The sequence below is a fragment of the Mauremys reevesii genome, linkage group 1 (assembly GCF_016161935.1).
Source record: "Mauremys reevesii isolate NIE-2019 linkage group 1, ASM1616193v1, whole genome shotgun sequence".
Lineage (NCBI taxonomy): Eukaryota > Metazoa > Chordata > Testudines > Geoemydidae > Mauremys > Mauremys reevesii.
In genome coordinates this window covers 225,660,590-225,730,900 of record NC_052623.1, presented here as the reverse complement: position 1 = coordinate 225,730,900, position 70,311 = coordinate 225,660,590, and the positions used below count along the sequence as shown (strand labels likewise).

At 47.0% G+C, this 70,311-nt stretch overlaps 3 protein-coding genes and 1 long non-coding RNA gene across 9 annotated transcripts; 1 reads left to right on the top strand and 3 right to left on the bottom strand.

Moving 5' to 3' along the window:
• Nucleotides 1–16,229: 16,229 nt before the first annotated feature.
• On the bottom strand, nt 16,230–25,402 carry LOC120383303 (protein SON-like). Of its 4 annotated transcripts, none has more exons than XM_039501275.1 (9): nt 24,924–25,402; nt 24,422–24,537; nt 23,627–23,722; nt 22,815–22,919; nt 22,329–22,464; nt 21,459–21,553; nt 20,823–20,975; nt 19,863–20,007; nt 16,230–16,285 (listed from the first exon to the last, which is right to left on the bottom strand). In XM_039501275.1, the coding sequence occupies exons 1-8, from the start codon at nt 25,264–25,266 to the stop codon at nt 19,906–19,908; spliced, it is 1,146 nt and encodes a 381-aa protein (XP_039357209.1). In that variant the 5' UTR covers nt 25,267–25,402; the 3' UTR covers nt 16,230–16,285; nt 19,863–19,905. The 4 variants fall into 4 exon arrangements, with proteins under 4 accessions (XP_039357209.1, XP_039357217.1, XP_039357198.1 ...); XM_039501283.1 differs by lacking the exon at nt 16,230–16,285 and adding an exon at nt 16,360–16,448; XM_039501264.1 differs by lacking the exons at nt 16,230–16,285; nt 19,863–20,007 and having other exon boundaries at nt 20,428–20,975.
• A 177-nt stretch (nt 25,403–25,579) lies between these two features.
• Nucleotides 25,580–26,825, bottom strand: LOC120398854. Its single transcript, XR_005594752.1, has 3 exons — nt 26,715–26,825; nt 25,870–26,020; nt 25,580–25,637 (listed from the first exon to the last, which is right to left on the bottom strand). It is a non-coding gene; the product is annotated as an uncharacterized LOC120398854 (long non-coding RNA).
• Nucleotides 26,826–33,759: 6,934 nt separating this feature from the next.
• LOC120372428 (olfactory receptor 1009-like) lies at nt 33,760–34,353 on the top strand. Its single transcript, XM_039489605.1, has one exon. It carries the CDS (start codon nt 33,760–33,762, stop codon nt 34,351–34,353), a length of 594 nt encoding a protein of 197 aa, XP_039345539.1.
• Nucleotides 34,354–35,427: 1,074 nt separating this feature from the next.
• LOC120375146 (C-type lectin domain family 4 member E-like) lies at nt 35,428–48,071 on the bottom strand. Of its 3 annotated transcripts, XM_039495863.1 has the most exons (6): nt 47,825–48,071; nt 46,048–46,146; nt 38,193–38,291; nt 37,355–37,506; nt 36,987–37,114; nt 35,428–36,670 (listed from the first exon to the last, which is right to left on the bottom strand). In XM_039495863.1, exons 1-6 carry the CDS (start codon nt 47,859–47,861, stop codon nt 36,523–36,525), a joined length of 663 nt encoding a protein of 220 aa, XP_039351797.1. In that variant the 5' UTR covers nt 47,862–48,071; the 3' UTR covers nt 35,428–36,522. The 3 variants fall into 3 exon arrangements, with proteins under 3 accessions (XP_039351797.1, XP_039351811.1, XP_039351807.1); XM_039495877.1 differs by lacking the exon at nt 46,048–46,146; XM_039495873.1 differs by lacking the exons at nt 46,048–46,146; nt 47,825–48,071 and adding an exon at nt 44,848–44,952.
• Nucleotides 48,072–70,311: the final 22,240 nt, after the last annotated feature.

Below are 70,311 nucleotides of genomic sequence, written 5' to 3'. Positions count from 1 at the left end.
AACTCTGGGGTACAGATGTGGGGACCCACACAAAAGACCCCCTAAGCTTATTTTTATTGGCTTAGGTTAAAATTTTTCCCAAGGCACAAATCCTTTCCTTGTCCTTGGACTTAGGATGGAAGAATTCCATGCACTGTGTGACGGAGCGATTCTGGCGGGACACAACTGAGAGTGCCAAATCAGGACCAATTGCTCAAACATGGCAGTCACAGCCCTAGGCTGGGGTTTTTCCACCTCTAAGGCAAACCAAACCAGCCAGACAAAAAGGACTTTGGTCTCACCCCACTGGCTAACCACAAGTCCCACAAGCAATTTCCTTAGACACTCCAGTCTCCCAGTATCACCACCAGTGCACTCGTCCTGGGGATAAATGGTTATGAAAACCAACACCCCAATAAAAGGAAAAGGTTCTCTCGATCCCAAAGGACCAAGCCTCAGACCCAGGTCAATATACACATCAGATCTTACCCACAAATCACGCTGTTGCCAATCCTTTAGAATCTAAAATCTAAAGGTTTATTTACAAAGGGGAAAAGGTACAGATGAGAGGTAGAATTGGTTAAATGGAATCGATTACATACAGTAATGGCAAAGTTCTTAGTTCAGGCTTGCAGCAGCGATGGCATAAGCTGCAGGTTCAAATCAAATCTCTGGAATACATCCCCTGCTGGGATGGGTCCTCAGTCCCTTGTGTAGAGCTTCAGTTTGTAGCAAAGTCTCTCCAGAGGTCAGAAGCAGGATTGAAGACAAGATGGAGATGATGCATCAGCCTTATATAGACTTTTCCAGGTGTAAGAATCTCTTTGTCCTCACTGTGGAAAATTACAGCAAAATGGAGTCTGCAGTCACATGGACAAGTCTCTGCATACTTTGCTGAGTCACAAGGCGTGTCTGCCTTCTCTCCATGGGTCAATTGTGTAGCTGATGGTCCTTAATGGGCCATCAAGCCAGCTAGGCAGGGCTAACACCAGCTTGTCTGGGATATTTCCCAGAAGCAGAGCATAATACAAAATACAGACAGTACAGAGCCAATACTTATAACTTCAACTACAAAATGATACACAGACATACAGACAGCATAATCATAACCAGCAACCCAGAACCTGGTCTTAGACACCTTATATGATCCCCTTTACTTAAGATTTGGTGCCACTACAGGACCTTGGTTGCAACACATGTTCTATATGGTCACAATTTATATCAGTAACGTCACACACTGCTACAGACTAGGGACCGAATGGCTGGGCAGCAGTTCTGCAGAAAAGGACCTAGGGATTACGGTGGACAAAAAGCTGAATATGAGTCAACAGTGTGCCCTTGTTGCCAGGAAGGCTAATGGCATTTTGGGTTGTATAAGTAGGGGCATTTCCAGCAGATCGAGGGATGTGATCATTCCCCTCTATTCAGCACTGGTGAGGCCTCATTTGGAGTACTGTGTCCAGTTTTGGGCCCCACACTACAAGAAGGATGTGGATAAATTGGAGAGAGTCCAGTGGAGGGCAACAAAAATGATTAGGGGGCTGGAGCACATGACTTATGAGGAGAGGCTGAGGGAACTGGGATTGTTTAGTCTGCAGAAGAGAAGAATGAGGGGGGATTTGATAGCTGCTTTCAACTACCTGAAAGGGGGTTCCAAAGAGGATGGATCTAGACTGTTCTCAGTGGTAGAAGATGACAGAACAAGGAGTAATGGTCTTAAGTTGCAGAGGGGGAGGTTTAGGTTGGACATTAGGAAAAACTTTTTCACTAGTAGGGTGGTGAAGAACTGGAATGGGTTACCTAGGGAGGTGGTGGAATCTCCTTCCTTAGAGGTTTTTAAGGTCAGGCTTGACAAAGCCCTGGCTGGGATGATTTAGTTGGGTTTGGTCCTGCTTTGAGCAGGGGGTTGGACTAGATGACCTCCTGAGGTCCCTTCCAACCCTGAGATTCTATGATTGCTGCCACCACCAAGTGATTTAGACAAAAATTCAGGAAAAGGGTCACTTGGAGTCCCTTGTTCCCCAAAATATTCCCCAAGTCCCTTCACCTCCTTTCCTGGGGAGGCTTGAGAATAATATACCAACCAATTGGTTACAATGTGAGCACAGATCAAATCCCTTGGTTTTTAGGACACTGAAAATCAATTAGGTTCTTAAAAGAAGAATTTTATTTAAAGTAAAAGTAAAAGAATCACACCTGCAAAAATCAGGATGGAAGGTAACTTTACAGGGTAATAAAAAGATTTAAAGGACAGAGGATTTCCCTCTAGGCTCAGCTTCAAAGTTACAAAAAACAGAAATAAAACTCCCTCTTATCATAGGGAAAATTCACAAGCTAAAACAAAAGATAATCTAATGCATTTCCTTGCCCTTACTTACAATTTTTGTAATCTTAGATGCTCATTTCAGGTATGTTTTCAGGAGATGTTTTTCCTTCCTGGTCTCTCTCTCCATCCAGAGAGGGAACAACAAAAAGAGCACAAACAACACACCCCCACCCCCCCGATTTGAAAGTATCTTCTTTCCTTATTGGTCCTTTTGGTCAGGTGCCAACCAGGTTATTTGAGCTTCTTAACCCCTTACAGTTAAGGATTCAGTACAGCTGCCCAGGAGAGATTTTATGCTACCCTTAGCTGTATGTTTATGACAATGGTATTTCCTAACTTTTGAGTGCTTGACTTTGCAACTTTAATGTTCTAATATAGGTTTAATATATTGTAGAACTTCAGAGTTACAAACACCTCGGGAATGGAGGTTGTTCATAACTCTCAAATGTTAGTAACTCTGAACAAAACTCTAGTTGTTCTTTAAAAAAGTTCACAACTGAACATGGACTTAATACACCTTTGAAACTTTACTATGCAGAAGAAAAATGCTGCTTTAAACAATTTTAATTTAAACAAAACAAGCACAGAAACAGTTTCCTTACCTTGTCAAACCTTTTTTTTTTAAATTCCCTTTATTTTTTTAGTAGCTTATGTTTAACACCATACTGTACTGTATTTGCTTTTTTTTGTCTCTGCTGCCTGATTGTGTACATCCAGTTCCAAATGAGGTGTGTGGTTGACCGATCAATTCATAGCTCTGGTGTTAATAACTCTGAGGTTCTACTGTACTTAAAACTTGAAATAGCAATAACCTTCAATCTCTATCTCTATCTCTCTTCCCAGCCTGCAGAGGACATAGTTTGATTAGTCTGTAGGATTAATAATGGTTCACTGGTTGGTTGTGTGTGAGAAGGACTTACTGAGAAAAACTTAATCAAAGAAATGAGATTTGCATTTAGGTCTCAATGTGTTTAGACCTGAAGTCATTCTTCTCTCTTGCAGGAGCGAGTGCCATAGTAGTCTAGGTTCAGCTCTGTGAAAGTTCTGTCTCCTACACCCACCATCTTCCCCCTGCTGGTAGATAGTTTCATTGTTCCACTAGGTTATAGCCATTGTGTGTGGTCATGGTTGTAGAGGGAGAGGTGATCTCTCAACTAACTAGGGCTAACCTTATGGACAGCTTTGGACTCTGTATTCAATAGGAAGCCTGTGCAGAAAGAGGAGCATCACAGTGATGTGTTCACAGTACCCTGTGTTGCTTAGCAGATGGATTACTGCCTATGATGAACTTTTACATTCCTTGGTATTTCTAGACACCATGCCACTTTTAATCCTGTTCCTCTTTTGTCATTTTGTTCTGTCTCCCCATATTTGTGCTTGCATCAATGCCTATCACTTCCTTTCCTTCACCATGTTTCAGGTAAACAGGTAATCATCAAGTGATCCATCCCCTGTTGCCCATTCCCAGATTCTGGCAATCAGAGGCTAGGGACACCCAGAACATGGTTTTGCATCTCTGCTCATCCTGGTTAATAGCTGTTGATGGACCTATCCTACATGAACTTATCTAGTTCTTTTTTGACCCCGTTATAGCCTTGGCCTTCACAACATCCTCTGACAAAGAGTTCCACAGGTTCACATTGTGTGAAGAAATACTTCCTTTTGCTTTGTTTAAACTAGCAAAATAAAACCAGACATGTAAGGAGAATTTGGACCCCTCCTCAAATCAGAACTCACCTTTGTTATTTGTCAAATTAGGTGTCTGTCCTATTACGTTGCTTCACTTTGTTGCTCAGGCAATTTTGGAGCAACCCAAAACATCATCTTGATCTTATCCAGGAAAGATCTAGGTTGGGATATGCATATGGAGTCATAGAGTTTAAGGCTAGAAGGGCCCAGCAGATCATCTAGTTTGACCTGCTGTATATCACAGGCCACCACCACCACCCAGCACACATACATTTAAACCCACAACTAATATGTGTTGCATTATGTATACACATCAGAGGATAGAGCTATATTTGATGCACAAACCTTTGATTTTTCTGATCTTTGTGTGATTAAAATTTCAGCTTTAAACCTTGTCAGCCTTAAAATTCCAGGGCCCAATTCACTACTGTTTTCCCCTGCTATCAAGCCAGTGTAACTCCATTGATTTCAGAAGACTTACACCAGTGTAAGACTGGACTAACAGTGATGGATGAGTCCCTCACCTCTTTAATATACCATTATTTGGGGAATTGATACAGGACACACATTCTCAACAGCATCTGAACCAGGCTGACATGTATTATTATTTTTATGCATTTCTCAAAAAATAATCAGGAAAGTAAAATTGACCCAGGACACCCTTCATCAGCAGCAATCAGAGAATCTTTGTAAATTTCTGAGGCAGTGCTGTGAGCATATGTAGCTGAAAGGGTTGATGATGCCGTAGTAGCTGGACAGAACTGATGACAATCTCCAAGCATGATAATGTTTGCATGTTTTTCCAGTTCATTCGTAACAACCCTTGATAACAAGGACAATGGCAACTGAATTTTTCACATTGATTGGGTTTATTGTAAAATGAATGTTAACCCTTTGATGGCGGCTAACTTACCTGAATTTGGTAGGGACATGGATGCAACATGAAGATTTCTGTTAATGTCTATGGCAGATATAGACTATAGGATTATACACAGGGCATTTTTTTAAGGGTTCAGTCCTGAACAGGACAAATGTATATATTTGAATTTGGCAAAAGAAAGCTTCAGCATCGCTGGCATGACAAGCGCAGAGCTTAGAGTCCTCACTGGAACACCACAGGGGATGACATTCTTGGCAGAAAGAACATACACATTGAATTTCTGGCAAGGGACACCCAAAAGAGTCTTGGCAGGACAAAGGGCCTAGGGTTCATTCCTGGCATGACAAGCATATGGGGATTACATTCCCCACAGGGTGTAGGACATCCCTATTTAATTGCTAGCAACACAGACATAGGGAAGAATTACCAATAGGGCAAACCTATGACATTTTTTGGCAAGAGAAATAGACAGTAGAGTGGGGGTTGTATTTCATGCTAAATAAACTCATAAATGCTGGCAGGATTCATGTGTATCTGATTCCCAAGAGGGTGTGCATCACTCCAGACCCTGGTAGGATGCATTGCTCTGAGAGTCCTCAGGGAAAGGTAAACAAACCCATCTGATTCCTGTCAAATTATGATTTTTCTGGAGGCCCAATTAACATGTGCTTGGATTTCTGGCGCTTGTGACCTGCCCTGCATAACTTCCATCACGACACATGTAGAACTTCTAGGCAAGTATGACGCCTGTCAAAACAAAGCAGGGGATTAAGCTGCTGGCAAGATAAAAGTGTATGATATTAATGTATCAGATGGGCAAGACGGTCAAACTAACTGTTTGTGAATAAAGACTTTGTTCCCCTTGCAAAGTGCTCACAGATTGATCTATGCAAATATGGTTTGAAATATCTGCCATATCATTTGTATGAACAATTTTCCAGCTTACTGATTGCTCACACCTTTCAAGGTTAGAGAATGGCTGTGCCACACCCACTGAACTTGGATGAGCACAGGGTCTCAGAGTGAGGATCAATTTGTGATGCCATAGGCCAGCAGCAAATTACAACAGCCACCACGCTAGCTAAAACTACACTGGTTGGTGCACTGAGAGGCAGAATCAAGGCTCCACTTGCTCCCTGAATCACTGGTGGAAATCAGAGATTCAACCAAGGAGAGGAAGGTTTAGTGAGGGACAGGATGAATCAAAGAAGTAGAACTCTACATATGAAGATCTCTTCCTTGGTTTCCATCAGAATTATCATTTGGGCCTTAGCAAACAGCAAATGCTACATTGTAATTGTCACTCTCTGTTTCACCATGGGAGCTATGCCTTCGGTTTATAGAAGTGGCTGTCGCATTCCAATTGAATGTCAGGGAAATGGGCACCCGAATTAGTAGAGCCCTACCAAATTCATGGCCATGAAAAACACATCACAGACCGTGAAATCTGTATAGTATAGGGTAAAAGCAAACAAAACACCAGATTTCACAGGGGAGACCAGAGTTTCACAAGTTAGGAGTCCTGACCCAAAAGGGAGTTGTGGGGGTGGGGGGTAGCTAGGTTATTTTATGGGGGTCGTACTATGTGTTCCCTTAAAGCTGCACACTGGAGTGGCACCCAGGAGTGATTGAAGTGCCACAAAGTTGATTAGTAGAGCCTTTCACATCCTACTGGCTGTGTGTATTCAGGTGCCACTCCCACACTGCTATGCAGACACTTCCTGCCCTCTGCCTTGAAGCCCATGCAGCTCCTGCTGGCTGTGCAGAGGGGCAGAAATGGGTTACTGATGTCCGAGTGTCCCCCTACCCCTGCACCCCAGCAGGTGAGAGGAGAGAACCCAGAGGGTTTGAGGTCTGAAAACTGTTCCAGGCGCATTGAGTGTCTTAACCTTAAGTAGACAGCACATGGTCTTTCAGAGACTTTCCCAGAAGACACAATCTCTGTCTGTCTCTCTCCCCTATCACATACACACTCAGTTTGTGTGTCTCCACACACACACACACTGTCTACGCACATAGACACAGATACACCGAGTGTGTGTGTGTGTGTGTGTGTGTGTGTGTGTGTGTGTGTATATAGAGACTCTCTCTCTCGACACATATACTCTGTGATGTCTATGTGTAGAGACACACACTGTGTGTGTCTCTCTACACATAGACATCACAGAGTATGTGTCGAGAGAGAGAGAGTCTCCACACACACACACACACACACACACAGTCGGTGTATCTGTGTCTACACACAGATATAGGGTCTTTAACAATCATATCCCAAAACACATACTTGTGTTATTTTTGTTTCCTCTTACTTCCTGGCACTTTCTGCAATGCACACATATTTTCTGTAATTTTATTCTTTCAAAGTGTGTTTAAGTATTTTGACTGCTCTAGAAATTTTAAAATTTTTATTTCACTCTCACTTATAACAACTGAGCTGCCAGCTTACAAGAAGCAGTTCCTTAAGTGATCCTATTGGAAGGAGTCAGTGGTGGACACAGGAATGCTGAGACCTCCATTATGAAATGGATGGATCAAGAGGCATGCTACCCAGGGGCTTCTCTGCACCATCTTGCCTCCATGAGTGCCACACTGACCAGCTGATCTAGGCAAGCCACGGGAATCTTCTCAAGGTGTTCCCCTGGTGTGGGCTTAGATGCGATGAGCACTTGGAGGTTCATCAGCTGTAGCAAGAAGTGTGCATAGTACGAGTAGCGATGGGGCCTGTAGCTTTCCACATCAAACTCATTGGCCGGGAGGGAGAGCCACTCAAATACAGAATTACTCACATCCCAGGGGTCCATGAAGGGAAGGAGGAGATGGGCGGGGTGGCACGTGATACCAGCTCAGCTGAGACCGTGAGACCACGCAGCCTCCTGATCTGAGGCAGCATGGCAGCCGTGGAGCAGAGCAGAGCAGAGCACGCAGACAGCTTGGAGACAGCCAAAGCGGGGAAGGGCTGCGTTGGTCTGGAAGAGGGAGTCGGTGGGTGTCTATCCTGGCGGAGGCAGGGTGGTTTGGCTGTATGCTGGGCCAGGGAGCCTGCTACAGTTGCTGAGCTGGGCCTGCTTCTGGCTTTGCTTGGGTTAGAGGAAAGTGGTGAAGATAAGAACGGCCCTCCAGGGTGAGACCGATGGTCCATCTAGGCCACTATCACGTCTTCTGACAGTAACCAATGCCAGGTGCTTCAGAGGCAATGGCCAGAGCAGGCAATCCCTGTGTTGTCTTCTGAAGTTTGGTGCTTGTTTCAGGGGCTAACTCTCAGCCCAGACACACTCCAGGGAGGGAGTGTTGGTGTTTGTGCCGAGGAGCGTGGCTGGGACTCGGACCCCCTTCCCCAGCTCTGGGTAGTGCCCCCGCCACCCCCCCATTTCAGGCTGTGTTCTGCTTAAGGCCACAGAGCCCTTGCCTTCTTTTGCACGGTGCCTGAGAGTCAGGCCAGCTGCGGGGAATTAGCTCAAGTGGCAGAGCGCTCGCTTTGCATGCGAGAGGTAGTGGGGGGCGATGCCCGCGTTCTCCAAGCCTGTCGACTAAGGGCTCCTGATGAGCGTGGTGGGTGGGAGAGCCGGCCATTTGACTTTTGGCCTTACTGCCCGTAGCGGTCAGGCCGAAAAATCAAAAGGCCTCCTCCCCAGGCCCACAGCCACCCAGGGGCTCCTCTGCACCATCTTGCCTCCAGGAGTGCCACACTCTGACCAGCTGAACTAGGCAAGCCATGGGAAGCTTCTCAAGGTCTTCCCCTGGTGTGGGCTTGGATGCGAAAAGCACCTGGACGTTCATCAGCGGTTGCAAGAAGTGTGCCTAGTAGGAGTAGCGATGGGGCTGTAGCTTTCCACATCATCTCAATTTGGGCAGCTTTCCATTCCCCTTTTCTGTGTAATGTCCCTGCCACAGGTTTCACTTGCGGAGCTGTACAACTCTGGCAGGGTGGCCATTTAGAACTCTTTTCCTTGCTTTTCTTTTTCGACTGGCCCCAGCGTTAGGACCGTTTGGGTGTTTCAGAGTGTGTGTGTGTGTGTGTGTTTTCCCATTTGGGGGCATTTGGAAGTTTGGAAGGGGAGCCGAAAGAGGAGTCATTTTCACAAGAAAGTTGGCTTTCTGCACAGGTAGGGCCCTTGGCCGTAAAGCTTAGCTCCGTCAGTGCGTCTGCATGGGGTTCCTCCAGTGCCTCAAGAGCCTGTGCTAAACTCTCGGTATGGGCGTTTGGCTTCCGCTAGTCAGAGTGCCGTGCCTGCGTCTTCCCTGGGTCTTCCCAGGGCCGGCTCCCGTGAGGCGCGCATAATTTTGGAGGAAAGGGGTAGAAGAGAAAGCAAGTGAAGCTGACTTAGAGTGGTGGTGCCCCTGGGCGGAGTGGTGGTCCTGCTCCTTCCTGTCTGAGGTGTGGGCTCGAGTGTGGGCTTGGGGGGTCTGGCTGTGGGCAGTGGGAGGATGGTGTCCAGGGAAGTCCCAAAGATCACCCTGCGCCGGCGGAGTGTGAAGCCTCTCGCCTAGGTTGGGGTGCCGAGTATTAAGCTGTGGCCGATACCCTTGTGATCCCCATGATGAACCCCTTGATCTACAGCCTGAGGAACAAGGAGGTGAAGGATGCTCTGAGGAGGACAATACACCAGAAAATTATTCCTTGCTGTATGTAAATATGGGGGCTGGTTTTTCTGATCAGTACTGGAGTGCAGATATGAGCTAGTTCTCGCTCATTAAGTCATTGTGCAGAAATTTCTATCATGTGATTTACATGAGAAAACAATATGGAAATGGAACTTGAGCCCGATAATGAGGGAAGGCACCATGTTCCTTGAAAAACAGTGTCCAGTAACTGTGTTACATCTTCTCCTTTATGCACTGATATGTAATTTCTGCAATATAGGCATCTCCCCCTGCTTGTTCCACTACCTTTTAACTATGTTGGTTAACTTAGCAGAGGATATAAAGAGGAGATGCTCAGACTGTAATTATTTCCATTTGCCACCGCCATTCTCACAGCCCCCACTTAAAATCACTGTACAATTAAATAAAGGGAGGTGCACATGGAGAGGTGTTTTTATAGATAGATATTCAGACAGATGGTTCTGTTCTGGGACAGAGAGGTAGACACTAGACAGACAGATGTTTTTCTATGGGGATAGACAGACAGAGACATGGTTATGTCTGGGGTTAAATAGACAGAAACACATCATTAGACAGACACAGGAGAAAGGAAGGATGGTCCAGACTTTATCGCACTTGCCTAAGACTTGAGGGGTCTGAGTTTCAATTCCGCCTCCACTGCAAACTTCCTTTGTGACCTTGAGCAAATCACTTTGGGCCCGATTTTTTAAAGGGATTTCAGTTCCTAATTCCCATTGATTTCAATGGGATTTATGAGGCCTAAATACCTTTTAAAAAATCTGGGTTTAGTCTCCCTTTGCCTCTGTTTGTCCCTTGTAATATGGAGGTAAGAGGGGGAGTGTTGTAAGCAAGACGCTAGAAGTGATTCTTCTGCCCTACTCCACGCTGATTAGGCCTCAACTGGAGTTTTGTGTCCAGTTCTGGGCACCACTTTTCAGGAAAGATGTGGACCAATTGCAGAGAGTCTAGATAATAGCGACAAAAACACGAGTACCATGTCTCCGTGTGGCTCGCAGAAGCAGCAGCACATCCCCCATCTGGCCTCTATTCATAAGGAAATCCAGGAGGCGCCACACGCTGCCTGTGCCCCAAGCACCGCCCCTGCAACTCCCATTGGCTGGGAACCAAAGCAAATGGGAGCTCCAGGGGCGGTGCCTGCAGACGGGGCCGTTTGCCCACCCCTGGGCTAAGGGCACACAGTGTTCACAGTTACATGGCCCATGATGCTAACCACCATCACTATCTTGTTAAGTCTTCAAACAAACCCCTTCGTGCTTCCTCCCATTCTGCCCCCCGCACTCGGGAGGAGCTCCCTGTAAACATCAGGAAAACGACCTCCTCAACCCAGGGACTGTTTGACTCTTTAATTATTCCCTGTCCAGCAGGCTTGTCATCTCCTTATGAACTTGCTGCCACAATGTACCAGTTCTATGGGATGCTTTGCTGGGTGCAGGTTGTGATCCCACCGTGTTCATCTTAGGCAACTTTTGTGAGTCAGACCTGGCCTGCTTGATAATACCTGGCAGTGACTTTGTAGCACACATTGTCTTTTCAGTTACGGTAACCTCTTCACACACCTCAATGCTCTCAAGTGGGATCTCCCTATGGCATTCAGGCCTCAGATCAGGAACAGGGGCTGTCTTACAATCCTCTGCACAGAATATCATCTTGACAACAGCTTCACTGTTGTGATGCACTTTTAACCTGTTTATATGCACAGTCCGAGGTGCGTCCCTGCTGTGGGGCCTATGTACATTGCAGGTAACAGCGTGACCCCTCCCTACCACCTCAGAAGGCCCCTCTCATCAGTTTTGCAATTTGTATTTTTCCACAAGGAATAACACCAGCAGCAGATCCCCTGCATCAAATGGTCGCTCACAAGGAGAGCAGAACCCCCTTTTATCCCATCAAATTGGGACCAGGGCCAGATTGGTTAACCAAAACGTCGGATAATCGGATGAATGGGAAAGTGCCAGGCTGCAGCACCATCTGGATACCATAGGAGAGATTACCCTCTTCTGGACCTCTGTGCGCTGGCTGTTGGGTTAATACGGAGAACCAGATAATAGAGGTTCAGATAAACAGGGTTCTACTGTAGTGTGATCATCCCATTCTTTCTGAGCTGCTTGGCTTCTCGTGAGGTTTTGCATCACTATTCCAATCATGGATTTAGGGAAACCTAATTTAGGCTCTTCTCTGTGAAAAGGAAAGGAAAAGTGAAGCGCTTCAGTAAGACCAACGCTACCAGAATGAAATGGTTCCATGTTTTTGTTTCAAAAGGACATTTGGCTTCATAAGTTTATTTTATTTTGGATGAGATTGTGCCTTTCATGTTTTGTGGCACACAAGCAGGCAAGTTAGAGAAAATATAAAATACTCTTGCTGGAAGTTCGCAATGTCTCGCTAATTTGTTTCTTAGGAGCCAGAACACCACATAAGAACCCAAGAATCAGAAGGAGAGAACATAGGCTACTGCCTATAACAGAGAGGCACAACTCACTGGGTACCTGCTGACTGGCTGCTGCTACCACCCCCCCAATTGTGGGCTGTCCTACCGAGCTCCCTAGCATGCAAGGATGTCCAGGAACCCTGCCCAAAATTTAAAGTCATAGTATTCAATTTTAACACAACCACAAATACACCAGAGCATCCACATTTTCTGTTTTACAAGGTCTCTCCTCTTTTGGAACCCTTGTTTCTAAATATGCCATGTGGGATTTGAATCAAATTTCAGCGATTAATTATCAGGTGGGTGGAATCATCATTAATGCGTATTCTGTGTAGTTATGTTGTTCGCTTCTTTAGGAAATGTGTGAAAACAGGAGCACTGGGAAAGCCTGTTCTCCCCCCGCAAACACACATACACACCACACATTTGCTGCCACTGGTGCTGCCTGAGCAGTAGCATTGTGACATCAGAGATAACCCACCACTCAGCACTCCCTCCCTCCGGTTCATTTTCATACTTGGGGAGAAGGACTAGCACCCTGGCTGCCATGGCACCAGCTACCTTTGACAACTGGTTGCCCCCTTGTTACCAGAACATCACAGACAGGAAGTTTGTAATGAAACAGGGCCTGATCTGGATAACCAGGACAGCCCCTGCTGTGCTCAGTGGGGTTTGTGCTGTGGTACGGTGCTGTGTTCCTTCGTAAAGGGCAGGTGTTTGCTACTCTCTTCAGTAAGGCCTAGGTGAAAACAAGATGAAAAATTCCTGCTTTTTTTCTTGGATATTGTTTATCTGCTTCTTGCTCATTCAGGGTTACAGCTGAGAAGTGTCACTGACCCTGAAGTTGCATAAAATGAGTTTTGTTTTAATGCAGTTTAATGACTTTCAATACTCTGATCAGCACAGCACTGAGTGGTGAAACAGGGATTGTCACCAAGATAACAATAGCAATAAAATATATACTGAACCAACACATGAGTAAGAGCTTCATTGTTTAAACAGCATGTAGAGGTGCAGACTTACCCCCACGGTGCCTCCTGCTGGTGACTTCTGGGAATTAGCTCATTCCAGCTCCAGAGCACCCTCTGCAGGCCAGTGATCTGCCTGTCCTCTGGCCCTTGTGCCCCTCCCTGGACCCAGTGCCCCTTTAGCAGGGGTGCTGCCCTCTGGCAGTAACCCCTTTCTGTCAGGGCCTCCACCTTTTATCTCCACCTCACCTCAGTATCAGGCTACTGCCAGTCATCCATCTAACCCCAACACCCTGGGGCAGACTGCAGTATCAGCCACTCATCACTGGCAAGGAGGGTTTGGACCTGCTGCCTTGGCCTACCCCTGCGCTGCCCTCTACAACCCCCAGTACCACTTTGGCTTCTGCTAGGCCACAGCCTGGGGCTTTCCAGGCTTGAGCTCCCCAGCTCCTCTGCCTTTCCCCAGCCCTGCTCAACTCAGGTACCCTGTCTCTAGCTCCCTGCTGCCAGGCACATCTCCCTCTACAGACAGAGTGAGAGTGAGCCTTCCAGCTTCCCTGGCCTTCTTATAAGGCCCTGTTGCTCATTTTGGGGCGTGGCCCCAGCTGCAGCCACTTCCCCCAATCAGCCAGGGTTTTACCTTGCCCAGCCCCAGCCCTCAGCAGGGCTTTTCCAACCCCTTCCAGGCTGGAGCGGGTGGTCACCTTGTTACACAGCACAGAGATAAAAGATTTTCTTTCTATGAACAAAGGAAATTAACAAACAAAACCCCCTTCATTTAACATTACTTACGTTTGCTTTCATCAATAAAATCATTAGGAAATACAAAGTCAAGGTTTTTAAACAGCATGGAAAGGTTACAAAGTGAAGCATTCTCAGACTAGCAAATGTCCAAAGACGTGTTGCCCTGGCACCCTCAATTCAGTCCTCTTGTGCATTTGCAGGATGATGCAGACTTTAATGACATGATCCCATAGTATTTTTTTCCCACGGGACCCCTGCCTTATTCAGTGCACAGGGTTTTCTTCTCTGGGGCTGTGTATTGAAGGAGACTGTTGCCTGTAGGATCCCTGCCTCATTTCTTGCAGAGTTAACATTGCACAGGCAATGCTCATTCTGGTATTTCCTAACTTGAGAGTGCTTCACTTTGCAGCCTTTTAGTCCTTTGTGCATTTCCTAATGTTTATAGCTTGCTTTACTGAGGAGAACAGTCTTTATGACAAAGGGTTTGGTTATTTTTGTGTGTGTGTGATGTCTCCATTATTTATCTAGTCAGTGTCACTAGTGTGCGCTTTACAAGACAGAGAAAGTAAGGACACTCCCTGATACAAAGCCCCTATGATCTAAGGAAGACTGACACATACAAAGAAAGCAGGATATGTAAGAACTAGGACGTTCTTTCTTTCTTTTGATGAATAGTCATTTATTTATTATGAATGATTATTATGATTAAAGAAAGGGTGGTGGGTTGGGGAACTTGTGTGGCACATGCAGCTGATCTGAAGTGCCACGCAGTGCTAGGTTTTGGGTAGCATGCGCACTCACAATGGCAAAGAGCCTTTTCAGAACTCTGATGCAATCTTCTCTTGATGCTCATCATCTATGGTGGCCTTTAACCTTAGTCTCATCTCAAGTTCTTTCCACCTATGGAATGCTCTCTGGTGATTTGCTGCCTTCTTATGGCATGCCAAATTTCTAGCCAGATTTTTCCAGTCCTTTGTTCCTGTAGAACGCAATGTGGCTGGGACATTAGACAGGAGGAATTTGCAACAAAAATAGTATGCAGCATTCTGGGTTTTTGAGTACCTCAGCCATGGCCTCTCCACTTTGTCTCCATTGGGGATTTCACACCAGGAATGTGTTGGATGGAAACTTCTATTTTCATTGTCTTTGGGGAACATGAAGTTTTTCACTTGCTGTGGCCCAGGCAATACAAGGAAGTCCCTCAGGCTACTGCTCAAGTGGGTCCACAGTCCTGGATCATCTAGACTTAAGGAACTAAACTCAGCAGCAGCTGTTTCTTGCATCTCCACCAAACTCTTCTCTGAGCTACACTTTTCTTCAGGAATGTGCATGGTTACATCCATTTGAGATGGAGATAAGGATGCTGCAGTAGCTGCCAGGTCACCTGCACTCTGACTAACTGGAAGATCAGGCATCTCCACTCTCATCCTCACTGGGGCCGGAAGGCTCACCGTGAACATTTGTGTCTCTGTATCTCAGGAGAGCTCCTTCCTGCTTAGACAGAAAAGCTTCCTTTGCTTTCTTTCCTTTTCTGAATGCTGCCCCAGAGGGGCGTTTTCTTCTTTCACTCATGACTGCTGTTCTGTGCCAGCTAGAGTGGCTCTCAACACTCCGTTGAAGGGGACAAATAAGCGGGCTGGTAGCAGGGTCTGAGTGAGGGAAGATATCAGCGTCTTAAGGGCCTACTCGGCTCCTACTTCTTCAGTTGACTGCCTGTTCTCCTCAAGCGGGTTCAGGGAAGCAGCAGGAAACAGGAAGCTCCCTGACAAGCTGGTGTTAATCAGTCCAGACTCCTGGGGGTGCTCGAGAGGTACATAAGAGGCGCCTTCTCCTCTCTCTCCCTGCAGCTCCTGTTGCTTTCTGTTATTCCCTCTCCCCTTTTCTCCTGTCTGCCTGTTATGTCTCTTGTGCCCCCCTTCCTGCAGCACAGCACTCCACCATCTCTGTGTGTCTTGAGCAGAGACAAAACATATGCACCAGCACCAGACACAATTTTCTACACTCTAGGTCCTAGTGGTGCCCTCCCACAGTCTGGCACCTGAGGCAGCTGCCTCAGTTCGCCTCATGGTAAGGCCAGCCCTGTCCTGTGGGCACGGAGAACCTAACTCCTCTTGAGGTCAGCCAGGGAGGCTGGATGTGCACATTGCAGGAAATAGATGGTCAGGGCAGCATAATCCACTGAAAAAACCGTGACTTGCTAATTGCAACCCAGGCTCTCACTGTGTGACTCTTTGTCCTGCCTCTGTTGGCTGGAGCATGAGCAGAGCTTTCTGAGACAGCTGCTGCGGCTGTGGCCAGCCATCGAAGCACGTTTCCCATCGTCTCTCTTCTGGCTGTGGATGTTTGACTGCAGCAGCCCCGCAGAGGTCCCAGCCTCGCTCTCTAATGTCCATTCTCCCCTTGCTTGCATGGCACTTCATGGACCATTGAGTAGCCTCAGGAAAACATCCCAGCTGTGGACACAGGCACCAGCGCCGATTCCCCAAGCCAAAGTCCCCTTTGCAATCCAGGGAAACAGCCTGGGTTGTCCGGAGCGCAGGGTGTGGCCCATGGTGACTGCAGACCCTGCCCCTGCTGCACAGCGACTCCTGGGACCCCTCTAGCCCATCAGCACTCGGCTCTCCCGCATTCTGCTGAGTGGCTGAGATCTGGGGGAACAGAAACCCTTTGCTAGAGACGGAAAATTTCCTCCCAGGAACACTCTGTCAGTGGCTGCCAGAGGCCATCCCTGTGAAACCCCAAATGTGCAGCCCCTCGGATTCCCACAGGGGAGATCTCAGCTCATTCACTTGTCACCCATGGCCGCAGTCTCTGATAGGGGGAATGAAGAGGGTATTTTTTGCCAATGGTCCCTTCTACAGTGCCCATAATGGGAGGAGGTTTGGCCTTGTGATGTGAGGCTCGGGTCTGAGAATCAGGGCTCCTGGGTTCTGGGGCTCTGGAATGGGGTGTGGTCTAGTGGGTTGAGCTGGATTTGTTGACAGTGAGTATGAAAGTATGAAAGAAACGTGTTTTTTAAAAAAAAACCAAGCCCCAAGACATTCATTGATATCTGCAAAGGGCCCCCCGCTTGGAAATGGGTACTGTTCAATACTCTAAGAAGGCCCCACAGAAAAAAATTATTTTAACTTACAGAAAAAAAGAAAGAAAAAATAAAGCCCTGTTGTGCAGACAACTTGGTTCCCCCACCCCAGATCACCACAGGGTGTGCTATGGGAGGGATGCCTAAAGTCCTTAAGGATCTATTAGTTCAGAGCTGTGGGGATTAAATTAACCTGCTAGCTACTATGCTGAAGTCTGTTTGAAACAATGGGCTAAGATGGTATAAAAACCTCAGGTCTGTTGGAGACTGTCCTTTTCAACAGAAACTTACTTGAAAGGCTGCTGGATGGCAGACAGAGGTAAGGCTTGCTGGCTTGAACTCTGAAACTATATATTGTATAATGCCACTCTGCCCAGGCTGTCTTAGCAAAATAATCTATCTTTATTGCAGCGTGATCTGCTTAGCATGGAACCAGTAACTTTAAGCTGCAGGTCACCACCAGGCCAAGGTAAAAACCATTTTAACTATAGTTGTGCTTAATACTGTTTTAAAAAACTTTAGGTATTACACAGTTTGTATAGGGATTTGGTGGTAATAGTAACTAACATTTTTGCTTGTTCTTTAACCTGAAGGCCCAAACACACATTGGGGAGAACAGAACAAGCATGTGCCTGCAACACATGATCCCTTAGTGAAAGGGAACTTTTTTGCAACTGACTTTTAAATGCATGGCGGGGGGGGAGTTATTGAAAAGTATATGGAGGCAAACTTGGTTTGGTGTGTTTCTAAAGCTGCTGATTTGTGTGTGAGAGGGGTCTGTGCAAGGCATAGGTGTAGGGTTTAAAAGTACTTGGTTTGTTTCAAACCAACAGGGTTTTTTTCTTGTGCAAAATGTGGTTTGAAATGGATTTTAAAAGCAGTTTGTTTTTTATTCTGCAAAATGAGATGTATTTTAAATAATGTTTTTGAGATTTTTGTTGTTTGTTTGTTGTTTTTTGTCTTGTTTTTTAAGTGGCAGAAATAAACTCAAAACCTGTGTTTGTCGTACAGCCTGAAACGGATGATTTGTTTTAAAGCTGTGACTTTTTAAACAGAAAAACACCCTAATGAATATTTAGTTTTTAAGTTTACAAGACGGTTTCATGTGTTTTATAATAATGCTGTTTGCTCCACAGTACGGTGAAAACATGAGAGATCCTTAGAGCAGGGGGAAAACAAGCTCACAAGAAAAGGGAAAGAGACAGCTGAAAGGGAAACTTCACCAGCATCAGTGACTGATGGATGGATGAAGCCCAGTAAATATATTTTGCTTATTGGTTGGGTTGTTCTATGAGGTTTTGTATTTTAAGTGAATACATAGGTGTGGGTGAGAAAGATGGTAAAGTTCAGTTTTATAAAATGGTTCCCCCCACTCCACATAGGCATGGACAACTTTTCTGACAATGCTTAGTCAGGGCTACAAGGACACCTCCTCCAGAACCGCCAAAGAACCAGGCAGGAATCTGCTTTGAGACCTTTAACAACCCAAAACAGCACAAGAGTGCAAATGAAGCATCCAGGCAGTCCAAACCTCATATCTGTCAAACCCAAGGGCAAAACAAGAGTCTGGTAAAAAAAACAACCCCACAACTACAACTCCAGTTCCTCAGCGGCCACTGCCACACCAAACCCTGAGAAAACGCCCACATTCACGAACCCAGAGCATGCACTCGAGGGGCTCTGAACATGCGCAGAACCACACACATTCACAAACCCGGAGCACGCGCTCGAGGGGCTCTGAATGTGCACAGAACCACACACATTCACAAGTCCGGAGCATGTGCTCTAGGGGTTGTGAATAAAACACCAAGGACTGACAAACCATTCTCCCCAAACCATAAGCTCATCACCGCTCCCCTATATTCTAGTATTTGGGAACAGTTTGATGGTTCATTCAGAAAACTGATGGGGGCTGTGTCCCCGGGGGGCTAAAAGAACGGCATTCTAAAAAGAGCTGGGAAAAATCTGACGTTTCGCTCAGAACACTGGTGACCTCTGTATCCTCAGGGGCCTAACGATCGACCGCAACTCGCTTACTGGATGCTGAAACGAGTCTGTTCTTCAAAGAACCGACTTAGCCAAATACTAAAAGGCTAAACCTGCAGGGAGCCCAGAGCCCTTTAAATTCCCCCCTGCAGCTCCAGGAGCCGGGCTGGGGCTGGGATTTAAAGGGCTCACAGCAGGGGTGAAAGTAACTTCCAGGACTTACCGGTACTGCCGGAGTCCTGAGGGGGTATGGCCTCAACCGGAAGAGGCGGGGCCTCTCAAGATTTAAAGGTCCTGGAGCACCGGCTGTGGCTGGGAGCCGCAGGGCTTTTAAATCAACCCGAGGCTCAGGGGCAAATTAAAGGGCCCGGGGGGTCTGGCCACCGCGGAGCCCCGAGCGCTTTAAATTCCCCCCGCAGCTCTGGCAGCTGGGTTTGGGCGTGGATTTAAAGGGCCCAGAGCTCCCATGGCTGCGGGGAGCCTGAGCCTTGCCGGGCTGGGGCCGGGATTTGAAGGGCCTGGAGCTCCTGCCGCTGAGGGGACTCCCGAGCCCTTTAATTCCCGGCCCCAACCCGGCTGCCGGAGCTGCGGGGGGTGGGGAGGGCAGATTTAAAGGGCTCTGGGCTCTGCGCAGCTGTGGGAGCTCCGGACTCTTTAAATCCACGCCTGAACCCAGCTGCCAGAGCTCTGGGGGGAATTTAAAGCGCTCGGGGCTCCGCGGCGGCTAGACCTCCACCCACCCGCCCCAGGGTGTTAGGGCGGAGTTTCATTCCTGGCTGGGAAGGGTTCAGATACCAGGTGGGTGGATTCGGCCCCAGGTGGGGGATGGTCGGACATTCGCTGCGTCAGGGGTGACACGGGGCCATGAGAAGGTCTGAGCAGTGACGATGGGGGAGGGGCTCCATGTCAGGCCACCCCTCCCAGACTGCAATGGCTGTTGAGCATAACCCCTGGTTCTGCGGATGCTCTCATTTCTGGGCCAGCCCCACAGCCTGATTCTTCCGAACCAGTATCTGGCCTGGCCCCAGTTCCAGGGGTCGGGGTGGGGCAGGGTGTCCAGAGCGAGGTGCTCGGCCTTGGTTTCTCTCAGTGCTGCGGGCTCTATGGCCGCTCCCCCCAGCCCTCCCCCCCCCAGGCACAGTGAGACAGAGCAGTACCTGCGGCAGGGGGTGGGAGCTGGTCATGCAAAGTGGGGGGTCTTCAATGCTGCCCCACGGAGCACAGCCCCTGCAGTGCTTCAGGCACCTGGCCCAAGATCCTGATGTTAAATAGATGTACCATGATGTTGGCTGTAATGTCCTCCTGTTGCAAGGGAACAAGGATCAATCAGAGACTCCCACACCCACGAGAACGAAGGGTATTAAGGCACCAGGAGCCAGCAAAATTTCCTCCCCATATCTGAGGGATGGATTTCCCCCGCCCAACCCCCGAGACGAAATCTTGTCTCTTCTCTAGTGATTTCCATCCCCTCTCCCACCATTGTAGAATGAACTCCTGCCCCCAGTCCTCTCAGTCCCCCTGAGAGCTGTTCTACCTCCCAACCCATCTGGGGATTCAGCTCCACGCCCCAGAGTCCCCTCAGCCACCCTTGCCCCCTGCAGCTGAGGGGCTGGGAGGCTTTGGGCAGTAGTGCTGTGGGGTGAGAGGAAGTGGACACCTTTCCCCAAGGGATCCCCATGTCCTTAACGTGATGCCATGGGCAGTGGCTCTGGTGAATGGGGCACTTAAGCAGCCTCTGCTGACTGACTCCTCCAGTTCTCCCAGAGCAGGTGGGGGCTGGGATAACATGATACCAGAGCACTAGGAACCGGCCTGAGGCCCGGAGGGGGAGGAAAGGCTCACAGAGGTGGCTAGGGGAGTTTACAGCCCCTAGCATGAGCAATGGCTGTGTGTCGTGTTGATGTGACGCCTGTTAGGATATAGCCTTGCTGGAGAACTGGGTCTGCCCTGCTTTGAGCTGCTCAGGGGACAAGCTGGCACCGACCAATGGCACCTGCCTGGGTTCATCCTCTCCTTGCTCCCTGGTCAGCGCATGGGGATGGGATGGGAGTGATTTTCAATGGCCTGGAGGTGAAAGGCCCTGGGGGTCTCTCCCCAGGTGACCCCTCTTTGGTTACCTCGTCCTCTAGCAGCTGGCTGGCTTCCCCCACGATGGAATAGGTCAGCACCAGGCCAGCCTGGCTGACACGGAGGAGGGGATGGTGGATGGCCAGCAGCCCCGCCTGGAGGAAACTGCTCTTCTGGTCTTCGGTGAATATTTCTCCGAAGACCTAAAACCAAAAGAACCAGAGCCCTTGCAATGGCCCAGAACCAGGCTCCAAATCCCTCTAGTGTCTCACAAGGTGGAGAAGAGTCCTGGGGCAGCCAACCTTTGGGGTCCCATGGACCAGGAACCCCCTTCAGTAGGAGACTGCAGGCACTGAGGCCAAAAATAGCTCTTATGGAGCAGGATTCACCGCAGGTGCCATGAGATGCTGGGAATGTGTCTGCGCGCTCTGGAACCCAGCTCACACAGACAACACAGGAGCCCTACTGCTCCCAGCAGCGATAGCTCCTGCAGCTCACCCACTGGAAGTTCGGGGTCTTTTAGATCTGGTTCATTCCCACGCCTCGCCCCATGGACATTCCCAGGAGCCTCACATACTCTGTGGAAATAAGGAGCAGGCTCTTGCCCTGTGTCCATGACACACTCACTGCAGCAGGAGACAGCTCCACACCTGAGCTGCTGCAATGCACCGGCGGAGAGTCCTTACCTCTCCCACCCTGGCCAGGTTTCTATACCCCAGGCGCTCGGGGTCCTGGTGCCCGTCCCAGCACCACAGGTCTGGTGCCTCTCTGGTGTTGAGCCCTGGGGGAGAAAGACACACCCATTGGGGAGGTTTGGCATTCTGCTTTCAGTGCCTGTTTCCTTCTGGGTGCACACTGGCCAGGCTCCTCGTGGCATCCACGGCTCAATGGAATCGCAGGGTTCATGCCAGGCGGGTTAGTACCAGAAGGGGGATTTGTTTCAGCCATCACAGTAATCATGTGACCCTTACGGTCATTGTGCTCTGCGAGTGGGTGCCTGTTATTGGGGGTGTCTAATACTGAGAACCCCGCACACCCACTGAAGTCAGGATCTGGCCCTGGCTACCCGACTGGTGACACCCTACAAGCTTTGTGTCCGTCCCCTGTGGTGCCTGCTCCTGCCCCTGCCCTCATGATGGGCTCTTTCCCTCCATGTGTCTCAATAGCTCCGTTCCTGTCCCCTCATGAGCTGGCTGCCCCGTACAGGGTGGGCTGATTTCCCTGGGCTGGGGGACAGAGCTGGGCTCTGAGATAAAGCAGCCAATTTCCCTGGCACTTTCACACTCATCTCCCTACTTCAGAGAGAGGGGGAGAGAAAGAGTCACCATCTAAGCTGGGGTCAGTCTCAGAGGAGGGCGGCTTCTTTCTGTAGGGTCCCATTGCCCAGCAGAGGGAGTCTCAAAGGAGGGGCCTTGTTTCTATTGGGGTTCCTTTTCCCTGCTACAGTGGGTCTAAGCAGAGAGGCCTTAGTTCTAGAGGCGTCCCAATGGCCAGCTGGAGCTAGTCTCCCAGAGGCTCGTTTCCATGGGGTCCCATTGCCCAGCTGGGTTTCTTACCCCTCTTCTGGAGCAGGAGCCTCTGCAGCCAATATATCCCACCCCTGGCTTGCCGACTGATGTCACTGGCTGGGTGGGATATGTAGAGACCCAGCTGCAGCACGAATTCACCTGCCTTGGAGAAGGCAGAGGAGGTCTGGTGGAAGGAGGAGGAGAGGGGAATCCATCAACATTCTCCCTTCAGCTCCCCAGCGCCCCTGGACCTGAGCTCTGCTCCCACCCCTCTGTAGGAGGCGCTGGGGGAGAGGAGTGAGAGTCCTCCTCCTCTCTGCCCCCAAGGGAGCTCAGAGCAAAGGGAGCAGGGCAAGGGCCCTCTATGAGCACTCACTGCCCAGCTGCTCCAGGATAACAAGGGCCCTGAGGCCAGGCACGACCCTGCCAGCCAGCGGCCTATGGAACGCAGTCCCTTACGGACCCAGGGGGGACCAATTAGCCAGGGGATGAGGAACTTGACTCTGCAGGACGCTTGGGTCAGAGGTCACTTACGTCAAATCCAGGCAGGGAGGTGGCAAACTGGAGCAGGGCTGCGCTGGTCTGTACGGCCCTGGCTCTCTCCTGGGTGTTTTTTGACTGGAGAGAGAGATGGATGTGCTGTGGGAGAAGGAGGCAGGGGAGGGTCAGCGGGCAGGCGTACATGCTCTACAAACGAGCCTCTCCCCCTCCCCAAGGGGCTGAGACTTTGTGCTCTGGGTGGAATAGCCGAGCCCTGGTCGCAGAGCTTGAAAAGGGGGTTCGTGACACTGCCCACGTCTTGCTGGGCACAAGCTCCTTGTCTCTGCAGGCTGGGACAATGGTCAGTTGTGGGCTGGTCTATTTGCTCTGAACCCCTGATCCATGAACAGCACATCAGGATCAAGGCACATGCCCTGGACCCCAGACCCCAACTGCAAAGGCCTTGGTAGGATGGATGGAACAGCCCTGAGGACAATTCCTCCAGGAACTGCAGTGTCCCTAGGACAGAAGAGCTGATTCCCTGAGGCTCCTCCTGTATCTCAGGGTCTCCCTAGAGAGGAGCCAGTGACTTTTCTCTGAGGCTCATGTCCTGTATCTCACAGAGGTTTCAGTCTCACAGGCCCCAGCCAGGCCTGGTGCTCACTGTTAGTGCTCAATGCAACCGTGCAGAGCTCTGGCTGACAGTCCCAGCTCCTTCCCCCTTCACTGGCAGCTCTGGGAACGTGTGGCCGGCTGGGTCCAAGCTGGGAGGACACAATGGAACCATCGTTCTTCTAGTCTCTCCTTTGCTGCCCTCCCACAGAGTTCAGGGGCAATTCCACCCCAGACCGTCCCATTCTACTCACCTCCAGGAGGTGCTGCAGCTTCTCCATGGTGGGGGTCTCTGTCAGCCGGCCCCTGAGGATGGTGTCCAGGCTCCGCGAATAGCGGTTGTGCAGAGCCTGCAAGAAGAGGGATCACCCATCAGTTATGGGACATGGGGCTACACCAGTCAGGGGACAATTAGGAGGATTCTCCAGGAGCCCTGGCAAGACTCAAAAGGCACATCGTGGCCTCTCCCATTCACATCACTCCAGGGACACTTAGCAAGAGTTCATGGCCAGATGCCTGCTGCCTCGTCAATCCTTGCTCTTCGCAGTTCTCTGTGGAGGGCCTGGTACCCAGCAGAGTATGGACCAGCCAAACTGCAATGGGTGGGAGGTAGGATCCCCGGGAGAGTCCAGGCAGGAGATGAGAGAATGAGGAGAGGAGGGAAGGCTGGGATCAGCCACGGAGGGGTAACGCAATCCCTCTGAACCCCTGATCCATGAACAGCATGTCAGGATCAAGGCACATGCCCTGGACCCCAGACCCAAACCAGCTCCAGGGCTCAGGACCTCCATGGGGTTGGACAGGGAAAGCCGCCCCCTTCCCGAAACCAGTGTCGCCCTGCACAGACAGGGGTTGTAACTTGGACAGTGTCTGCGGGGACCTTGGCCTGTGTGGGACAAATGTCCCCACTTTGGGGTGCCAGATAACAGAGGAGATGTGTTCCCCCATTGGGGGTGAGGGATTCTCTGGTACAAGACCCCCTGCCTGGGTGGGGATGGAACAAGGAGCAGGACAGACTCGGTGGCAGCGCAGCTGGAGGATTTTTGTACCTCAGCTCTGCCCTGGAGGTGCTGCTGGATCACCATGATGGTATCTTCCTCAGGGGACAAATCCTCCTCCTCCTCTTCCTCCTCCTCAGCCCACGACACCTGGGCACTGGGGGTGTCTGCACCAGGGAGGGAAGGAGAAAGTTTAATCCCTTCTGCTGCTGGGGGGATGCAGTGGACAGAGAAGGCTCCATGTTTCCCCTTTCTCTGTAAGGAGCCCCATGGCAGTGAGGGCCCCACCCTGCCCCTCCCAGCGACGCCCTCAGCCCCATCAGCCTCAGGGCCCCATGGGAGTCAACCCCTCCCCCCAACATGATCAGGGGAGGCTGGAGCTCCCTGACTCCGCCCAGCATCCCCGGCCATGGGGCGTGGCTGTGCCACCCCCACTGGTTTTAGTGGGGCTCACATGGGTCAGTCCCGGCGCCTTGGCGAGCTGATGGGCACAGGGTGTTACCAGTCCCCCACCGCCCCAGTCCTCCTCCCTTTCCCCTGGGTCTCCCCTCACCTCCAAAGAGGGAGCCTTTAAACTCAGGACTGCCAGACCGCACGGAGGAGCTGCTGGTCCCGCAGGAGTATGCGGAGCTGCTGGTGTTTGTCACGCAGTCGCTCAACTCCTGCTCTGGGCTGGCAGGAGGCTCCTCGATGGCCAGGGTGGGGCTGGCGGGAGGCTCCGCAGTCGCCAGGGTGGGGCTGGCAGAAGGCTCTTCAGGGGCCAGAGTGGTACTGGCAGGAGGCTTCTCAGGGGCCAGGGTGGGGCTGGCGGGAGGCTCCTTGGTGGCCAGGGTGGTACTGGCGGGAGGCTCCTCGGGGGCCAGGGTTGGGCTGGCGCAGGGCTCCTCAGTTGCCATGGTGGTGGACGGCTCCTGCTGGGCCCTGGGGTGCAGCTCCTGGCTCCTTGGCTTCCTGCGAAGGAAGCCCCAGAGCTGCCTTCCCCGGCTCCTGCCCTCTCCTGGCTCTCTCCTCCATAGCTGAACCCGGGGCCACCTCCATTTCGGCCCAGAAGGTGCCTCAGGGTCAGCTAAGGGAGCTGGTGTCTTCCTCCTCCTCCAGCAGGCGATGCAGCTCCTCTCTTTCCCCTGGCCACAAGCCTCTTCCCCGCCCGCGGGGACAGAGGGGCTGCTCTCCTCCTGGGAAGGCTGGCTGGCTGTTTTCTGCTGGCTCTGGAGCCACCTGCCCGGCCTTCCTCCTGAGCATCCGCCTTATTCGCTCCATCCTGGAACTGAGTGGGGAGCAGCCATGAGTCTGCCTTCAAAGCAGTCTCTCATTAACGAGCCTGCCTGCTCCCCTGCCCACCTCCCCTCTGCTGAGGCAATTTCTCCGCCTGGCACATCCCACCCCAGGGCACAGGAACCCTCAACCTGGGGAACAAACCCTGACAAGGGATGGGCTGGGAGTCCTAGTGGTGGGATATTCCCACCACACTGGGGATGGCTCTGGAGAACTCCACTTACTTGCTCTAGATTGGATGGAGCTGGATGGCAGATGCTCAGGGTTGCTCCTCCCTTCACCCGCCTCGATCTCCTGCACCCAGGTGGCCTGCAACGGGTGCCACACAATGCCCTACCAGCAGGGCAAGGGGTAGAAACCAGAGATCGAAACTGGCTGTGAAAAGAATACAATGCCACTAGCAGAACACTCCTGGGACACTCCATAGCTGTACCGGGGACCACCTCCATTTGGGCCCAGAAGGTGCCTGAGGGTCAGCTAGGGGAGCTGGTGTCTTCCTCCTCCTCCAGAAAGCCAGAGCTGGGAAGTGCCAGCAGGACTCTATTCCCAGTCTCCCTGGCTCCGAGTGTGACCTGTTGTAGTGACTGACGGATTTGCTCCTTGTCCCTCATCCAAAGCCAATAACACATCTCTGTATTTTCAGTCATGAGTTAGACCTTTTCAGCACCCCTCTGTCTCCCACAGCCCTCAGGTGTTCCTTGGATTAGGGAGGCTTGGATGCTAAGAGAATTGGAATTATTTTACTGGCTTCCTGGGTGTTACTAGCCCATGAGGGTCTCAGTCTGGCCCCCAAGGCCTACACTCCCAGACACTAAAGATGAGGATGGGTTGATTTCATCCAAGTTTTTTGTATTTGCATTTTTGAATTATTTTCCTAATGAAAGATTGATTCTCATGAAATCTTAGAGCTGGCAGATGACAGAACAAGGAGCAATGATCTTAAGTTGCAGTGTGGAAGGCTTGGATATTAGGAAAAACTTTTTCACTAGGAGGGTGGTGATGCCTTTGAATCTGCTAGGATAGAGTCCCCTATCTTGTATCTATATCTAGAGCCTATATTTTTTCTTACCTTCTACACAGATGACAATGTCTTTGAAACAAATCCACACGGGAATGACAAACACACGCACTGAATCTCCTGCACACCAATGTCTCTTGGTCCTCAGTGAGAGACTGCAAGATGGAGGCTTGCTGCAGCAAGGCTACAGGGCTCTCTGAGGTTCCCCCTGCCCCGCATCCCTGTCCTGCCTGGCTGTTGTCAAGGGAGCTCTGTGAGGTCACAGACGCCTCATCATCTTTGCCCAATAGGCTGAGTTCCTGCCAAAAGCCTTTGTGAAGTCACTGCCACCAGGGGCGGCTCTAGGCACCAGCAAAGCAAGCTGTTGCCTAGGGCGGCCAAATCTAGGGGGCGGCAGGCTGGGCCGGTGGACCACCAGCAGCCATGCTGCGGTCCACGGGAGCGGAGCGGACGACGACCGAGACGCAGCCATGCATGGGACCGGGCGGGGCCGCTGCCTCGGCTGGACTCGGCTGGACATGCGCACGGCGCAGCTCCCGCCCGAGCCGCCGCCGCCGCGCGCCGCGCCAGCCGCCCCCGCCGGAGTTCGCGTTTTCTCCCGCTCGCTGTGGAGCGCCGCCAGTGCAGTGCGGCAGGTCCGCTCGCCGCGCCCCGGGGGACCTGCCGCCGCGCTGACCCGAGCCGAAGAGGGGGACCGACCGAGACGACGAAAGGCGGCGGGAAGCGCCGCGCTGCCTGGCCTGGCCTGCTAGAGCAGCCTTCTAGAGCACTGCCACACCCACCTTTCCCTGGCAGGCCTGATGTCTGCCCCTGGCCAGCCCAGCTGGATGTTTGAGCTGCACCCCAGATCTCCCCACTTGCTCATTATTGATTCTGGGGAGCAAGCAGGATACCCAGTAAAACAGCAGAGTCTGTTCCTCACCCCACACTGAGCTTTTCATAGAGGTTATGAAACAATTCGATCTCCTAATCTGGCCTCTATTTCACAGGCTATGAAATTTCACACACTTTGCACCATATGAAGCCCAATTACTTGTAATTCACTAAAAAGCACCTTCCAGAATGACAGGCAGTTGTGACGTGAAGACACCAGGAAACCGAGACTCCACCTCTCCCCATCCTGCAGGGAGCCCCCCAGCCAGGAGAACCCAGTAGGGGCCTCCTAACTGTTTCTCTGCGAGGCTGGGGACAGGACTTCCTCTCCGTGGGGATATCAGACGCACTGCAGAGGCAATGCAGAAGTGAGTGCGCTGCACCAGCCCAGCGTTGGGCTCAGGGCTTTGGTCTTGGCAGCTTCTGCTCCAGTCACGTCTCTGGGTGCCCGGATTCAGAGCTTCTGGCCCCCCGTGGGTCAGCCAGTGCTGGGGCACCGGGCTCAGGACTTTCATGCCCCTCCCCACTCCTGCCGTCGCTCTGGGTGCCTGGGCTCAGGGCTTCTGACCAGCCTCTGCAGCGGGGGCTCGGGGCTTCCCTTGCAGTTCCTTCTGGGGCTCAGGGGTCCATTCCTCTGGATGCCCCAAAAATGGTAGGAGCCGAGGTGCTCCCAAGTAGTAGGTAGGAGCTGAGGTGCTCCCAACAGCAGGGACCCACCTGCACATCTGGGAACCTCCTCTAGCTTCAGAAAGGTTGCTGGCTGCTGCCCTTGGAGCCCAGGTCTGAAGGCAGCACACAAGCGAGGATGACAATGCTGTGACCCCCCCCACAACAACCTCTGAACTCCCCCATTCTCTCAGTTTGGTCAGGACCCCCATGGTTACAATACCAGGAAATTTCAGGTGGAAACGTCGAAATAGTGACGTTGGTCAATTTCAAGGCCAGAGGGTTTGTAAACTAGTCAAAGTGAGCCCTGAATTTGGTAGGGACCTGGCTGTTATGGACGCCCGAGCAGGTTTGCACTCCCCGTTCTCCTGAAAGGCCATGGAGAATTCCTGCTGCCTGAGAAACTTCCCAGAATAAGCTACCAGGACTGGGGGGAAATGAAGGAAACCAAGCAAAGCCTGAGCTATGATGGAGAGCATTGATCCAAGCCGTGTTTGAACCCCTCCACCCCCACCTGCCTGCCTGAGGTGAAACGGCCAGAGGGTCACTGATTTCTAGTTGTGAACTTGCTACAGACCGTGGGCTTCAGCACAAGCCGTATCTTGCTGTGCTCCTCTAAGTGTATTTGTGATTGGACGTGCTTCTTGCTAGAGGGGATTTTCAGACACATGAACTGCATGAAACAGAGGGAACGACAAAGAGAAGTATCAATATGTCTAAGAACTTGAACAATATTTGAGGACCATATATTGGTGTCTAACTACCTCCTGCTGCCGGGAGAGGCAACTGGTATTTTAACGACACACTCACCCCGCTTATGCCTGATCTGGAATTCAGGAGGGATAGCTTAGTGGTTTAAGCATTAGCCTGCTTAACCTAGTTGTGTGAGTTCAATCCTTGAGGAGGCCATCTAGGGAATGGAGGTAAAATTCTGTCTGGGGATGGGTCCTTCTTTAAGCAGGGGGTTTGCCTAGATACCTCCTGAGGTCCCTTCCAACCCTGCTATTCTATGAATTCTGTCCTCTTGTGTTGGCAGAACAAATAAACCCCAACTCCAATTAACCCTTACACAATCCCGTTGAGTTCAAGAAAGAGAGATCTCTCTCTTGCAATAAGTTTTAACATTACGGGGCAAAGACTAAGGTGCGTGGTCTATTTTTCTTTCAGTTCTAATACTGAAGGAGATCTCCAAAATCCATTCTGTCAACCAAGAGAAAAGATTGTTTTTCTGTTCTCAAAGTGCTGATGCTTTTGATCCCAAAATGTTGTCTTCATTTTCTCTCACAAAATAACTTGCAGTGAAATGGAACCAACTGCCTAAACTATCCTAAACTATCCTGAAAGCTGCATGTCATAGTTTGGGATTATCAGGATAGAGCATCACCTGGCATCAGTTGTCACGGATTCATCAGCATCAGCAGAGCTACGGTGATTGATATCAACTGAGTGTCTGGTCCATTGTGCTGTACTGAGTTAAAAGATTTCATACGCTGTGCATATGAAGATGAAAATTTCGGGTGGAAGGGACCTCATGTAGTCAAGTCAGGCTCCCCATGCTGGGGCAAGACCCCTTGGTTTCAAAGAATCTTGTTTAATGGAGTGCTTTTTCTTTTTTTCTTTTTTTCCCAAAAATGTGCTTCATTTATTTGCATATCAAGCATTTTCATTTAAAATTTCCCAGAGTGGGTTTTGTGCTGGTGAAATATTCCCAGTCGACAGCCCTGGAGAGAGAAGATTGTCCCCAGTGCACCATTCTCTGCTCCCATGTACGGTCTTATGGGTTCGGGATGGATACACACCAATAATGGAATGAAATCTCTCTTGCATAGTTGAGTTTTCTTCGTAGTGTGAAGCGGGAGAAGGAACAGGAACATCTGGACCCACCTAGCTTCCAAGGGAACCATCTTTCTTGATACTGTTTGACCTGCAATTCATTGTGGCCCTTTAGATGGAGATCAGTGGGTATTCTCTAGGAAGCTGCTTTATGACTCTGCTAAAGAACTATCTTCTGAGAAGGACAGGCTGGTCCTGCCACTTTCTCCACTCACTCATGGTGAATTATAGAGATTTGTAGCCGTAGGTTGTACAGGATGATAAGATACTGCATGTGAGCATGGGAGAGAGAGAGATGTTTTACTTAGTATTCATTGGGGTCCTTTCCTTTGGAGGTGGAAGCTTTTCCAAACTCACTTGCTGCCTCTGCTTCCCCACTGCAGAACTCCAGTTTTCGGCTGTGCAAGAAGCCAGAGCAGGCATGAGGGTCTCACCCATCGTTTTAATTCAGCTCTCGCTGCTTAACATTGCTCTTCATTCATATCTCCTCAGTTAATATAAAGTGAAACATTGTTAACATCATCTTACTGATTTCAACAAGAATGCTGGTTATTGAACGTAATCAGAGTTTATTCCTAGTCTGTGGCTTTAACTGACTTATTATAAATAGCATAGCTCCTGGTTTAGTTATGGAAAGGTGCTAGAGTGCTAATATGAGGCTTACATCTACCACTCCAAGCACCCCCCTGCCATAGATCAGGTGGCTGTGGTGACACCTGGCCTTTTAGTTTCATAAGAAGAAAGTTATATTTGCAATTGCTGACTTTGCATTGTTTGTGGTTGGCATTTCTAAAATGCTGATTTGGGGAAAAAAAACAAACATTTGCAATTGTCAATTGCTTTGAAGCAAGCAGCCTTTGGAAATTCCAAAACACTCACCTCCTTCTTTTTAAAGTAATTCTTTTTCTCTGACATTGTCATTCAGGTCACTTTCTCGAAATAGCTAGTATTAGAAGGATTCACTTAGAGATGAGATGTTTTCACTTTACTAGCAATTTTGGCTCTTTCTACCTGAAAATGATTCTTGAATTAATTTATTTTTTATCCCACATTACATCACAGTTAGGAGGGAACACGGCATTTGAAAGTGTTCTGTATATTGCGTTGTTACAACAAGGTAAGAGTTGATGATGTTTTAGGATCAATTCTGAAACCTGTAAATGATAACGGATATAATAATATATTAATATTCCATTTTGTGGAAAAAATCCTTTATTTTTCAATAGTCTGTTTAATATAATGTTTTTTTTCTCCTTGATGTTTTCTGGTGGTTTCCTATTATGATGAAACTTGATTAGTCCAAACAGGACAATTGAAACGTCTGTGTGTGCCTGCGCGTGCACATGCATTTTAATTTTTCACATTGATAAGGTAAAGAATTGTAGAAATCTAGTACCAAAATAGCCACATTACTAGGAAATGGGGCTTCCAGATGAGTGTGACTTTATGCTTCCATTTCCATATGGAAATTTTTATTCCTATCTTTGGTGTTTCTTAGTTTCATGGAGAAATGCAAGAACTTTGTTACTGGTGACCTTGTTCATAACCATAGATGGGCAAATCTGAAAAAAACTTGGAACTGTAATAAAAAGCAGCCAAAGAAGACCAGTTTGTGCAGAAGATGCATATCTCAGGGAAATGACTGAATATTCATACAAATATATTGTTTATCGTGTTTTTAGTTTTTAGTTGCAAGACTTTAACCCAAAATGATCTCAAAGTATTAAAGTGCTTGAATGAAAAGTCCACCAGCTATTCCAGTTTATACCAGCTCAGGATCTGGCTCCATAACTTTACCTTTAAAGAGATTTCAGGTAGCAGCCCATGTAGAGAGATGGTTGGGTGGGTCTGGCTGTATTTTGCATTGACTGAGCTGGCCAGTGGACTGGTCACGCCATTTTGTTAGAGATGTTGTTTCTACTCATCAGTTAAAGGCAGGTTAAGCTGTTACAAACATCTTGGGATTTTAGACCCTGCTTTCAATTTCCCGATTTCAGTGCATTCAAAATCTCATACTGAATTGTTCAGTAAAAGAGGACGTGTTTTTTCTTCTTTGAGTTCATGTACTTTTATAATTTGGTGTGAACTTTACTAATCTCTTTGCCTTGAAGACCTCCTCCTTTAGGGAGTGCAGAAGGTTCAAATACACTGAGTGTTACCTTGCCTTGCTTCTCGCTCTGCTAGCTGGAAAGATGATTAAATCTGATATTTAACAAACAGCCTGACCCAAAGTGCACTGAAATCAATGGAAAAACTCCACTTGGTGTCAATCTGTTTTGGATCAGACCCCCTACAGTGAGTGGGAACACTACATTCCTAGGAAATAGATGAAAATTGCCCTCCTCCCACAAAAACAAACAAATCGCTTTTGCATTGAACTTTTCCATGGAAATGTCAGCATTTTTACAACAAATAAAATAAAATAACAATAATCAATACAAATATTGTTATTAGGGAGCCCTAGCAATGTAGGGTGGAAGGGACCTCATGGAGTCAAGTCAGGCTCCTCATGCTGGGGCAAGACCAAGTAACACCAAGTAAACATCCCGATGGGTGTTTCTCTGACCTGTTCTAAAACACCTTCAGCACTGAGCAGTCCACATGTTGATCTGTCTAGCTGAAGTTCCTCAGGCTTCCATTCTCCTTTATAGGCCAGTCTTGTTGGTTCGACTACATCTCCCAGTTGATCCATTTCAAAACCAAAATACTTCAGATTTCAGCCAAAATAGTCCAGCACCAAAATGGTTTGGATTTGGGGTTTTATTCATAAAAGCTCAAAAATTTCCAAGGGGATAGGTGGGAATTTTGACCAGCTCAACATAAAAAGCCTCTATTAACAGGGGGTGATGATTTACCAAGGGTCGTGGTAGATACTCAGTTTACGGACAATTTTTAATTCAAGATTGGATGAATTTTTAAAAGATATGCTCTAATTTACAATGAAAAATAGTGGAAAAAAATTATGACCTGTGTTATACAAGCAATTAGACTAGATTGGGGGTGTTGAATTTATCGTCTGCGAACACCTTGGGATCCACAGACTATATCTAAGGGGTCCTCCAAAGGTTGTTGTTACTGCTTTTCAACCTGTGGTCCATGGATTCCTAGGGGTCCACAGATTATGTCTACAATTTCTACCTCCATTCAAAATTTTGGATTCATCCACAAATGAGAAAAAAAAATCCACTGGTCTAGATAATCAAAATGGTTCCTTTGGGCTTTGGAATTTATGACTAAATTGAATTTCCGTTGTTTCGGCATCTCTTAAGAGATAACACGAGTCTCCACTGTACATCAGATTTATTGTTGTGGTACCCATTGCTTCTATCCCCTCCTCTGCCTCTTCTTTGACACAGAGCACAGTGACAGGAGAAATGGCTCCCGGAAACTGCACCAGCGTGACTGGCTTCATATTCTAGGGAATAACTGACAGTCTAAAGCTGCAAAACATCCTCTTTGTGTTCTTCTTTGCCATTTATTTCTGCACGCTGGTGGGGAATGTCTGGGTGATTGTGCTGATTAGCGTTGACTCCCAACTCCACAGCTCCATGTACTTTTTCCTCAGCAACTTGTCACTCTTAGACGTTGTCTGCTCCTCTGTGATTGCTCCCAAGGCGATGCTCAGTTCCCTAGTGACGAGTAAAGACATTTCTTTCCCCGGGTGTGTGGTTCAGTTTTCCTCTTCTCCTTCTGTGCCAACAATGAGCTTTACCTCCTGGCTGTGATGGCCTACGATCGCTTTATGGCCATCTGCAACCCATTGCTTTATTATGTCATCCTGTCCAAGAGAGTCTGCTTCCAGCTGGTGGCTGGCTCTTCCCTATGCGCCTGTGTCAATGCCACTGTGCATACGTGTACTGAATTCAGTCTGTCCTTTGGCCACTTCACTGTCCTCAATAATTTCTTCTGCAATATTCGCCCACTCCAAGAAATCTCCTGCTCTGACTTTTGCATCAATAAGAGAGTGCATTTCCTCTTTGCAGTCATAGAAACAATAGGCACCATTTTCACCATCCTCATCTCCTACACTTACATCATCTTTGCCATCCTGAGGATCCGCTCCACAACAGGAAGGCCCAAAGCCTTCTCCACCTGCGCCTCCCACCTGACTTTCATTTCCTTCTTATATGGGACCCTGATCTTTACATATTTACGACCCTTATCTGGCAGCTCAGTGGACTGGGAGAAAATGGTGGCCGTGTCCGATACCCTTGTGATCCCCATGATGAACCCCCCGATCTACAGTTTGAGGAACAAGGAGGTGAAGGGCGCCCTGAGGAGGACAATACACCAGAAAATTATTCCTCGCTGTATGTAAACATGGGGACTGGTTTTTCTGATCAGTACTGGATGGGGGGCATCTAGGGATCTGGGGCAAAAATCTGTCTCGGGATTGATGCTGCTCTGAGTACGGGGTTGGACTAGATGACCTCCTGAGGTCCCTTCCAACCCTGACATTCTATGAAGTCTATCCCTCCTGCTTTCTGCACCTTCCCTGACCAAGACATTTGCCTTTCCTATAGTAGTAAAAAAATGTATTTAAAACTGACCACATGAATTGTTAATCACAACTGCTCCAGTCTGTGGCATTTACAGAGATTTGTGCTGCTTCTCTATTCACTGGCTGGACATGTTGCATAAATAATCATCATCAGGAATAATAATTATATAGTAACTAAGGTCATATATTCCCTTGATCTCTGGGCGAACCTTCGAGAGCCCTTGGGGGCCATTCCACTGTGAATTGTGGGGAATATATAGTCCTGCAAGGGGAGGGATAGCTCAGTGGTTTGAGCATTGGCCTGCTAAACCCAGGGTTGTAAATTCAATCCTTGAGGGGGCCATTTAGGGAACGGGGGGTAAAAATCTGGGGGATTGGTCCTGCTTTGAGCAGGGGGTTGGACTAGATGACCTCCTGAGGTCCTTTCCAACCTTGATATTCTATGATTCTACCCTGGCCCACAAACCAAAATTAACATGGAATTTGGTCCTTTCCTCCAAATGAAGAAGGAGTGCTGCGAGTAAGGACTGGGGTCAGGTGCATTATCAGAGCTGTGTGGGGATCCTCGGATTGAAACAGCAATAAGGTGGCAGCTAATAATGCTGCTCCTATAGAATCAGGAGATCTCGTGTCTGTAAGATTTCATCCCAGCAGACTGTGGTCCTGTCACTTTGCAGGAGGTTGGCATTCAGGGCATAGGAATTATCCAGATATCTTCTGTGTTTTTAAAATGACACACCCTGATGTGAACTGAGAGCAATCCTGCCCTGTGTGACTCAAGGACTCTGGGGAAGAGTTCATTCCAGCACCCTGTGGTTCTTGCACTTCGTGGAAGGTCACAGCTGGTTTATCAGGAAATGGGCTTCCCAGAATGAACTGGATCAGAATCTGTTATTTACAGCTTGACTTTATTAAGATAAACACAATAGTAGACACATTTCTGACATGAGCAGGGAATTCCTGGAGGGGAATCGTATGCAGTAAGAGTCAGAAGTAAGCAGTAGGAGATGGGACAGCACTAGGTGAAACACATCCAGAGATAACTTTATATAGAGCGTCCTACATTCTGCCTCAAAACCCATCAACAAAACCCATCGAGGCCTGTGGTCTCCTCAGAGGAAGCAGTGGAAGTGCTATTGCTCCTGTCATTCAATACTAGGATTAGACAAAGATGTGGAGAATGCATGACCGGGAACAATCCAGCACTAGCTCCTGGGCAGTGGGAAAGAACTGGGCTTATAGATCCTTTCCATTTCTAGGAGATCTGGTCTAGGATCAGTCTCTTGATTGAAAACTTGGCCTTTCTCTGGGGTATAAATTGTTCTGCTCCATCACAAAAGAAGTTAAATTTGGATCAGGGATAATGAACTGTGTGGCCTTCTAAACAGTCCCAGCTGCAAGCATAGACATGTTTTCTGTGAGGTTGGAACAACAAAGAGCTGTGAGATTTAGACCTTTACCCCTGCATCTTTTTCCTGAAAGCTGAATCTCTTATTACACCCGGCAGTCACCAGAGCAATGTGGACATGATGAGACGCTTCCATTCACAGCACACACCTTCTTGGGGACTGATGTGTTGGGCCCAAGGGAAGTTATTACATTTAGCAACATTGGCTGAATTAATACAGTAAATAGCAACTCTCCCTACAACACTTTGAGGCAAATCCGCTGGCCCTCCCATTCCCAACCCACCTTCTCCACTGGGCTCATTGGGGGATGTCACAGGGAGTTTTATGACATCATAAGCAGAGCTTGGCTGAAGTCTGGTGTTTTTCAACTTTAGTCATTTTTGGAATTTAAAAAAAAATGTTTTTTGTGGTGGGTTCATGCCATTGAGCACAGTAACTTCCACCCCCACCTTCCTGCATATTATACAGCCCTGGACTCACAGTGATACAAACCCTCCAATCTGATCTCTCTGTGAGCTGCCCATGGTGAGGGATGGGCTCGCTCTCTAATTTCACATCCACGATGGGGGTTTTTCAATCAAATATTTGTTGCCGCAGTTTCACAAATTCGATGAAATGGTGGGATACAAGGGAAGTTATTCCAATTCCTGTTCTCCTTTTGGGATGTATCTACAGCAACACATTTCTCCACAATGAGGTTATTTGGTTCCCCAGGTATCCAGAACCTGTAAGACAGAGAAGCTGATGTGTCAGATGTATCTTTATGAGTGACCCAGGGGAAAGAGTTGTATCTAGTGATGGAAGAGTGGTGGAAATGATAACCTATGACTCCTCCAGAGAGATTCTCCTTCCTCCCTAGAATGGGTTTGTAGCTCCCATCATGATGCCCTAAGAAACCTTCCCTTTGCTGGACCAGAAACATTTAGCTCCAGTAGGTGACAGAGGTCTCTCTCTGAGACACACACATATCCACTATACTGTAGTGAATCTGTTGGACTAAGAGGAGGGTGGTAAACAGCCTTTATCCCAAAAGGTACTCACACTGCCGTCTCGTTATATGGAGTCAGATCCACCCAGCGCCAATGGCCTTTCTCCAGGGCCAGACCAATATAGTAATTCTCCACTCGGATGCCAATAACTGTTCTTTTTACATAACTGGAAATGAAATCCTGGATAAAAAAATCAATTTAAATTTCACTAGATGCAGTTACTGAGCAGACAGTAGCAGGCAGGAATCTCTGGGGAGTGTGAGTCTGGTGCTGGAGGCTAAGGAAGCCCAGGACTGAGTGACCATGGAGCCAGAACTACCCACTCAAATTCAAGAGCAGGTGTCTGTGTGTGTGTGTGTGGGGGTCTCCTCTGGGGCTGGGCACTGAATTCCCAATAGAATCTGACCCCCAGCAAGATACCTGCTCAGCTCCTGTGTTGATCACCACCAGGTTGGAGCCCATCCCTGTGCAGTTCCTCTGGCTGTTATCCCAGTTCATGATGTCTTTAGAAAAGTAGTAGCAGCTGGTCTGAAAGGGCTCCCAGCCCAAAGGGCAGCATGTTGAGACTCGCCCTGTGAGGGAAGAGAAATCCAAGGAGAAGGAATCATAATAATTAGAGATGGAAAATCTCTACTAGGGACATTTTTGCCATTGTATGTGGACAATGTTGAATTGTTCCTTCCAGTTTATTCTGAAGGGTTTGACCTCTCCCAGCTGTACATCTTTGTTTAGACTAAGATGGAAGATGTATTATTAGAAGATGTTAGCTAACATGGTCAGTAAGCCCAGTGTAGACAAGGCAAGGTAGACTTACATGGTAGCTGACATGTTCTAACCACATACCTTTAAATTCTCATCTGGACAAGGCCAAAAATAACACAGTTAATAGTTTCCACTCCTTTGCTTCCATAGTCTAATGGGTTTGGGAATGTTAGGGTTAGAGAATATTTCCTCATCCTCAACCTGAATTGCTCTTCTTTTTCTCCTGTTATGCCTCCTATCTCTGACCATTTTCAATTAACCCCTCCCCATCGTACTTGTTCATACCCTGCCTGTGCTTGAAGAACACTACTATTTCTCTCCTTAGCCTTCATTTAGACCCTCTGTACAGACTTCATTTTCTCCTCATTATCTCCTCAGAGGTGAATCCCTCCAGCCCACTGTCCCTGCTGTCAGTCCAGACCTGGGTGTAAATCAGGCCCTAGCCCAGAACGCCGGCACAGGGATGATTTCCTCTCTCTCTTTCGGTGTCACTGACCTTTCCCTGCATCTCTCCCCACGACACAATGCCACTCTGCGGAACCCTGGGGCAGGTCCTTGAGCACTTCACAGCTTGGATTTCCCATGAGGAGAGTGACTGGTAAAGGAGAGAAAAAAAGAGAATGGATACAGTATTTCCCTCCTCTCACCCCCACATACAACCTGATTTCTTCTCCATCTCCTGGCCAAGAACTGTCACACTGTGGTTGCTCCTACATGTATTTTCATACATACAAAACCAATCTCCCATAGGAGGAGAATAGGACAGCTCAGCTTCCGTCATCTCTCTGCTGGCAGTGGGAACCAGTTCTACTGACTGACTGGTGCAAGCCAATCTTTCTTGGTCAACAAGGTAAGAGAAGTGTCTGACCCACATGGGGTGGGTCAAGATGGGTGTGGCCAGAAAACATTTCATTAACATTGTCACCCCTTGCTGAGCAGTAGCAGATGTTGGGGCCTTCAGTGTTGTTGAATATGGGTATTTTCTTAGCCTATTTACAGCTCCCAGGCCAAACACCAACATCACGTCCCACGAAACAGCTCTGCCCCAGGAATTAAGTCTAGGTGCATAGATTAAGGCAGAGAGAAAACTCTTGCTGTTTGCTACAGTGCCCCCAAAAGAACCTGCATCCCAGAACTAACCCTGGTACAGATCCTGTCAGTCCCACAAGCATGGGAAGGCAGAGCATACTGGAGGTGAACCACTGGCTATGAGACCGGTCTGAAGATGAAGATTTGGGTGTTGTGAAACATTGGACACATTCCAAGGAGAGGAGGGGCTGTATGAACAGGATGGCCTGGAGCTCACAGGTGGTGGAGGGGCTAATCTGGGTTGGAGACTAGCTGGGGCAGCTGGGAGGGTGTAAAACTAACAACACATGGGGGAGGGTTCTGAGGGGGCAAAAACAGTACAAATATTTAAACATATAACTTAAAGTCAAGGTGTTGGGAACTTCTTGAACTGAAGTGGCAAAGAATGTGAAGAGAAGTGGGTTTTTTTCAATTGTATATGGACCAGTGCCAGGAACCTGGGTAATGTACAAGAGGATCTGGAAAATCTTACTGATGAGAAGAAATTTGATATAATTGGCACTGCTGAAACCTGGTGGGAGACTTCACATGACTGGAATGTTAAAACTAGTAGTTATCACCTGTTTAGAAAAATCAAGTGAGTAAGAAAGATGGGGGATGGCTGACACTCACAGCATCCCAATGCCAGAGAGCAAGAGGCTCCCTGGTAACAGGTAATAAGTTTCAGCTGGCCTGAGCAGTTCAGTGTATCCCAGTTCACTGATGTCATAATCTGTATCTAATAGGTGTCACATAATATGTCATTGGAAAATTAATAATTCACTAATCATTAATAGTCTTGCATGATGTAAGTATATGGTGTGTATTAAAAGTTATGAATAGATAGGCTGGAATCATATCTAAAATGTATATAAACCAGGCATGTCAGAGGGATTTAGTAAACAGGTCTGCCTTAGGCTACGTCTACACTACCCGCCGTATCGGCGGGTAGCGATCGATTTTTCAGGGATCGATATATCGCGTCTCATCTAGACGCGATATATCGATCCCTGAACGCGCTTCTATCGATTCCGGAACTCCACCGCCCCGAACGGCGGTGGCGGTGTCGATATGGAGAGCCCCGGACATCGATCCCGCGCCGTGAGGACGGGTAAGTTATCGATATAAGATACTTCGACTTCAGCTACGTTATTCACGTAGCTGAAGTTGCGTATCTTATATCGATTTTTCCCCTTAGTGTAGACCAGCCCTTAGACAAAGGAATGGGTTTGCTTCTCTGACCAGCCTGGTCATCAGGCAGACAATGAAGATCTATTTACATACTAGGTAAACAAAGGTATCAAGCTAACAAGCAGGGAGGAGAAACATTATCTGAGCTATAAAGACAAGGGGTCTGAACCTCAAATGATAAGCAATGTATCAACTGATTGGGTACAATATTACTGTATTATGAAAGTCTATTGATTGAGATCTTTTATGAAAGTCTATGACACACTAGTGATTAATATCAATGTGCAGTGTCTGTATTAGCAAAACATAAGGGATTATGAATACACATTGATTTTTTGCTTTAAAGTGCATTTCTAAACAAAGGAAGAAACAGGTCTCTCCCAGACAGGATGGAATTTCACAGTTATCTACTTGTCCCCAGTGAAATTAAGCAAAGTGTGACCCAAAATAATGGAAACAACCGTTACTAGGGATTAACATTTTTAAATCAGAAGGCCCAGACAACATGCACCAAAAAGTCCTAAAAGAGGTGGCTGAGGAGTTCTCTGACCCACCCGTGTTAATTTTTAGTAAATCTTGGAATTCCAAGGAAATTCCAGAAGACTGGAAGAGTGCTGTTGTGCAGTTCAATTCAATGCAAAAAGGGCAAGAGGTATCATCTGGGTAACTATGGGCCAGTTAGCCCGACATAGATCCCAGAAAAAATATTAGAAATATTGATATGGGCATCATCCAATAAAGAATTAAGGAAAATAATAGAATTAATGCCAATGAACATGGTTTATGGAAAGTAGGTCTTGTCAAATAAATCTGATTTTATTTTTGATTAAGTAAGTTTGGCAGATAAAAGTAACTGTGTGGATATAATATATTTAGAGTTTTGCAAAGCTTTTTAGTCCTATATGACATGCTAATTAAACAACATGCACTGTACTACGTCAATAAAGCACATGTTAAAAGAATTAAGAACTGGCTAACTGTTAGATCTCAAAAAGAAGTTGTCAGTGGGGAATCATCATTGAATGGGGATGTTTCTAGTGGGGTTCCACAGGGATCAGTACTAAGTCTGATGCTATTCAACATTTTAATCAATGATCTGGAAGTAAATATAAAGGAACTGGTGATAAAATTTGCAGGTGACACAAGGATTGGCTGACTGGTAAATAAAGATAGGGACACAGAGACAGACCAGACTGAAGGCAGGAAGGTAGAACTCACCACACTGCACTGCAGACTGGCTCTTTTGAAGAAAGCCACAAAGGACCTAGATCACATGGCTCCCGCAGCCTGCAAACAGGTCCAGGCAGGGCCGTTCCTAGCGGGGTGTGGGAACCAGGACAAATCAGCCTGTATGAGCCCCCCTTAACATTTTTTCTGCAGGTTAAATCTGGTGTGGGGAGGGAACACCTGTGCTGGGGGGCGAGGGATGATTGAGAGTCACAGGGATCTCTCTTGTGCTAGGAGCGAGGGGGTCCCCTGTGCTGGGGGATCCCAGAAAAGGGAGGAGTTCGGGGCGGAAGGGCAATGGATGGGGTCAGCCTGGCACTGGCAGTGCTAGGATACTGGCAGCTGGGGCGGTGGTGGGCAAGCAAAAAAAAAAGAAATACAATGCATGCTTCTCACTGGTGAAAGCGGGCCCGACTCCTGCTGCTGGCGCCAGGCCTCCCACTAACTCTCCCAGGCTGGCCTGGCCCCCGCAACCCCTAATCCCACCCCCTGGGCTGGCCTGGCTCCCCAGGTACCCCTAACCCCACCCTTCCTAGGCCGGCCTAGCGCTCCCCGCATGACATACGCACACTGAAGCACGGAGCCCCCTAAAGTGCGGTGCCCTGAGCAGTCGTGCCAATTCGCCATACCCAAGGGATGGCTCTGGGTCCAGGAAATCCCTTCCACATTTAAATGATGGCTTGTAATTTTAACACAGTTTCCAATATTCCACATATACAGCACTGGCAAGACCAATATGGGGACATTGCATTGAGTTCTTTTGTCCCACATTTTATAAAGGATGTTGATCAATTGAACAGGTTGCAGAGCGCAGCCATAAAAATTATTCAAAGTGGAAAAAAAGCCTTTGAGAGACTTTAGGAGCTCAATCTGTTTAGCTTATCAAAACGAAGATCAAGAGGTGACTTGATTATTCGGTCTAAGTATCTTCACAGAAAGAAAATACCAGGCACTAAAGGGCTCTTTAACCTAGTAGAGAAAGTCAGAACAAGAACCAGGGACTGTAAATTAAAGCTGGGCAAATTTAAGTTAGAAATTAGGCACCGTTTTTAAGAAAAGGTGATTAACCATTGGCACAAACAACCAAGGAAAGAGGTGGATTCTCCATCTCTTGGTGTCATCAAATTAAGATTGGATGCTTTTCTAGGAGATAGGATTTAGTCAAACACGAGTAATTTGTCTCAATACCAGGATAACTGAGTGAAATTTGATGGCCTGGGATATTCAGAAAGTCAGACTAGCTGATCCCTTCTGGCCTTAAACTCTGTGAAAATAATTTCTTCAAAAGCTGAACAATGATTACATGACAAAAAAAAAAAGAACTTGTAAAACTGAATAACAGCACCATCTGGTGACTCCTTCCATAACAGTCCTGCCACATTAATCCCAGGATGCACCTCTTTGGATAGAGAGAACACATACGTTTGCTCTGACTTTTACAGAGCAGTATATCAACAAGCTACCCTTAAATCCCCAACACTCAAGGAACTGGGAGGAGCGTGTAGAGGGTGGAGCAGCTTTATAAATACCTTGAGTGATCTAATGAAGAAGCAGCAGCTGAGTGGTTAAAGTAGAACTTTCTCATGCTTAGCTATAACACAAATGTGATGTTAGGTTGGAATTAGCTGAGCTGTCCTGGTGTTAGGTAAGCAGAAAAAACATACATCCCATTTTTAAAAAATGTTGAGGCTTTTGTACTCAGATAACTTGAAATTAGACTAGCTGAACTCTACTCAGATGTATGATGATATCCTCTGATGTGCTGAGCACCGTCTATTCCTATTGAACTAGGAACTGAAGGGGTCCAGTACCTTGCAGGAGGGGTAAAATAATGATGTCCTCAGTGAGGACAAATGTGCTGGATATGTTTCAAGAAATTTGGTTCATGAATAAAAAGGGTTATAAGAGATCAGAAATTACAGCTGGGAACTAATGCCCTGGATGCAAAAAGCTCTGTATACCAGTTCTCCTGAGCCAGCTTGGCCCCCTGAAGTGCAGCCAAATTGGAATCAGTTCTGAAAAGCTCTGTATCACATCCCCCAATTCTCATGGCTGAGCTGATCCCTAAAAGTTGGGGTTCAATTAAAACTCAAGGCCTAGAGAAGAAAGTCTCAGAACCCCATTCACTGATCCCTTAAACCATCCACTCTCCTTGACAGGGAGCTGACTTAGAACTTGTGTCCTCATATGGCTCTGTTTATTGGTCTCTCATCCTGCTGAGCCATCTCAATCTCCACCATGGCTAGTTAATATCCCTGATCCTCTGGACATATACCCCCACACCATCTCACCTGCTGCCTTTGGCATAGCCACTCCCCAATTCCCCTTTGCTAGCTCAGGAAGGATTGGTCCCTACAGTGTATTCTTCAGGGCTTTCTCCAGGCCCAAATGTTTGGACTCCCACCCAATCTCCCCTTGAGATTTTTCTTCAGTGTAATAGACCCCTCACTGTTAGGGAGTGTTTCCTGACTATCTAGAAGGGTGTTTCTCTCTTTGCTCAGTTTTATCCACCTTATTCACAGAAAGCTGGGTACTTTTCTTTTGCCTTCTGGTTTCAGAGCATTTAGGAAACACTCTGGTCACATTCAAAATTTTCTCCACAACTATGAGGGCTAGAATAACTTTTTCTTTTTAATGAGAGCTGGGATTGTCTCCAGGAAGTGGCGCTTTAAGTAAAAAAAAAAAAAATCAGATGTTGTGAGGCTCATGATAAAATTGTGAGTTCGTTATTGAGTGGGGGGAAGCTTTGGATTGATTAGGCTGTCTCTTATTTCTTGTCTAATGAGGCACAAACCACTGCTTTAAAGCACAGGATCGCCAACCCCAAGTCATACTGCCCTCCCCCCATGATGACATTTTATAACATAATAAATGATGGGATCTTATGATTTGCCTTCTGGCTTTTGCTCCTTTCAGGGTCATGTTTTTGAGTTTTTTTCCTGAAACCAGGAGGGCTAAAAACTTATTTTTAAATGAGCGCTAAAGTTCCTACATAAACACATGACTCCAGGATCTGGGGCTTTAAGAAAAACAGCAAATATTGTGAAAAATAATGAGAGTTGGCAACACTGATTAATCCCCAGGCTCAGCAGACCTGGTAACACTAACAACAACTTGTTTCTCTCCAGTTCATTTCTTCTGGAAGGAAGCCCCAGCTCTTTACTGACTGTATTTACAGTAAATGCTTCCCTAATCACAGAAAATCAGCTGCCTCTGGGGTGAAATGTGGCAGCTGTTTAATGACACAAATAGTAGGTCAGGACAGTAGAAAGCAAATGAAAACCCCACTGGACCTGCCAGGGGGATTCCAGCTGCCTGAGTTGGGATTTGACATGGTCACCAGACTAAATGCTGCTATTGATGTGAAATACATTGCCCGCTCTTTAATTTCCACCAGGGAGCAGCATTAAGCTTTACATATTATACAGAAGGTGTCACCTCCAGCAGCCCCTGGCACTTCAGGGGCAGATAGTGAGGGAGGTGTATCCTCCTGAGTGCCCCACACCACACCCTGCAGCACCATGACCTACAGCACACTGTGCCCAGCTCCCGGCAGCGTATGAGAGCCTGGTCTGGCTGGCTGCACTGGCTCCTCAGCCCATGCTGCTGTGTCTGAGACAGCAGGAAGGAAAGGCCCAATAACAGTGACAGAAAAATAATGAAACCTTCCACACACGCAGCTGCCTTTCCTCTGGAGTCAGGGGAAGTGTGGGGCATGCCTTCAGTCTCCTGCCAAGCCTGTAAAGGTTCCCACCTCTAGCAAGGGTGAGTGAAGGCAGTGGGAGATCCAGTGACCGCACATAAATTATAATGGGCTTCATCACACTTGCGATGGAAACCACCTGGAAACATGGGTGTGCTGCGGGGAGTAGTGCTGGTGACTCACGAAGGGAAACTTTTCTCTCTGTGTCAATAGGCAGATTGGGGGATGGGGCAGTGGATTAAGTGTAGAGGAACAGATTATTGTTCCATCAAGTCCAGCATCAGGCTTCTTGCAGAGGGAAGGGGAATTTTTCAACCAGTCTTGTGATGGCTCATTTCAAACCAGAAGTACATAATTATGAGAAATAAAAGCAACTCCACCCTAGCCCCCCCCCCTGAATAGATACATAAAAAAGTGAAGAAAATGAGGATGGAAAAGAGGAACTATTCCCCATCCCTGAAATATTTTATTTAGAAAATATTCATGAAGGTTTGCAACATGTAACATTGTAACATTAACCCTCTATCTGCTAGGTTTTCCCAGGGTCTGTGAGGTGGGAGTGGGGATCTTTAGCTTGTCAGATCTCACACGCTATGGATTAAGCCAGTTTGATATTGGAATGGAAGGAAGTGATTGTGGGTGCTGTGTATGGAGACTCAGTCAGAACTTCAGGAAGATCAGACTATCTTATTTATTATTATAAGTTCAGCTCTGCAACTTCGAGTCCGGTGTTGGTGCAGAGGTTGGTGTCAGCTGCCTCAAATGAAAATAATATATCACCATATCTAGCTACCTGTCCCACTTTGGGGTTGGGGGGTGGTGGTTCTTCCTGATCCCTACAGAGATCATTTATCCCCTAATGCCTGAGAGTTTATTACCTTTCTCTTAATTATGCTGCCCCTTTTATATCCAGCAACTGCACCAGACTTGCTTGATTCCCTGCAGCAGGCAGTTCCACAGCTTGAGTTTACAAGCCTTTCATTTTACTGGTTCCACATTTACCAGCCACTATCTTACTGGAGATCCTCTTTGTTTTTGTAAGATGGGAAAAAGGAAAGAAGCAGGAGGGACAGACCCCAAAGAAAGCAATAAAATCCCTTCTTGTTTTATACATTTACTTTTTCTTTCCAAGGCAGACAAATAAATAGAATTCAAAACCCACCCATGCAGCCATAGATGACACAGGCCTTGAGGACAACAGCACAAACAAGAATGACCCAGAAGCTCAGCCAAGGGCAGCGTTTCCTCTCTTTTGTGGGGGCTGAAATACATAAGGTAAGAGCAGGAATCACACACCTTTTCCAAAGATAAAATTGCAGGAGAGCCCAGGAGGCCCAGTACCCGTTTTTCTGATTCCAACACAGCGTCCTGAGACAGAGGTGAGGAATTTTCTTAGAATTACACCTGCACCCAGAAGCCTGTAATTAAAAGTGGCTCAGATACAGGAGCTGGGATTAGTGCAGGGTCCCCCAATTCTTCTCTGACTCTTTTTCTCTCTACCTGCAAGACTTGTCTCCCCTCCTCTGTCCCCTTTATTCCTTCTCCTGTCCATTGATTGGTCCCCCAGCACCTCCTTTTCTCCTCATAACATCTCCCCATATACCTCTCTCCTTCCATCTCCCCAGCCACTCCTCCTTTCTCTCATTGCATTCTCTTCCTCTACCGCTGTCCACCTCTCCCTGTTTATCCCGCCCTTCCATCCCCATCTTCTCTACTTCCCCTTTGTTGATCCTCTGTACTCCCTTCTCTCTCCTCTCCCCATCCACCTTTCCTTACTCTTTAGGGATCTGGCTACCCTTTGAGCTAGGGGTGTGATTCCCAGCTTGAGGAGACATACCTGTGCTAGCTTTGATCAAGCTAGTGTGCTAAAAGTAGACTGTAGCCATGGCGGCATGTACAGCGGGAGGGCCTGATGACACACCTAGCATATCTGATGAGCACGCACTTATGGCAGCTAGCCCCACTTGCTGCTTGCACTGCTCCAGGTAATCTATTTTTAGGGCATTAGCTCAAACAAAGCTAGTGGGGGTGTTTCCTTGAGCTGGGACTCACACCCCTAGCTCAAAGTGTGGATATTCCCTCCTAGGTGTATGTCTACATTGCAAATGGAGGTGTGATTGCAGCGTGGGTAAGGCATACCTGTGTTAGCTTTACTCTAGCTGGGGCAGGTAACAGTGGTAGCGAGGACAGGGTGGCATAGGCTTCAGCACAGGCTAGCCATCCCAGTACAAGCCCACTTGGGACCCTGGGTGGGTACTTGCATTGCTAGCCTCTGCTGGGGTCCATGCTGCTGCATCTCTGCCGCAATTGTTCACAAGGCATGTTTACATGCGTTACAATCAACCCTTCATTTCCTGGCCCGTTACTCACAGGTTGGTGTTCTAAGTTGCCCAAAGGAATGAAAATCCAGCTCAGCCCGTTATATACAATTGTTTATAAAAGTCAGTCAAAGTTGGAGACAAATACAAATGGTACAAATTGGGTTGTTTACAGTGAAAAAATCATGACGGGACTTCAAAGCATCTAGTAAGGTCAGAGGTTGGCATTGTAATGAGCAGTAAGATTGTAGAAATGGGAGGAAATGTTTATGGTTGAAATCATCCAAATGTGTTTCAACTGGTTCGTTTAATGGGGTGAGGCTGACACCCTTTCTTGGACATTGTTTCTGTGGGGTCATTGAAATGGACAGAAGGTCATTGCTTTTCTCTCTTAATTTCATTATCCCTTCCCCAATTCCTTTGGGCCATTCTCCAGTCCTGTTACTCCCTGGCTCCATTCTCCTAATCCCTCTATCTCATCCTTTCCAGCCACCGTTCCCCCATTTCTGAATGGTCTTTCTCCAGAACTTATCTCCTCTATCACTCCCTCTCCATTGCCTTCCAAAATCCCTATTTCAATCCATCCCGTCCTACAGAGTGAGATGAAATTCCCATTCTCACCTGCAGTTCCTGGGCTGGATTTCCTCATTGGGCTCATGGCCTCTCCCAGAACCTCACTGTCCCCACCGGTGACTCCAGGGAATACACGTAGCCACCAGCACAAGGAGCCGTTCTATTGAAGAACAACTTGTATTCTGAGCTGGTCAAACACAAATGAGGAGCCTTAATGATGGCTGATGAGATGGCGAGGCTGAGAGCCAGAGCCTGGAGATAAATACCCCACAGAAGGGAGTGGAGTGAAGGGAAATTTTTCAGCCCGTCTTGTGATGGCTCATTTCAAACCAGAAGTACGTAATTATGAGAAATAAAAGCAACTCCACCCTAGCCCTCCCCCCCTCCCCCGAATATATACGTAAACAAGTGAAGAAAATGGGGATGGAAAAGAGGAACTATCCCTCATCCCTGAAATATTTTATTTCGAAAATATTCATGCCATTTTGCAACATGTAACATTGTAACATTAACCCTTTATCTGCTAGGTTTTCCCAGCGTCTGTAGGGTGGGAGGGGGGATCTTTAGCTTGTCAGATCTCACACACTATGGATTAAGCCAGTTTGATATTGGGATGGAATGAAGTGTTTGTGGGTGCTGTGTATGGAGACTCAGTCAGAACTTCAGGAAGATCAAACTATCTTATTTATTATTATAGATTCAGCTCTGCAACTTCGAGTCCGGTGTTACCGCTCAGGTGGTTGCCTCAGAAGTGCTTGCAGCTCTCCCTTATGGATCTATTCAGCTAAGTCTAGTACAGCCCTTACAGGGACATATCCTCACATCTCCCCTTTTCCAACTAAAGAACTTATTCAACATCAGTCAAAACTATATAAGAACAAACTATCTATATACAGTTAACTTGGCTTGTTGCAACTTCAGCAATTCTCAATTAGCCAAAGGTTTTCTACATAATCTGATTGATCTGAGTGACAACAGGACTGTATCTACATCTGGTTCAGCCGTCTGCTCTGTCTCCTGCGCCACTTCCCTTTCCATTTCAGTCTTGGGAGTTTCCTATTATCCTCCTTTGCTTGGGGAACATGTTGTGGATGTCTCCTGTTCCTTCAGTAAGTCTGTCCTTCAGAAGGGGCCACTTCCTATGACTTAGGAGCCACTGCATGAGTAACGACTGCCTTTTGTTCCCATGGTTTCCATCATACACACAACCAATAACGTGAGGCTCCAAAGTTTCCAGTTCTCATACCCCTCTGTCCGGTATTAAACTGGCCAGGCCTGCTTTTCTAGGGTTTGTCCCTTATCCAGTACTCAGACAAAACCAGATGTCGCTTTGTCGGGAATCAGACACGCAAGGTCGTGCCGGCAGAGGTGAGGCAGTGGGCTCTTAACAGTGGAGCTCCCCTGTGTGGCGAGACCTCGCTTTCACCATGCAGGGGAAGGTGTATGCTGTTCCCAGAAGTACTGGCATGTGTTCTGTGAATGCGGACAGGCCACCCTACTCTCTTTATCAGCTTTCTTTAATCCTTTTACATCATGTTCATTTAAAAAACTTTTTCTACAAAATTAGTCTAGTTTTTAGTATTCTCTTAAACAGAATGTCTGCAGGAGACAATCCACAGTTCAAGGGTACTGCCCTATAGTTAAGCAAGCCTAAATCAAGATTTGAATTAGATTTGTTTGTTTTTTTTAGTAGCTTCTTTATAATTTTTACACCATTCTCTACTAGACGATTTGGCTGTGGGTATCTAGGACTTGCTGTATTATGCCAGAACCCATAATATCTCACAAAAATTTTGAATTTATATCCTGCAAATTGTGGACCATTGTCTGACATTACCATTGAAGGAATATCATACCTAACAAATATTGATTTAATGAGTGTTATTACATGTTTTACAATGGTATTGTCTAGTAAAGTAATCTCAGGAAAGCGTGAGTAATAGTTTAAAACCAAAACATAATCTTTACCTGCATATTTGAATATATCAGTACCAACTTTATACCAACCCTCTAAAGCTTCCTGATGTACCAGCATAGGTTCTTTCACAGGCTTAGGCTGTAATTTTTGATGTTTCACATTTCTTAACTGCTTTTTTCACCCATTTGAGGCCAACACATCTCTGGCCCTTCTTTTGTATTTTGTAATTCCTAAATGTCCTTCATGAATTCTAAGCATGTCAGGGTGTAATATTTTGGGAACAATTATTCAGTTTCTTTTCAACAAAATACGACCAATCACTGAAAGTTCTTCTTTGAAGTGAAAATATGGACTAGGTATATGGTGTCCAGGCCAACCTACTGTTATAGCTTTTATCGCTCTTTGCAAAGTCTCATCGTGTACTTTGGCTGCTGCAAACACAGTCCACATTTTGTCAGAGAAGGGTAGTTTTTCTTTATAAGGTTCACATGCATATATCAGATTCACAGTCATTTTGTGCTACAGTATTGTCAAAAGCTCTAGACAGAGTATCCACTAAATCCCATCCTGGTTTACATTCTATTTGCAATTCATATAACTGCAGTTGAGAAAAACAGTCTCTGTACTCTGGGAGGAGTGTCAGCCAGTCCCTTCATCGAAGGTGAGTTGTCAAAATCCTGCTGATGCATCCAATGTGGAGAAACATTTAGCACCGGCAATTTCTCCAAATATGTGTTCCCTACTGGGCATGGGAAAATGTGCTCTTTTGATATATTTGTTAAATTCTTTAGGGTTCCATTTTTCTTTTCTACAATTACTAGTGAAGTACCCATTCTGCGTCTCCTTTACTGTCTTGATTACCTCTAGTGCCATTAATCTGTTTGGCTACTCTTTGAGTTTTTTTTTCAGAGCTAGAGGAACATTCCTAGGGGAATGTATGATGGAACAACTGGGCTCTGTCAATTCAGTTTGATATTCTGCTGGCAGTTTTCCTATGCCCTTAAAGCAGGGGTGGACAAACTTTTTGGCCTGAGGGCCACACCGGGTTTCAGAAATTGTATGGAGGGACGGTTAGGGGAGGCCGTGCCTCCCCAAACAGCCAGGTGTGGTCTGGCCTCCGCCCCCTATCTGACCCCACCCCCGCTTCTCACCCATTGATGGCCCCCCTGGGACCCCTGCCACATCCACCCGCCCTGCTCTCTGTCCCCTGAGTGCCCCCAGACTCCCCACCCCTAACTTCTCCCCGTCGCCCCATCCAACCCCCCCTTCCTGACAGCCCCCCTGAGACTCCTGCCCCATCCAACCACCTCTTCCCCCTGACTGCCCCCAGACCCCAGCCCCTAACTGCTCCCTACCGCCCCATCCAACCCCCTCCTTCCTGACTGCCCCCGGAACCCCTGCCCCATCCAACCACCCCTTCTCCCTGTCCCCTGACTACTCCTGGAACCCCTGCCTGATTGCCCCTGCTGCCCCATCCAACCCCTCTTCTCTTCCTGACTGCCCCCAGCACCCCTTCCTCATCCAACCACCCCTTCTCCCTGATTGCCCCCAGAACCCCCGCCCCCATTCAACCCCTGTTCCCCGCCTCTGACCACCCCACCCCTATTCACACCCCCAGCCCCTGACCACTCCACGAACTCCCCTGCCCTCTATCCAGGGCTGGCTCTGGCTTTTTTGCCGCCCTAAGCAAATAAACACCTGTGGGGCGGCCAGAGCAGCAAAGGGGAAAAACAAAGAAAGAAACAAACAAATCTGCAGGCCGGCTGGAGCGGCGAAGGGGGAAAAAAACAAAAACAAAAACAAAACCTGTGGGGTGGCCGGAGCGCGGGTGCTGGGGGACTCCCGGCCCTGCAGACGTGCCCCGGGCAGTGGAGTGCGCGCCTCGGCTAGCGGGGGGGGGGGGGGGAGAGAAGAGGGGTGGCCAGGGCTTCCTTCAGCGGGGCGCGTGCCATGCTGTCTGCCAGGAGGGCTCCGCACCGCTCCGGTCAGCGGGCAGGGAAGGACGCGGGCTGCCCTGCTGGGCTTGCTACAGACCTGGCACCGCTCCCAGCAGGGCGCTCCCCTCCGCCGCGCTGCCACCCCCTACAGGGCAGCCGGAGCAGTGAACCAAAAAGAAAAAAACCTGTGGGGGCGGCCGAAGTGGCGAAGCAAAAAAAAAAAAGGGGGATTGGGCGGAATGCTGCCCCTTGGAATCTGCCGCCCCAAGCACGCGCTTGCTTGGCTGGTGCCTGGAGCCAGCCCTGCCTCTATCCAACCCCCCTCCCCTGCTCCCTGCCCCCTTACCGTGCTGCCTTGAGCACTGGTGGCTGGCGGCGCAGCTGCACCAGGACAGGAAGCCACACTGCCCGGCTGGAGCCAGCCACGCACGGCGCAGATCAGAGCACCGGGTCAGACCGGGCTCTGCTGCTGCGCTACCCCAAGAGCTCGCAGCCCTGCCGGCCAGAGTGCTGCCCACGTGGCAGCATGGCTGTGGGGGAGGGGCACACGAGGGGAGGGGCCAGGGCTAGCCTTCCGGGCCAGGAGCTCAGGGGCCTGGTAGAACGGTCCTGTGGGCTGGATGTGGCCCATGGGCTGTAGTTTGCCCACCTCTGCCTTAAAGACATCCTAAAACTGCTCCCCAATACCTGAGTCCCCTTTCCCTTCTAATGAGTATATTTTTTCTGTACTAACCCTAATGTTGGGCATGTTTTCAAGCCCAATATAGGTACATATTTTCCTGGCACAATTACAAAATTTATTATTTTTCAGTCTTATTTTTAACTCTACCTCTAATTCACATGTGCTCTCCACTGTAAGACCTTCACTTTACCTGTCTATTATCAATGTACCTGGTCTTTTTTTAGACCCTTAAAATATATCCTGTTACCACATTTGCTTGAGCACCAGTGTCTAGTTTCAAAGTCAGAAAAGTTCCATTCATTGCCAGGGTAACAGTCCAATCATTTAGTGTCGCTGCTTCATTCAAAGTGCTGCTTCTGTGCTGCTAGCACTGTTCTGCGCATGTTACACAGCATGCATATTTCATTTCTTTTTGCGCATCTGCTATTGCTGCTTGCACACTCTTTCAAAATTATTGAATTTCTTGCACTTGTTGCAATGTTGTCCAAATGCAGGACATTGCTGAAATTTCCTTCCACGTCTTGTGCAATTCTTTTGCACTCTCACTTTTTACAGGCTTTGTTGAACATTTCTGCTTTTTTCTGCCTCTGTCCTTCCCCTTTGCACTGAGGGTTTGTGATTCTGCCCATCAAAGTGGTATCTTGTTTTCCCTCCGAAAGTATCAATCTGTTCTGCTGTTTAGCATCTTCTAAATGCCTAATCCAGGTTCAAACCTGGGTCTTCCAGCATCTTTTTCTAATCATTGGATCGCAAATACCCGTTGTTAGTTGATCTCTGATTAGTGAATCTGTGAGCTAATCATAATTAAATGTTTGGCTCAACAGCTTGAAATCCACCATGAATTCTTCAAACGACAATCCTTCTCTCTGAGCTCTCGTGAAATGTATATCTTTCAAAAATTTCATTTGTCTCGGGTGTGCAGTAGTCTTCAAACTTCTGCATAACCATCTTATAGCATGCGTGTGCTGCCTGACTTAACGGCATACAATTAGAAATATCTAGTGTTTTGGCCCCATAATAATTTTTTTTAAATAGCTCCCTTCTGCTTATCTTTTTCAATAAAGCCACTCAACTTGCATGTACAGGCTGAATCTGTGTTGAAATCCCTTCCACTTATCTGCTGTATTGCCAGAGAACTTCAGCTCCAGCGGAACTCTCAGCTGCTCCATTTTCTTTACCCCTTTTGTCCTGTACTCTCTTCGCCAGTCACTCTCCCACGACTCCTGTTACCATGTAGTGTTTGTGGGTGCTGTGTAAGGAGACTCATGACTAGTGTGACCAGATAGCAAGTCTGAAAAATCGGGACAGGGGATGAGGGGTAATAGGAGCCCCTATAAAAAAAAGCCCCAAATATTGGGACTGTCCCTATAAAATTGGGAAATCTGGTCACCTTACTCAGGACTGTAGGAAGATCAGAATATATCATTTATTATAGATTCAGCTCAGCGTCTGGTGCTACAGCTTAGATGGCTGCCTCAGAAGTGCTCACAGCTCCCCCTCATGTATCTATACCGGTGAACTGGGCACAGCCCTAACAGGGGCAAATCTTCACAGGGATAACTCCAAGGTAAATGCAGGATCCCACAGGAAATGACATTAATAATAGAATATCAGGTTTGGACAGGACCTCAGGAGGTCATCTAGTCCAACCCCCTGCTCAAAGCAGGACCAATCCCCAGTCAGATTTTTGCCCCAGATTCCTAAATGGCCCCCTCAATGATTGAGCTCACAACACTAGGTTTAGTAGGCCAATGCTCAAACCACTGAGCTATCCCTCCTATGGGATAATTTTAGAAGTTGAGTGCAGGGAAGGCCTCTTCTGAGTCAATCCCTGACTATCACAGGATGGTACTAGGGGAGCTGTGCTGCTGAATGTACCTCTTTTTTATTGAAAAAGCAATAAACTCCCACTTGTGGTGCCCAAAAGGGGTGCTGCAAGTAGCCTTTCAGAGATTCAGAGATATTAAGGCCAGAAGGGACCATTAGAGCATCTAGTCTGACCTCCTGTGTAATTCAGGCCATAGAACCTCACCCTGTTACTCCTGCATTGAGCCCAGTAACTGGTGTCTGACTAGGGCAGGACTTTCCAGATAGTCATCCAGTCTTGATTAGAAGACATCAAGAGCTAAAAATACAGCCATTTCCACAGGTAGTTTGTTCCAGAGGTTAGCCAGTCCCATTGTTGAGAATGTGTGCCTTACTTCTAGTTAGAATTTGTCTGGCTTCAATTTCTAGCCACTGGTTCTTGTTATTCCTTTCTCTGCTATGCAAAAGGGCCCTTTTACTTAGGATTTTTTCCCCATGAAGGGCCTTAGACCTTTCTCAGTGCTGCCCCATCTAGTGATCAAACTTTCAGGCTGAGTATTTGGGACTGAGGCCACATCATGGGGTTAAGTGTTTGAGGGGGCTATTCATGTCTCACCAGAGCATGCCCACAGCTGCCAAAGCTCACACAGCATATTGAGATCTGCTGGTGAAAAGCACTATATAAAAACTAGGTATTATTATGATCTAAGTGATGCTTTTCTAGGGCATTCCCAGAGCATTCCGTGTGTTGCATCGCAGGCGTATATGAACAAAGCTCTTCAGTCAGTTTGATTGGCAGCAAAGTCATTTATTTCTCTCCAGCATACATCTTTATACTCTTGAAGCAGGCAAGCAAGCAGTGTTATGGTTATTAAAAATTAACACACAGACAGTGACTGACTAGAACTAATAGCAAAGGCCAACAACTTCTCAAAAAAAAGCTCCTAGCTAAACCAAAAATCTAAAAAAAAAAACATTTTACACACCACACACTAACAGCCAAAATAGCAAAAACACCTCCCCCCACCTCCCCCCAAAAAAAAAAAAAAATGGAAAAAAAAAAAATAAAAAAAAGCAAAAAAACATAACCAACTTACAATCAATACACACACAATCAATCTATCACAAAAAAAATTAAAACCAACCTAAACCAATATAATAATAATATTCTTAACATAACACAAAGCACAACAAAAAAAAAAAAAAAGCACAACAAATAAATGGTGTAAATTCTCCCCTCCCCCTTCTCTATAGCACACCAACTGTGGCAAACTTCTATCATCCCACAGATGTCCAGTCATCAAACTGACACTGAGAACACTGAGAAAAACAACACAACACACAACAACACATATAAAAAAAACACAAAACACAAAACACAAACAAACAAAACAAACACAAAACAACAAACACACATAAACAATACAACAAAAAAAACAAATGCATGCATATAACATCAATATCAAAGTATTAAACATCCAACATCCTCAATTAAGCTTTTCCTAAAACATCTCAAAGCAACCTTACAAAAACTTACAACAACTATTCCTTACCCTCCAGCAACCACCTCCTATTTTTGTACTCTGCTCAACTTACTCTTACATGCCTTACATTACTTTGTTGTACAACCTCACCTCAAGGTTATCAGCATTTCCAAGTGCTCTGTTTCTGCTGCCCTCCCTGTTGCGATCCTCTGCTTTACCTTCTCTTTTCCTTTGCCCTGCTAGGTAAACACTTAAATTTAAGTTAAGCCATTTTTAATAACTTTAATTAAAAAAAATTAAATTTCCCCCAATTAATAACCCCATAAACCTTCCCACCAAACTAAACTCCCCCTTTTACAAAATACAAACCCCCTTTTGGCTTCAACAAAAAAAAAATAAAAACAAAAAAATCAAAAAAAAAAAAAAAACAAATGGGGGCTAATATCATAGGGGGCAATAACATAATAAAAAACAACCAAAAAAAATCAAAAAAACATGTTAAAAAAAAAAAAAAACCCAAAAATCAATCAAGCCCACATTTTTAGCAGTCAGTTCTCATTTTCCTTTTTTTTTTGCAATTTTCTTTTCTTTGTCAATTCAGTTTTTAATGCCCTTTTCTTCAGCAATTTCTAGACATGTTTTCTAGACATTGTCAATATCAATGATTCTGTGTTTTTCTACTTGTTCATTTTTTTCTTTTCAGTCAGGATTATCCATACATTCAGGATTCAATCAATTATCTCAAATCAAAGCAATCATATCCAAATCAAAAAAATCAAGGAGGAGGATCAAACAAAACACTAAGTTGTCACCTCTAAGCAGCAGTTGTCCTCAGGCTCAGTTTGTGTGTATCTTCAGCATTTTTCTCGCAGTCATCCACCACGACTGCAGTCAGCATCACCATTGCAGCAGTCATTTGCTCTACTTTACACTGGGTGCAGTTTCTTCATCTATTGTTTGCAGCAGTAAATCCTCAATGAGCAGCGTTAATATCTAATTTTAGTCAGGGAAATAGTTTTTAGGCACAAAATTTCTTGGCTTTTCCAACTAAGTTACAGTGTGTAAATAGATTGTTCTTCAAATGCCTGCAGCTGTAACTTTCAGTAATGTTTTTAGCCCCCACACATTCTTTTGGCAGCAGGACAGTCTCAGTACTCTTCATGGGTGAGCCAGTATCTGCCAGCTGCTTCTCCTCTTCACACACTCATCTTCTTTTCCTCACACAACACATGTCTGTCTGTATTGGACCACAACTGCCCCTGGGCATTCATTTACTAGGTTAGATGGGGCATCTCCTACATCATTCTGCATGGGGGCCCTCAGCTTCCACGCGTCAGTGGGCTCTCTGTCAAGGTCTCAGTAGTATCTTCTACTGTCGTCACAGGTGCCTCAGTTACCCCACTCTGCATTGCATCCCCAATGAAACCTCTGCTGCTGTGAGTGATCTGAACCCTTCTGGAGTGATGACGCGCCGGCTCGTCAGTTGGGCCGGCCAGTGTGATCAAACTCAAGACCAGCGCCAAAATCAGTGGTCGGAGGCCCAGGAGGGACAAAGGTATTAACTGAGCAGTCGGTGTACAATCAGTTATAGCAAAGATCCCTTAAGAGGGATTAAAATTGCAGCAAGCCAAGACACGTACCATGCATCAATAATGGGGGGCCCAATAAAAATTAATGGTCCGCATCTTGGAAAAGCCACAAACGCATCAAAAGGCAAAAAAAAACAAATCCAAATCTCAAATGGGCACTCAATCCCGCTCTAACACTGAAGGAAAATCTGAAGGAAGATCAGTCTCTTGGCCAATCTCTCACTGTGCCGTCGTCTCTCTCTTCCGGCGGACGGGTTCCTGGCCGGAGTGCCTGCGCGCTGCCACGCTGGTTGCCGTTACCTCCGGGGGGCGCCCGGCTGGGCCCTCAGCGTTGTGTCGTCGCCCTCCCGCCCAACAGTCTCCGGCCTTCCGAAGCGCCCAACTTTCCATCCAGCACAGTCAAGCGTTGTCACGGCGCTCCGCCAGCAGCATGGCCAGCTTGTCGGCCATTTTGCCCATGCCTTGCCGAGCATCAGGGCCCGGCCGCGGGGTGGCCCCCAGTCCGGCGCAGGGGCGGGCTGCGGGTCCCATTCCGCGCCCCCGGCTGGCGCCAAGGGGCGGCCCCCGCTTAGGCCCAGGCCCCCCCTGAGCAGAGGTCCTGCCGCCCCAATCAGCATCTAGCATCGTGCCTATCCTTTTGCATCCTCTCCATCATCATCTCCCTACTGCATTTCCGGCCTTGGGCCATCAGAATGCAAGTCTTGGTATATGCAGTTGCATTCAAGGTTTGCAGTGTCAAGGCATCGGGCCAAGTCAAAATGATCCAAATAATAGCCTCTCAAGGCGATCTGGCTCTGGGCGTCAGAAGCGAGGGGCCTCTGCGCCCGAAAAGGCGGAGCAAAGGTGGAATGGCTCGGGCGAGGCTTTATCGGGGGCTTCGCTAAAGGGGCAAGGCTTTAAAGGCAGAAGCAGAATCCAAAGCTAGAGCCGGCGACTGCAGCCTCATCATCGCTCGCAGAAGCGACCGGCTCCCAAAACAGCCGTCAACCGGCGCAACAAAATCATCAATCCCAAGCCAAATCAAATCATCATCCCCAGCCCAATCATCTTTCAGCATGCCAAGTCAACTCTCAGCCAGCAAGCCCAATTGTCTTTCCATCGCAGTTTCTGTATCACATTGCTTGGCCAGCAACATGTTCAGCTAGCCATCTGTAATTGCTTGCTTGGCCAGTCCATAAGCCATCATAGTTTCAGAGTACAGTGCTCATCTCCAATCAATCACCCCCATGCCTCCAAGACGATTTCTCTAGGAAAGTGATCAATAATGTGGCCGGGGTTGAGGGGTGGTATGAGGTGAGGGGGGCGGTCTGGCTCCCTCAAAGGCCATGTTCTCTCGTTCAGTTGGTCCAAGCGCCCAGGGTCCCGCTGTACCGGATCGGAGGGTCCCGTCTTGGAGGTCCCGGGGGGATGGTGGGACTGGGCGGCGCTAGGCGGATGAGCGCTGCTCCAAAAGATGCATATAACGCCATCATGGGTCTGGTGGACATGGTCCAAGCAGCTCACCACATATGCCTCTGAGCCCCACTAGTTAAACGGGAATACTAGTGGATAGAACATGTTGGGCTGAGAATCGGGATATGGCTTTGATGGCACATGTTCTGTGCATGCCATACCCCCCCGTCAATCCGATCATAGCAGGGCGCACCCCAGGTGCGCGGACTCCGGCATGGAGGGGCAGGGCTGTCTCATGGGGGCACATCGGCCATAGGTGGGGGGGAGGAAGGTATGGGGACTGGCATCGGAGTGTCAGGGTCTGGCTCATCAAGCCAATTGAGAGCTTGGAACAGTATCGGCACGTTGCTCATCAATAGCCAGGTGCAGCACTCGCCCCCGACGCACAGAAAACTCCTGCCTCCTGGCAAAGCTCTCTGGCAGGCCGCCTGCACTCGTTCCATCGCCGAAAGCGGGGCCTGCACTCCAGCTTCCCTCCTCGCCGCTCCGACTGTTTTATCAACTTCCCTTATTCCTTCCACAGAAAGTGCACTTCTCCGTCCTAGCTGAGCCACTCTGTTCCATTCCTCGCTCCTCCCCACCCCACCTCACCTCCAACGCTATACGTGTTTCTTGCCATCCCCATAAAGTCCCCTTCCTTCATCCGATTCTCCCCTCACCCGCGGATCCACGTCAACCCCCCCTTCTCGCTCTTTCTGCTGCTGTCTCAGGCCCCTCAACATTCATTTCCTCCTGGGCTCTGCCGGGCTCCCTCCGCTCATCGCCCTGTGGTGCCCCTCCTTCTTTTCAGGCCCTCCTGCCTTTTGCCTCGCAACACTGAGCGTGCGCCGACACTTTGGCGAGGTGCCCCTCTTTTCCTCTGCCCTCTTACGCCTGCGCCGCTCGCTCTTCACTGCCAGGCACAGGCCCCTTTCGCCGGACGCCCTCATTTTTCACGCCCTCTTTTCATCGACGTCAGCGCCTCCTAGCACACACTTACTGCAGGCACACAGTTTCACTTTTTCCTTGTTTCAGTTCAGGCTCTTCAGTCAGTAAAGATTTTTAACTTTGTCCATCCATTTCTCTTAAGCTTACAACCAGTATAGCATTGCTGGCATCATTGGCCAGCAAGCTCTTTTATTTGATTGATTGAGCCACACAAACCTTTCTCTCAAGCCTCATAGAAAGCAGCCTCCACAACTTCAAAAAACACAAGCAAAATATAAATTAAATCCGTGCTCCCCAGAGAATGTTTTATAGTTCTAGACCCTATTTCCTCCTATGTCGACGCAGTGGGTGGAGGTGGGGTTGGTGGTGCACTAGCAGGTGGTATAAGGTGAGTGGATAGGAGTGTGGGGAAGAAGAGAATGGAACCACTTGAGGGGCTAGTGGTAGAGAAGACACTCTAGCATAGTCAGCAGCCCCTTCCACTATTGTGGACTCCAGAGCAGGATTTTGGGAGACCCTAGAGCAGGGGTCGGAAACCTTTCAGAAGCGGTGTGCCGAGTCTTCATTTATTCACTCTAATTTGATTCGCGTGCCGGTGATACATCTTAACATTTTTAGAAGGTCTCTTTCTATAAGTCTATAATATATAACTAAACTAGTGTTGTATGTAAATTAAATACGGTTTTTAAAATGTTTAAGAAGCTTCATTTAAAATTAAATTAAAATGCAGAGCCCCCAACCAGTGGCCAGGACTTGGGCAGTGTGAGTGCCACTGAAAATCAGCTCGTGTGCTGCCTTTGGCATGCGTGCCATAGGTTGCCTACGCCTGCCCTATAGTGATGCTAGGCAGCCCAGGCTGTGTCAGTCTGAGAAACAGTCTGTGTTCAACTGCCTCACTAAAGAATCCTTTCTAGATATAATACAGCTGAGTCCTGTCTCTTTTCTACAGCAAGGGCACCACAGGTATCAGGGAGGTGACAGAGGAGGGAAGGGAGGGGAGCACTCACTGAGGGACTGGCTGCTCTTGGTCCCAGTAAGAAGCACTGGAGGAACATAGGAGTGTGGAGACTAAGGGAGGGGACGAGCAGTAGCCATACTTCTTGCAGGCAAGAGGTTAATGGGCTGGAGTGCTAATGCCAGATGAAGGTCCCATATTTATCTGATTAAAATATGACCGTGTAGATTCACTGTGATATACTTGGACAAAGTATGTCAAGTAATGTCTCTATGGAAAAGTTATGATTCACTGAATATGATTATCCTATTTGTATGCACATATCATGTTTGTATCTGAAGTTATTAATATCGACTATTTATCTGTATTTCAAATGTGTTTGCTCATGTGGTAGCACCTACCAGGTATTTAGCCAGCACATTGTAAAGGGACTATTCAAGTTGAATGGTCCATCAAGGAACACTTAACTCGCAATGGACCATGTAAGATGTCTATCTATATGTAATGGGCTTCCTGAGGACATCTAACTAGAGTACAGGTAATGGCCTCTGCTCTGACTCAGCGGAGCACGCCAGGACATGTGACAAGACCATGTGACAGTAAAGTCCATCGTGTTACCTGTATTTTTCCACAAGCTGTGAGGAGGGCTTTGTTTGAAACAATGGGTTTCCTTTCACATGGCGGAAGCTATAAAAGACCCTGGAAGCATTTCCAGTTTTTCCTGCTCAAACTTCTGGACTATGAACTTATACTTTTGGGAACATTCTAACCAAAGGACTGAGGACCTTCCAATGATTTGGAAACAACCAGAGACTTAACAAGACAGCAGTTTATTCCATTGCTGCTATGAGCCTGATCCAAGAACCTTGGAATTATTGTATGTATTTGATTCCTTTGACCAATTTTAATTCTCACTTTTCTTTCTTTCTGTTTGTAAATAAACCTTTAGATTTTAGAAACTAAAAGATTGGCAACAGCGTGATTTTTGGGTAAGATCTGAGTTATACATTGACCTGGCTGGTCCTTTGGGATCAGGAGAACCCTTTGGTTGATGAAATTGGTTTTAAGTAACCACTCATCATTAAGTTTAGTGGTGGTGGTGATACAAGGGCTGGAATACCTAAGGAGACTGCTTTTCTGACTGCTTGTTAGCTAGTGTGGTGAAAAAGAAGTTTACTTTTGTTGCTGGTTTGATGTATCTTATGGGAGAATAACCACCAGTTTTGGGTTTCGTCTGCCCTATTTCTCAGCAGTTTGTCCTGAATGTGGTATTCTCAGTTGTGACCCATTGAGGCACGGTGACAACAGGCTGTCATTATTACAGTGGTTTAGGTCTAGAGATACCCAGTTTGTTTTCATTGTTCACTCTGAAATCTTGAGTAACCCGCAGCAGCAGCCGGCAGGGCAATGTACAGTCAGTAGCAAGGCTCCTGGTAGCGCACTCTGCTGGGCAAGGGTGTATGTTTTTCCTTAAAATACACAGTGAGTGAACAGATAACTATTAGGCCTAGTCAAACAAACATTTTTGACAGAAAATTTTGGTTTTTGACAAAACAAAATTTTTCTCATGGTACTGCTCTCATTTTCTGAAGAAAAAATCCATTTTCCTACCAGCTCTACTAGTTGTAGCATAGTGCCAAATACAGTAGAACCTTAGATGGGGCGGCTCCAGGCATCAGCGCAGCAAACGCATGCCTGGGGTGGCAAGCCGGGGGGGAGAGGGTGTGCCGATTGTCATGAGGGCGGCAGTCAGGGAGCCTTTGGCGGCATTTCTGCGGGAGGTCCGCTGGTCCCACGGCTTTGGCGGCAATTCGGCAGTGGGTACGGCAAAGGCACAGGACTGGCAGATCCGTGTGACCGGCGGACCTCCCACTGAAACGCTGCTGAAGGCTCCCTCACTGCTGTGCTTGGGGCAGCAAAAAACATAGAGCCGCCCCTGACCTCAGAGTTATGAACATCAGAATTACAAACTGACCTGTCAACCACACACCTCATTCGGAACCAGAAGTACGCAATCAGTAGTAAAGTTTCAATGCTGTATTAAATCAATGTTCAGTTGTAAATTTTTGAAAGAACAGCCATAACATTTTGTTCAGAGTTACAAACATCTCAGAGTTATGAACAACCTCCATTCCCCATGTGTTTGTAACTCTGAGGTTCTGCTGTAGCTTGGAGTATATAGTTGTCTGTATATGAACTTTGTAGGGGAGACCAAGAGGCCTTCTCCTCTGCAAGACTTTCAAAAATCCCTGACTCCACTCCCTTCCGCTTCATTCCAATGGGAAAATACTGACTGTTCAGGCAGGGATTTATTTTTTTGTCTATTGCTGTGGCCGTATCTGAGTGGGTGGCTTGGCAGTAGCCAAAGCGAAAGTGAAACTCCTTCACCAGAGGCAGGGAAATCACTCCAATCTTCCCTTCACTCTGGTGCTGACATTTGAATGTGCAGTTCCTGAGAGCTCCCTCCAGCACATCAACATATTTAGGAGTTTCCAAGCTTCTTGAGGGTGTTGGAGGTTATCTTTGAGTGCACCATGGCTATTTGAGCAGACATCTTAAACTCACCACTATCAGTCTTTGACCGTCCATTGGAGCAGTCGCCCTCACGGTGCTGCTGTTGGTTAGTTAATACCTCCTTCTCCCATGTTCCTGTGGCTCTGTCAGTTGTATGTTTATGGCTAGCCCCACTTATGAAAGACCCTTCCCACACCACTCTATACCTACTGGGTGGACACTCTGCAGGGAATCCAGGTTAGAAAATGAGCACCTTAAGATCAGTTTTATTGTTACTGACTAAGGAGTTTAAATGGCCAAAGCCAGCACTTTGTTCACACCCTACTCCTGCTTCTGTGCCAAGGTGCATGTGCAAAATTCATGTCCCCCTGCAGATTTCTTTGCTTCTCTTCAGAAAAATGACTTTCTGACAGGGAAGCAAAGGGAAGCTGCAAGAGTGGTCATGTGCCCCTCACCAGCAGCATGGGTGTGTCATTTCAGGAGCCTGGAGCAGCCAGCAGAGCTAAATCACTGATGTGGGGGGCAGGTTTAGGGATGCCCCGGCCAGTGGCTCATACCCTGCACCAATCTCAGCTGCTAGTTCCGGCTAGGCTAGGGAGGACAGGACTTCCTCTTCCCCTGCAAGAAGTGGCCGGATCCAGGGATCCTTCACTTTCTCTCTTTGAGTGGTTCCTTGGTTATTTCTCTATCTGCCTGTTGTGACTCCACCGCCTCTTCTACATTATGCTTTGCTGATAATGTGTGTCAACAGTGAGTGCAACTTACCCACTGCTGAGCGTAACTTAACCTCAAAAGCAGCCAAGGACAAGCTATGTCAACACTAGTTGAGACGCTATGATTAAACCCTGGCTCCCAGACAAGGGGCAAGGTGGGAACTAGCAGATCTTGTCCATTCCCAGGAGCTTCAGTCTAGGTGCAATCTCTCAGGCCTTGTATACACAGGAAAGTTTTACCAGTTTAGATAAAACAGAGCTGGACAGGAAATGTCTCTCACCCAAAACGTGTTTTTGAGATTGTTCTGATTCAAGATGGGGGGAAAATGTCAAAGAGTCAAACTCTGAAAAGTTTTTGCAAACCAATATAAAAAAGAAAAAGAAAAGTTAAGATCTGGTTAATAGAAACATTTTACTGTGATTGATCTTTTTCTTTTCTTTATTTTTTGTTGTTTTTAGTAGAGCTGTCAAGCGATTAAAAAAGTAATCATGATTAAAAAATGTGATTAATTGCACTGTTAATAGAATACCATTTATTTAAATATTTTGGATGTTTTCTATGTTTTCACATATATTGATTTCAATTACAACAGAACACAAAGTGTACAGTGCTCAATTTATATTTATTTTTTATTACAAATATTTGTGCTATAAAAAACCAAAAGAAATAGTATTTTTCAATTCCTCATACAAGTACTGTAATACAATCTTCATCATGAAGTTGAACTTATAAATGTACAATTATGTAAAAAAACTGCATTCAAAAATAAAACAATGTAAAACTTTAGAGCGTGCAAAGTCCACTCAGTCCTACTTCTTGTTCAGTCAGTCACAGACAAACACGTTTGTTTACATTTTCAGGAGATAATGCTGCCCACTTCTTGTTTACAATGTCACCTAAAAGTGAGAACAGTGGCACTGTTGGAGCTGGCATTGCAAGATATTTACATGCCAGATGTGTTAAAGATGTGTTAAAGATTCATATGTCCCTTCATGCTTCAACTACCATTCCACAAGACATGCATCTATGCTTATGACAGTTCTGCTCAATAATGATCCAAAGCAGTGCAGACTGATGCATGTTCATTTTCATCATCTGAGTCAGATGCTACCAGCAGAAGATTAATTTTCTTTTTTTGGTGGTTTGGGTTCTGTAGTTTCTGAACTGGAGTGTTATTCTTTTAAGACTTCTGAAAACATGCTCCACACCTCATTCCTCTCAGATTTTGGAAGGCACTTCAGATTCTTAAACATTGGGTCGAGTGTTGGAGCTATCTTTAGAAATCTCACATTGGTACCTTCTTTACATTTTGTCAAATCTGCAGTGAAAGTGTTCTTAACATGAACAACATGTGCTGAGTCATCATCCGAGAGTACTATAACATGAAATATATGGCAGAATATGGGTAAAACAGAGCAGGAGACATACAATTCTCTCCCAAGGAGTTCAGTCACAAAATACTTAATGTATTTTTTTAAATGAGCGACATCAGCATGGAAGCATGTCCTCCAGAATGGTGGCCGAAGCATGAAGAGGCATATGAATGGTTAGCATATCTGGCATGTAAATACCTTGTAATGCCAGCTACAACAGTGCCATGCAAACACCTGTATTCACTTTCAGGTGACACTGTAAATAAGAAGCCAGCAGCATTATTTCCTGTAAATATAAACAAACTTGTTTGTCTTAGTGATTGGCTGAACAAGAAGTAGGACTGAGTGGACTTGTAGGCTCTAGAGTTTTACATTGTTTTGTTTTTGAGTGCAGTTATGTAACAAAAAAGAATCTGCATTTGTAAGTTGCACTTTTACGATAGAGATTGCATTATGGTACTTGTATGAGGTGAATTGAAAAATATGATAAACAAAAGAAATAGTCTTTACAGTGCAAATATTTGTAATAAAAATAATATAAAGTGAGCACTGTACACTTTGGTATTCTATTGTTTAACAGTATGATTAAAAAGGCGATTAATCACAATTTTTTTTAATCGTGATTTCTTTTGAGTTAACTGTGATTAATCGACAGCCCTAGTTTTTACTATAACAATTAAAATTTCATAAAGAAATTAGTTTCAAACTGGAAAACAATTTTCATTGAGAAAAATCGCATTTTGAATCAGGAGATTTGTCAAAAAATCAAACTTTTCTCATGAACAGTTTCAATCTGGACAAATTTGCATATTCTGACAAATAAAATAAAATGTTTCATTAGAAAATTCCTGACCAGCTTGAAGTAAAATTGCTATAGCTGTACTGGTATAACTCCCCAAGTGGGCACATGTTCCAGGTTAAGAGTGGTAGTAGAGGTTGTTTTTAGCATAAACACCTGTCAAAGTGACAATCTAAATCAGAAGAAGGCCCTCTTAAACCAGAATAAGAATATCCCCTCAGGGAGTTATAAGTGCTTCTACTGGTGTAACTTATAGTCAAGCCCTCAGTTGAAAATCTGCCCTCTTTCTGCACCTCCTCACAGCAGAGAATTTGAGTCTCTAATGAAAGGGCTGATTCTTTTCTCTCTTTTTTTCTGGTAAGAATGTATTTAAACTGTTGAAGTGAATCAGTGACCATAACTATAGCAGTTTGTGGTTTTTACGGAGGTTTTAACTGCCCTGCTGCTCACATGCCACTTTTGAATATTTATTGCAGATCATAATTATTAGGAATAATAGACATTCACTGTACTGCTTAGGCCTCATCTCCACTGTGAGTACAACCAGGTTAGAGGGCCCAACTAAAGCAGGAACATTTCCCAGCACAGTTTAAGCAGGTCTCCATCTTGTTGGTTTTAACTGTGGCCTTGTCTCCATGAGAAAACTGCACTGATTTAACTAAGGTGGGTTCAGAGACTGATTGAGTTAAATTGGGGCAACCCCCTTGGTGTGGACACTCCTATTTCTGGATTACACTGTCACATATTGCTTTAGCTTTAGGGTCATTCTATACTGACTTCAACTCCATTGATACAAGACACTAGTGATAAACCACAATAAAAGCCTCTGCCCAAGGAGGTTATCCCAATTTAACTAAACCAGTGTCTAAACCCGTTTAGTTAAATTGGTATAATTCCATGCAAAGACAAGTCCCTGGAGTGATGGAAAAGCTTTGGACTATTTACCATTGCTCAGGGACATGAGCAAAGCCTGTTCTCTACTGCAATGGTGGAACAGAGTGGTAGTTGAGTTAGGGGAAAACTTCTTGGACCTGGTTATATTTATAGTATGGACAGGGCCTTATGCCTGGGTTTAAACTTCCCTGCTGTGCTATGCAGAAAATGTAAGTTATTAACTTGACCAGCATTGGGAGGGTTAATAGGAGGTCTCTTTCCCAGTGCAAACCCTGCCCTTTCCAGCCTGCCTCCTGCACCAGACTCCTGGGAGCTTTAGTGACAACACACACAGCTTGCTGCACTCCAGCTTTTTTCCCCACTTTAAATACTTTTAGCAGTTTATATTTTTTCCAGAATTGATCTTTTCAATGTAAGTTTGGGGCCCAAAAGCCCCTTCTTGCCACCATAATTATAGCTCAGAGCCCAGAGTGATCCATCCTCTCCCATTAGATCTGTCTGTGAGCTGACCCTAGAGAGAGATGGGTTCAGTGTCCAGCCTCACATCCTGGATGGGGTTTCTCTCCTCAAAATCTAGTGGATGCAGTTTCACAAATGTAATCAACTTTTATAAAACACAGGTAATTTGTGAAAGTCTCTACCCTTACGTTCAGGATTATGATAATCATTGTACAAAGTATGCCTTGTGAGGTTATCATTTGAAAACTCAATCTCCTGAACATTATTGTCCTATTAAAATATATATGTGGCAACATTGTATATAAAGTTAAGATTCTACTGTATGGTGTTACTGAGACATGTTGCAATTCTGGGGGACAGCCACAGGCCAGTTCCTTAGAGACAAAAAGTCTAGGCAATGCCTCATCCAGGTCTCAATGAAATCAAATGGACAATCATCTAGTTAAGCAGCCACTCCTTGGCATGAGAGAGAGAATGGGAGAAGAAATGTACATATTGACCCAGGAGCAGCTTAAGGTTCTGTCCAAACAGACTTTGTTTCCTAAACCTCAGCTGAAGATGATTCTTGTGCAAGAGAAGAGCTATAAGAAAGGGGAACAGATGCCATAAGTTACTCCTTCTTTTCTCTGTGCTCACAGCATCAACATCACCTGAAGGACAAGGAAAATAACAGCGGACTGGGGGAGGGATCCTGGCTGAAAGAAATCCAGCCAGTAAGCCTGCTAAAGCATGTAGTGAGAGAAACATTTTGCTTTGAATTCACTTTAGCTTCTTAAATTAGCTATTAGTCATGTTTACTTTTATTTTCTTGTAACCAAATGTGACTTTATGGCTCATTACTTGTAATCACTTAAAATCTATCTTTCTGTATCTTATAAATGTGTTTTATCTAAACCAGTGTGTTTGGGTTGAAGTGTTTGGGAAACTATTTGAGATAATAGGAAATGATATGCACAAATCCTGTTAATAAAATGACAGACTTTATATGAGCTTGTGTTGTCCAGGAGAGAGCTGGGCAGTACAAGACACATTTCTGGGGCAAGTCTGGGATCGGGAGTTTGCTGATGTTGCCCTGCAATGTAATTCAGGAGTGGCTGGCTATTGCCCTCATACAGTGCAACTGGGAGTAATTTACATGATACAGAGGCTGTGTGAGAGCAAGGCCAGGAGTGGTTGCTCTCAGAGTAAAGCAATGTAAAAGGCACTCCAGGTTGGAGAATTGAGAGAACACGGCAGTTCAAAAGTCCAGATTGTATCCTGGGTAACATCACATCTTTATCCCAGTTTCTGTTTCTATGTGCATACATGACATGACCGTACCATCCTCTTTGTTGTGGTTACTGGATCTCCAGAACTGGTAAGAGAGAGAAGCTCATGTATTTGAGACACACCATTAAGAAAGTGGTGTGGGGAGAGAAGCTGAGCCAGGGAAGATGCAACAAGAAGGAGAAATACAGCACTTGGATCAGCCAGAGATTCCTCTTCCATCTTTACACCGTTCCCAAAGCTGAGTTTATAGCCTCTGACCATGTTCCCTGTGTAAATTCTCTCAATAGTGGGTACGGCTCTTGCTTGTGCTCTCTCTCTCAGACACCCCCCATTACATTATATTAATTATTATTATTATTATTATTCATGGCATTAAGTAGAAGATGCTAAATAATCTCCCCAAGCTGCAGTTTCTTTATATAGAATCTGATTCAGTGCCACTGGGCTTTTGTCTCCCAAGCAGTCAGACAGATACCACAACTCTTTTCTTGACTGCTTGTAACTGTTCCGTTTACCCAAGTGAAAATAAAATGCCGGAAAAATGAAATATCAGATGCAGTCACCGAACAGACAGTAGGAGACTGGGGTCCCATAGGGGATGTGATAGAGCTGGTTGTGATAGGCAAAGAAGCCCAGGATTGAATTGTCACGGAGACTGAATATGCTGCTCATCTTCAGTTGGGTAAGGCATCTGGGGGTGGGGGTGGAGAGGGAAAGGGAAACATCCTCTTCAAGGCTGTGCTCTGAGTACCTAGAGAAGTCCATCCCTGGCTAGTGACCTGATCAATTGCTGTCCTGATCACTATCAGGATGGGAGCCCATCCCTGTGCCGTTCTTCTCAGTCATCACAGGTCAAGGTGTCATTAGAGAAGTAGTAGCTGCTGGAGTGAAAAGGCTCCTGGCTCTGGGGCAGCATGTTCCAACCTGCCATGTGAGGAGGAGAGGAATGAATCACTGAAATTTAAAATGAAAAGGACTTTTTAGAGACATCCAATTCAGTCTCTGGGGCCAGCGCAGGATGGTTATATGCAGTCCATCTTCATTTTACACATCTCATATGATGGGCCTTCCTCTACTTCTCAGACTAACAGATGCCTTCAATCTTCAGTGACCTGAAACTCAAAAGAAAGTCATATAGAAAGTGGAAGCTAGGGCAAATTACAGAGGATGAATATAAACAAACAACAAGTATGCAGGGACAAAATTAGAAAGGCCAAGGTACAAAATGAGATTAAACTAGCTACAGACATAGAGGGTACAGGAAAACATTCTAAAAAAACCATTAGAAGCAAGAGGAAGGCAAAGGACAGAATAGGCCCATTACTCACTGAGGAGGGAAAGACAACAGAAAATACAGTAATGATCAAAGTGTTAAATGCCTTTTTTGTTTCAGTTTTTGCCAAAAAGGTCAGCAATGATCTGACTACTAACATAGCAAACATCAGTGTAAATGGGTAAGGTATGAGGCTAACCTAGGGAAAGAACAAATTAAAAATTACTAGACAAGTTAGATGTCTTCAAGTCGGCAGGGACTGATGAAATACATCCTAGATTAGCAACAAAGAGTCCTGTGGCACCTTATAGGCTAACAGACGTATTGGAGCATGAGCTTCCGTGGGTGAATACCCACTTCGTCGGATGCATGTAGTGGAAATTTCTAGGGGCAGGTACTTAGACTTGACTGAAGAGATCTGAGCCATTAGTGATTATCTTTGAAAATTTCTGAAGGATTGGGGAGACTTCAGAGGACTGGAAAATGGCAA

Bases quoted from the DNA above. Each gene is read 5' to 3' on its own strand.
- LOC120383303 (XM_039501264.1), bottom strand. From the start codon at position 25,266: ATGGCAACTGAGGAGCCCTGCGCCAGCCCAACCCTGGCCCCCGAGGAG. The intron at 22,465-22,814 runs GTAAGTGACCTC...TCCTTCCACCAG, and splicing joins CCTCCCTGCCTGGATTTGAC to ACCTCCTCTGCCTTCTCCAA. The intron at 21,554-22,328 runs GTAAGAAACCCA...TTTCTCCCCCAG, and splicing joins GCTCCTGCTCCAGAAGAGGG to GGCTCAACACCAGAGAGGCA.
- LOC120372428 (XM_039489605.1), top strand. From the start codon at position 33,760: ATGGCCTACGATCGCTTTATGGCCATCTGCAACCCATTGCTTTATTAT.
- LOC120375146 (XM_039495863.1), bottom strand. From the start codon at position 47,861: ATGAGCCCAATGAGGAAATCCAGCCCAGGAACTGCAG. The intron at 38,292-46,047 runs GTGGGTTTTGAA...CTCCTTTACCAG, and splicing joins TGTCATCTATGGCTGCATGG to TCACTCTCCTCATGGGAAAT. The intron at 37,507-38,192 runs GTCAGTGACACC...CTTCCCTCACAG, and splicing joins GGGGAGAGATGCAGGGAAAG to GGCGAGTCTCAACATGCTGC.